Here is a 70,793-nt window from a genome sequence, read left to right as displayed (position 1 = left end):
AGCTCCTTCTCGGAGGTTCTCACTACCTGTCTGTACAAGATGTTTATTTGCTCCCCCCCAACACTGAAATATTTGCGGTCGCACTGACAGTAACAGATTCACCCATCACCTTCTGTGAAACAAAGAAGCTTTTCCTTTCTCAGGTGAGGAACTGAAGCAACAGGGAGGAAACGATTTGACTGAGCTAACACGAGTTTATATCAGAGCTGGAACCACAACTGAGAGCCTCAGAATCACAGTTGAGCATTTTAATTGGAAGCCTGTGTTTCCCCCAGGCATATAATTCAGAACTGGCTTTCCTGTGTGATAAGATGTTCTTTGTCTGAGGCTGAACTTCAGAGAATAGGTACTTTCCGACTTATCTTACAGGTATATGATGAAAGAGTTCATGATTTCAGGAGATAAGGGTTTCCATTGTCTTTGATCTGGCAAAGGAAAAGGAAAGGCTTTGCTTTCTGTGTTGCAGGGCTGGGCAAAACCACTTCTGAAGGACCATGTTCTGCAGGCTACTACTGCCCACCTGGGCAGACTTCAGTTACTCCCATTCCCTATCACTGTCCCCAAGGCTTTCACTGCCCCACAGGATCTGCTTTTCCTATACCCTGCGAGAATGGGACATATCAGTCACAGGAGGGGAAGGGCTTTTGTGACCTCTGCCCAGCAGGACTCTTCTGTGAACAGCCTAACAAAAGTTGAGGGGTCTGGAGGGGGATGTGTATTGTGATAAAAAGGGATTCCATGTCACTAAGGGCTGGGTCTTCCTGTTAGACTTAGTGGAACAAAAAAGGATTTTGAATGCTCTTAGCTTCCCTTCTTCTGTTAAGGTTCTATGAAGTCAATATTACATGGATTGGACTGGACAGGCAGGTGCTAAGAATGGAAGTCAAAACAGATTTCGGAGAATATGAGGTTGTAGCTGAACAAGTAGGCTGAAGCCAAATCTTTCTCCTGTCCGGGGAAAGAAACTCCATGCCCAGGAAAATATAAGTAATGAAGATACTTCTGTGTGGCAGGTCACGCATGCAACAAAAAAATCCAAGAAAATAGGGCTGTATAGGTGGGATTGAACTCCCTAGATGGGATTACTCTAATAAAACTGTAGACAGCTCCTTTGTAGACATCTGTATCTGAGCGAGTTTTCTGTATTCCCTCTGTAGTCAAAAGAGAGAAAGAGGCACTTCAGAGGTGCAATTCATCTTTCTCATTTTAGATGTCTGCCTTTGGATGAGATGAATTGCACTTGAAGTGCAGTTCCTCTGGAAGTGCTGTTTCTCTGCAATTACTGCAACGGGAATTTGAACAACTAAATCAGAAGTATGCACGATGAATCCCATGTCCTGGGTCTGGCTGAACTAATAGGGGAGGAAGGCTGACTATGTTGATAGAGAACGACATTGCCTGTCACCTCTTGTAATATCTCCTAAGCAAGATGCTATTCTTTGTATCCTAGGTTCTGGAACACGTACTCCTGAGCCATGCCCTGCTGGGTACTTCTGTCTGCCAGGTACAAACTTCAGTACAGAGCATCCATGTCCGAAGGGTACCTTTGGCCCCAGGACTGGCACCACTAGCGAGTCCGACTGCGAGCCCTGCCCAGCAGGTAAGCCGGGACTTGGCACAGGAAACCCAGGGGGCATACATGGGAAGGTTGAGGAAAATGTGACTTCTCCCTTCATGTTATTGACTCCTCTGCTGATCTTCTGGGCAGGCCCTCACACTGAGATTGCTTTTCTGTTCATTTTAGGCATGTATTGCTCAGCACCAGGTCTATCACAGCCTTCTGGATTTTGCTATTCAGGTTATCATTGTGCTGAGGGAGCCATAAGCCCAGCCCCCTTCAAACACAGGGTGAGTGCCAGGCAGCAGCACAGTAAACCTAGTGACCTGGGGACAAGGACTGGACTGTCACAATCTCATAGCTTCTGGTGTAACATTTTCCTGCTCTGTACGGGGTTGCTCATGCCTTTTACTACTGCCCTTGAGAGCTCCTCAGATGTAGTGACATGCTGCTCTTAATGTCTGCTGGAATATGTTTCTGCCTCCTAACAACTTCTGACCACACCTCCATTTCTGTGGATTGCACTGGAGCGTGCTGTCTAATATCTCCTCCAAAAGACTGCATCAGGATAGCCACGCCTCAGCAGCCAGTGCCCTTTTTATGCCAGCCGTGGTCTTCATTTGGTTCCAGTGGCAGGAAACTTGTAGGACTCTGCTCCTATGTGCCCTTTCCAGAACCTGTCTCTGTAGTACATTGTGCTAAATCTTCGATCAGTAACACTTTTTCTCTCCTTCTCTGTGTTTTCCTGATACAGGTGGAATCTTCCAGCCTTGGACTGCCTGGTAATGACATCTGTCCTGTAGGGCATTTCTGCCCCAGTGGTACAGAGTACCCTGTGCCTTGTCCTCCTGGATCCTTCTCTACCATCGTGGGCCTGGAGGCAGAGGAACAGTGCCAGCCCTGCCCAGCCGGACGGTATTGCAGCGGGGCAGGATTGTCTGATCTGGCCCAGACATCGCTGTGTAAGGCAGGGTATGGTGAGACAGTCACTTGTTAGTGGCAAAATACAGTTGGCAGGATTGCTATGGGTTATAGTAGGGGGACATCCAAACAAAAAGACACTGGGCCTCAATGTCTCTTGTCAAATGCCTTGTGTGCAAATATTTATACTCAAGATGAATTAAACTGCAAAGACTTTGTTCTTAGCCCTTTGAGTCAGCTATATAGCATCTACTTGCTGATCTGAGGAGGTGTTTCAGAGACATTCCTTTTCACTTTATGTTTGCCTGACGTTTTGTCCCAGCCTTACACATGTTTTTTCACTGTTTTCACCGTAGGTTCAGTGTATTACAAATCCCTTATTTAGCCTCATAATCACACTTGCTGCGAATTTGACCTGGGCATCCTTTTTTCCTTCTGTGTTTTATCTCTTCTCCCACAAGGTGGTGCAATAACCAGTGACAAGGTAGCATTTCCAGGCTGCATAATGCAAGCAGAAAGTGCTGTTAGCAATATTTGTCCATCTCGTGAGTACGCCTCATAGCAAGAGGCTACAGGGGTTCGGTTTATTTTACCTATGAAAAAGAATCTTAGAAGTGGTTTCACTGTAGTAATGAGATTTCGTGGGGAAAGATTTCTGATAGCAGATAGCTCTTGAATCTCGTGGAGAAAATCACAATGAAATTTGGCCAGAAGTCGAAGTTAAGCTTCGAACACAAGTGAGGGCTACGTTTGGAATCACTAAAAATAATGAGCCATGGAAACAGACTTCTTGGGAATAAGAGGGATATGCCACGTCCCAGTTGAATTTTAAGCCTTCCCCAAAATTCCTCTAACCCTAGAAAGTTGTTACAACCTGGTTGTAACAGTATTGATTAAGGTTTTCTGGCCTGGGTGGTAATGGCTATTATGTGATTATAAATGACCCTCGATTTCCAAAGTCTGTGAAGTTCTTTGCCCTCCAACAGGGTACAATTTGTGTTGCCCAGGCTGCTTTTCAACACCTCTACCATGTAGCATCCATCACTTCTCATAGACCACTGTTCAGTCTAAACAGGTCTTGCTTCCAGGCAAAAAACTGCAGCTTTGCCGTTCTTCTATTAAATGCTGTTCCTTTTGCACTCGGTCGTTTGCCTTAAGGACTAGGAATTATTTCTTCTTCAGAAACTACATCCTTTGAGTCCTTGTCTACAGCATGCAATGGGATCATGGCTCTCATTTCCTTGTTGCTTAGCTCTTACCATAGTAGGTTTTATATTTCTTCGTCTTTACTTGTTGAGAGGGTGTGGGAAGGAAGTGGTAAAGGGAAGAGGCAATGTAGAACTAGATGGTATTAAAGCAGAGGCCTACAAGAAGACGGGATAAAAGGAGGCTAAACAAAGACAGCAGGAACCGAACGCTTGGGCCCTGTGCTTTGAAGTAAAAAAACTTCAGTTTTCAAAGGCTTTTCCTTCCAGAATGAGAATGCTTTCCAGTCAGCTAAGTGCAAAAAAGACTTTTATCAGGATTTTCAGGTGGGCTCTAAATTACAGATGCAGGGGGGTATTGTTAGCAAAACTGAAATAAACTGCATTTTCAAGGGATGTTTCTTTATGTGCTGACCTTTGGTTCTTGGTTAGTGCCTCCCCTGTCTGTTGCCTCTGAACAGGGCTGTGAGCTCATTGTTTCAGGTCTGAATTGTTTCTCTACAGGTATGTTTGCCTGAAAGGAAACTTTGCTCCCTGCCCTTCTGATGGGATTCACGGATACAGATGTCCCAGTGGCTTCTACTGTCCTGCGGGCACTGGGCTAGAACTGCCCTGTGAGCCTGGCACTTTCAGCCCTGTGCCTGGGGCAACTGTCTGCCTCCCTTGCCCAGCTGGTATGGCCTGCAGCAAAGCTGCTACTGTTGAGCCACTCAGCTGCCCCAGAGGTGAGCAATACGTGTGTGCAGCAAAACCCCTAACACACGAATGGGAAGAGGTGTGATGGATGCCTGCAGAAGTCTTTCCAGCTGAGCCATAGCAGTGGTTCACTCCAGGGGATGGGGTATTTGCCATTAGTTAGAGCAAGCTCAGTCTTCCCACGTCTTTCTCCTTTCTTATTTGAGCAGTGTCTTATTCACCTCTCTCAATGTACAGGTTATTACTGTCCAGTTCAGAGTGCTGTCCCCCTGCCATGCCCAGAGGGGACACTGAACACCTTGGAGGGGGCATTGGCCCCCACTGCCTGCAAGCTGTGCCCAGTGGGGAGGTACTGCAGAGGAGATGCTAACTGGGAACCTGATGGTGAGTTTGGTTAGTAATAGACCACCCAGAACAGAGGGGTTGGAGATTCAGGGCTGAAGGATGCAGGGAAGTAGAAAACATGTATCAGTAAACAGAGGCAGTAAAGGCTATTGGAGGGCACCCTTCTACCCTATGTCTGTGCCTATCAGTCATTTCTTTTGTCTGTTTCATTCCTTTAACGGAGCATTTGTTTTGGATGTTACTTTTACATTACTGCATTACTTTCCTTGTCTCCCTTAGTTTTTTCCACTTTCTCTTTCTTTGCTTTTAACCCTTTTATTGCTCTTCTTTCTGTCCTCCTACATTCTTCCCCTCCCATTTAAGCACAGAGTAATTGTCACTAGTTGGACACATGAAAAGAAGAGAGGCAGAACTCTTTCCACAAAAAACAAAATATGGGGAAATAGTTAGAGAAGGTGAACAAATGCTAGATGAGGTCAGTGCAAGTAAAGAAAGGAAGTGATAGAGGTCAAAGATTGATGGGGAGGAGGGAAGGCAAACCGAAGGTGAACGGTCCGGGATATCAGCAGTGATAAAGCAGGACAATGATGGGCTTTGGCTTCTCTTCTCTTGAGTTATCTGCCTACTTCTGAGGGTTTGAGGAGGTGCCTCTTCACTGATCACGGTGCCATGGACTGGCGATTGCCACCCTCTCTGTTCTCCTGTGGCAGGTCTGTGTTCAGCTGGGTACTACTGTGAAGGAGGAGCCACCGATGCTATTCCACGTGGGACACCTGCGTTCCCGCTCAGTGGGCCCTGCCCACTTGGGCACTATTGTCCAGAGGGTACTCATTTCCCAGTTGCCTGCCCAGTTGGGACCTTGAACAATGCTACAGGTGAGTGTAACTTCACCCACAGGTTTCTCCTGTGGTCCACTGTGATGGGGGACTTCATTGTTGGCAGCCACGGTGAGGGAGTGCCCCTTGGTCCCTGAAGGGTATTGGTATGCTCAGCCAGGCCTGATGGTGGCAATGTGTCATCAGTTCAACTAAGTGCTGATGATGCTGTGACTGTACTGGGTGTAGTTTCATTTCTCTCTCTTTGACCTTGACTTTTGGTTTCTTCCTCAGGTGGTACCTCCCCAGAGAGCTGTGTCCCATGCTATCCTGGGTCTTTCTGTGCTAGCGTTGGTTTGAGTTCTCCAACAGGACCTTGTACCGAGGGGTTTTACTGCCCAGCAAACTTCAGCTCTGTCAGCCCTACAGCGTTCCTCTGCCCTAAGGTACTGCTTAGTGACAGCTGGGCAGCAAAAGAGGTGGGTTTCAGCTCTGGGCACGAAATGTTCTTTTTCCACAGTGGCAAAGGGTCACACATGCCTGATTGAAATGTTGATTACATCCTTGGTTGCCCTAGGCCTTGGTAGTTCTGGGATTCACCCTTTACACAGACCCTAAGTTTGCCACCATCTCCATGGAATCTTCTTCCTTCTCTGTCATTGCCAGGGTCACTTCTGCGGGTCAGGGGCAGCCCACCCAACGCCGTGCCCTGCTGGGGAATACCAGCCAGGCAGGGGCTCTGCGTCCTGCGTTCCATGCCAGAGAGGATTCTACTGCCAGGAGCTGGTGACAGGAGACCCCAAGCGCTGCCCACCACATTCTTACTGTCCTACAGGTACACTGAAACTTGTATGCCAGCTATGCCAAGGATTCAAATGTTGTGTGCCTCACTGTGATCCCAGAGTTGCGCAAACCTAATGTGTGTCTTCCTGTAGGCCAGGTGATGAGGAGGTGGCAATGAGCAAATGTGGCCTACTTGCCACCTTGCTTTCTGGGAGTCATTTGTTACGCTCTGATACGATTCTAGAGTCTTGTCAGATCACAACAGTCTTCCTAGGGTTGTTATTGTTTCTGCGGTCTCCCTTTCAGGCACACGGGTTCCTCTCACATGTCCTGAAGGCACCTTCACTCCTGCAAATATGACTGGCCTCTGGAATGAGAAGGAATGCCTGCCTTGCTTACCTGGTCACTACTGCAGGTTATGGATTCATTTCAATCTGGCATTTTTTCTACTTTGTCTTAAGCAGTTTGGCATCCTTGTTTTGTGCTGATAAGTCAATGCTGAGTTTCTCCCAGCTTCTGTACCACATCTCTCTTATTCAAAGAAAAGAAATATAAGCTTAGACATAGCTTTTGGGTACAGAGGTGTTGGATCTATGAATTTTGGGAGGCATCTCAAAGCAGTCTGACATCATTGTCGTGATACAAAGAAGCATCTGAAAGAGATGGTAGGTAGCATTTGTGAAAACATGGAAGTAATCCAGAAAGTCCAACCCAGTGGAAAGTTATCCACAATTTCATCTGAAGCAATTTGCCCATGTTTATGGAATTTGAACTCAAAAGTGCCTGGCTCACTCTAGTCATCTGCATGGTTTTATAAGTGGAAAAATGGGTCTGTTTTCTCTCTCATGCCATTGTAAGAAGTTCCTATTTTTTGTTGTAGAACTCAGAGTTCATTACATCAATACTTGCTCTGCTTCTGCACCAAATCATTAGCAGTAGGTCTTACATAAATTCTTACTGTCCTCTCTGCTCCAGGCATGGACGTCTGGAAGGGAAGTGTGCTGCTGGATACTTCTGCCTTGCTGGGAGCAATCAGTCTACTCCACAGGGCCACAGCTTTTCCTGGCACTTCCTGTCTGGGTGCCACTGGGGTCAGGTGTGTGCTGGGCTGTGTCCTGCAGGTAAGTGAGAATCTCAGTAGTATTTAAAGTATAAAATATTGACTTGCTTCTAACCAGCTGGAGAGCATCTGTTATCATGCATAATATATTGTGATCCCTTCTTCGAAGTTGTCATTGCTCATTGGTTCCCTCTGTTTTTACACCTTTTGAACAAAGACGTGTGCCTGACCAAAAAGGCTGCCTTGAATTTATGGTGCTAGACTGCTAGCCCAGAAAAGTTTGAAGGCTGTTGGTTTGGCTTTCTCTATATGCACAGCAGCATCCCGACGGCTGTGTAGGTGTTCATTCTACAATGACAGGAGGCTCTTGCCAAGTAATTTCTGCTATTGGAAGGCTTTCATATTTTACTTTCTTATCTTTCCCATCCATTTCTGTAGGTTTCTACTGCCTGGAGGGATCTGAGGTACCTATACCATGTCCTGCCAATACCATTAGAGATGTTCCAGGGGCTGTGAAGAGAGAAGATTGCCTGCCCTGTCCACCAGGCCACTGGTGCAAAACAGGTTGGAGCTCGGGGGTAAACAGTGAGGGGAGGGAATGGGAGTTGCTTTCCAAGAAAGTTGTGTGTATCCCTGAGTCTGGTGACGCTAGCTTTGATACCAGATATTGCATTGTGGAACAGTCCTTGCAGTAGAGGACGCGCTGTCTCTAGTGATGAGTTCTAATGTCTGCAGAGAAAAAGGGACGTTTAACACTTAATATAACATACTCTTCCAGCAAACACTGGAAGCGTAGGAGAGCCTGAGATCACAACCAGTCTCCAAATATCCCTGTGTGCCATCTGTCAGAAGAGGGGCTTGGATTGCGGAGGTGGATTTTACACATATGTGCGGTAGTTTGGGAAGGACCTAAGGAGGACACAGAAGAAAGGTGTTCCAGTTACAATGAAAAGATGACTCATTAAAGCCCTGGTTTCTGCTTGTTAGGGGATTCAGAGGCCTATCCATGTCCGTCAGGACACTATTGCTTTGGAGGCAATGGCAGCAACCACAGCAGTCTCCTGGCACCTCAGAAATGCCCTCCGCAAACTTACCGCAAGCACCCAGGAGCTCAGAGCCTCACAGACTGCCAGCCATGTCCTCCAGGCTATCACTGTCCTTTATCAGGTAAGTGCCAGGTGAAAGCCAGCCCTTTCCCACCTCTAGAGGTGATTACAAAACTTCCTAAGATGACATGGAGAAAGGGAGAGGTAATTCATGGTCAGAGTGAGCTAAGAGCCCTTCTCTAAAACTCCTCCTGGCCATTCAGCCTCCCTTTCTTCATTCCTTTCTCTTCCTAACAGGTCTGACCAGGTTTGAGGATTATCCATGTCCCCCTGGATACTGGTGCCCTGGTAAAGGGGATGCTTTTCTTTGTCCAGCTGGCACTTCCAGGATCCAGCCTGGTGCAAAATCATTGGAAGAGTGTAATCCCTGCTCACCTGGATACTATTGCCCAGATCCAGCACAGACAGGGCTGCCTAACACCCAAGGAGTACCTTGTAAACCTGGCTATGAATGCCCAGCAGGTAACATGACCACACTCCTTTGTTTTCTTTACTTCCAGTCATTTCTGAGTCTAGATGGCTGAACAGTGCACAGCAGGCACAGCCGTAGCATTTAGCGGTGACTATAGTCCCATTCTTGTGGCAGCCCTCCTAGGACGTGGTCACTTCCTGGCTTTTGGCCTTTGAATTCCCATCTCCTGTTTCTCCGCCCTCCCTTCCTGTTCTCGTTTAGCTGAGGTCCCCAAAGGAAGTGGTCTGGGCCTAGAAAAGGAGCGGATGTCTTTTATCATCCAGGGCTAGGCATTGCTAGCATTTCATGCTAAACAGCAACTGGTTCCCAACAGGTCTGTGCCCTTTTGTGAGCAATAGGAAAAGTGCAGTGTTTATGGATGGTCACACTTAATAAAGCCCCCTTGCTCCCTGTCTCCCCAACACATACTCTCCTGTTCTGGGAACGTCACATAATCAATGTGTTTCCCCTGTTTTTTTCCACCAGGTTCAGTAAATCCAAAGCCTTGCAGACCTGGCTTATACTGTGGTGCTCGCACAGCCGTGCCTTCTGTGTGCCCTGCTGGGTATTACTGTCCTGAAGGATCATTGACATACAATAGCCCTGAGCAGCTGTGAGTACCTAGCATGTTTGGTGCAGCCAGCTTTAAGTTTCTAAAAACTCTGAATATTGTGAAATGTGCCTGTGATAAAACCTGAGTTAACGCTTCAACCACTGTCTTTGGGCATTGGGCAAAAACTAAGGTATCTTTGTAGTTACAGTTATGGATTTGGTGACTTCTAAGACTGAATAGGGTGATTTATGATTTCTACTAGTTAGCTAGAGCCTGGAACCAGATGAGAACCGTTTTTAATGTTGCCCTTGGTTTGCACTGGGTGTTGAATCCAGAAATGAAAAGATTTTCAGATACTTTCTTCCCTCTTCCTGCCTTGTTTTGCCTTCCAGGTGTGTGTTTCCCTACTACTGTCCCCCAGGCAGTACCCATCCACTGCCTTGTGAAGGAGGATACATGGCCCTCAGCTTGCCTGGTCCAAGGGATTCGTTTGAGAAATTCTGCAGAATCTGTGATGCAGGCACCTATCGTAGTGACTCTCTCATCACAGCACCCTGTCAGCCCTGCCCAGCAGGCTTCATCTGCCCACAAGGTAAATGGAGCTGCCATGGAGGAGTGGGGCAAGAAATAGCAGCTTAAATTGTAACCAGAAAGTTTTAAGTTCTATATGGGCAAAGCTCTTAATCCTCTACAGTTATAAATCCCTGGTGTGGGCTGTCACATTAGTTTGTGGAGCATTTGTTGTGGTAGGTTGTTATGAGAGTTTAGAGAAATGGGTCAGGAGTGGTTTGGAAATTGGTGTCCTGTCTCACAGGGGATGACATCTCAGGCCCTTGTGAGCCCTGTTTTTTCTAATTTTGTGGCTTAGCTGAGAGGCCCAGAATTAATGTATTACCAGAAGTAGAATAGCGAACCTAAGGGTTCAAAGTTTGCTGTGTGATAGCCAATGCTAGTTGGATCCTGCTGGGTTAGGATGGAGGATGAATAGCTTCACAAGCATTTGAAAGTCTCTGTTGGCTGAGATCCTATGTTAAGTTCACTGACGTGTTAGCTCCAGCTGTAGAGTGTGGGGGAGATCATGCCTATCCACACTTGCCACTGGATTTGTCCCATGAAATAGCTGGGACAAAGAAATCGAGATTTATATTTAAATATAAATACATTAAATTGAAAAATGTTGAATGTTGATTATATGTACATATGTGTGTATATATATTTGTTTGTATGTTTGCACATATATATAGGTGTGTGTATATGCGTAACTGGAATAAGTAAGTGGTCTCTGCCTCTCTCTTAGCACTTGCTTGGGTCCTTAAGCAGTGTCTATGTCTGAGATAGCCTGCCACTTTCTCTAGGCAGTGAGAGTTACCACAAGAAGCCTTGCCCCAGTGGCTATTACTGCCCTCTCCTGGCATCTGCCCCTCTGCCCTGTCCCCCGGGGACCCATGGGAGCAGCAACTTCGCAAAGCGTATAGAGGATTGCCAGGCCTGTCCTGCTGGCTCCTTCAATCACCTTCCTGCTCAGGCTGCCTGTTTCCCCTGTGGCAGCTCTTCTTCCTCTCAGCCTGGTGAGTTGCTGTTTTTTAGTGAAACCTTCACCTCTGTTAAGAGAAAGACTAGAAAGGAAATCACCTAGAAATGTGATTCCCCCACGTGGTTTCACGACGGACTACAAGTCCTGGGATCCTCGTGGTGATGTGTGTGCTACCAATGCCCGGCTGCTCTTCCTCTGCCCCACTCAGAAGGAGGAGTCAATTTTCAAAGCTGTCTTTTTTTCTCTTACAATCTGTTAACTGAGGGGATTTGATCTCATCTTCTTAAAACGAACGAAGAGATGAGCAGCCCTACTAATTCTTGTTCTAGCATTGCTTTGAAAGCAGTGGAGTTTCACCAAGAGTACTTTTGCCCTGAATTGGGCAGCTTGCATTAAGTGTAGGTGTGCTTTTGAGCCAAAATTCAGCCCTGTAGCCATGTCCAGCTTGGGCCAGGATAATGTGGCAAAAGGCTAGAAAACTGGAAGGTAGGTGGCTAAGCGCAGTGGAGAGTGCATATGCCTTACTCAGTGTACTGTGCAGTACTGTACTAGCATTTCAGATCAAGCGGATTTGAGAGTGTTGAGGCACAAGAGAGGGGCTTGGCAGCCGTGACTGACTGGGTCCTTACCCTATCCAGTGGCTTAATGTACAAATTAATGGAGTGCTTGTCAAAATGCTGCTGCTGCAAATGACCAGCTGGGCCTTTCTGCATCTCTTGTTAAATGGACGCTTCAGGAAATGGTCTAATGATTGTGTTGGTGGAGCAAAAGGCAGGCTGGCTCCAGCTGGCTTTCCTGTTGGCTCAGTTCTGCTGTGCTAGTGGGGCAGCAGACTCCAGGAGTAGCACTAAAATGATCAGTGTGGTTTAGTCAAAGACTATTTGATGCAGGAACTGCTCCTTTTCGGTGAGCGGAGTTTTTGCGAACTATATTCCCTACCCTGATTACCACTCTAAATCCAACTTCTTCTCTAAGGTGCTACCAGCTGTACCTGCCATGGGCTGAACCGGGCTTTCCAGCAGTCAGATGCCTCCTGTATCTGCCAGGCAGGTTATGTTTACTATGATGAGAGAGGCAAGAAAGACCCTGACAGCAACAGTGATCAGGACTGCCTACCTCAGGTGAAATTTGGCTTCAAAACAAAGTTGTTTTGTGATGTATGGGAGAGGTAGAGTAATTCAGTGCTTTATGCCCTGTCTCAGGGTATGTGCATGAGTGCAATCTGAGTTCAGTTCTCTGGATTGCTGCAGACACAAGCAAGTCCTTTAGCTGTTTTGTTTGAGACCCTTGATCCTTCTTTGTAGGATAATGGCATTTGTCATCTTTACCAGAATCTTGTGAGACTAAATTCACCAGGGCTGGAGGCAAAGGATTCTTCCATGCTAGGGTAGGGCAATGGGGAGCAGTGCAGTGTCTCAGATGACAGATGCGGGAATTTAAGCCTCTATATTGTGACTATGGAGTTCTTAGTCAGACCTGCTTGGGAAATTTGGATGGGAAGTGAAATTGTTGTCATCTTTCTTCCACACTTTCCAAGTTGTCTTTTAACGGCCCTTGTTGGATTACCTTTACGTTGAATGTCAGCAGTGGGGGTGGGGGAGGAAGAGAATTTTAGGGATGCTGCATCTCGGTTGAAGTGCTAAAGTTTGTCTGGTTTCACACATTGGGTGAGCGTTGTTCTTTCAGGTGGATGAGCTCTGTGCTCCCGGAGAGGTCCGTCTAGCATCTACGCGCCAGTGCGTTTTTCCTGAGCGATATGACTGCTCTCCTTCTTGTGGGCCTGCAGGTGGAGAGATTAATGCAGAGCTGGGCATGTAAGTCTCAGCCCAGCCTCTCATTAAGAAGCACTTCACAATTAATTCTGACTGGCTGAGTTACTGATCCCATGAGGTCATTCCAGGATAGGGTTGTGGGAGGTGTTTTTGAGGAACTTTCCATTGCTGGAGTTCCTTTCTGTGGAGATACTGGCCTTCAGTCCTCATTCATTGACCTCATTCCTCTACCTGGAGAGTATGCATGTGCTTTCAACATTACCTAGTGATTTTGTATGCTTGGCTGGAGACACCAGAATGAACACTGAGTGACAGGTGACGGTGAGCAGAGCTCACATTTTCTGAGGTAGACCTTTTCCATGTACCTCAGGTTGAGCCCCCCTAAAGTGGATGATCACTCTATTACATTTAGACCAGAATTGAGGAAACACATCCTCATTCCCCCCTCCCTTTAATGCTGACTGAAACATTGAAGCTGGTTTTTGTCATATGATACTACTTTTTTCTCTTTGTGAATTAACTTCTGTATTGCAAAATCTTCTCCTGACATGGATTGCACTGAAATCTAGTGTGTTAAAATTATACTCTGTTGCTTTCAACTATTTTCTTAAATCAAAACTTTAGGGAGGGATGCATGCATAATGCTTTGTTACAGGACTGAAGTTACTCTCTATTAAACACCAATAGAGACCTGTAAGAGCGTGGGGTATCACATTTTGGCCTTTCACGTGCATTGAACAACAGACTCGGTACTGGATGAGATGGACTGTGAGTTTGGTCTATCCCGTTTTCCACGGATATAGAGTAGGCCCACTCTGTGTAGATTGTAAGATACTGGGACTAGCCTAACCAACAGTATGTTGCACCTGTTTGCTCAGGGATCATAAGCAATCAAGACCTTTTGTCCGCTTTATAGATGTCACTGCAAGCAGTATGTCTCCGCTGAGGAGCTCTGTGACCAGCTGTGTTTGCTAAGAGCCCCACGGATCTCCTTGGAATTTGACATCAATAGAGAGCTGCTTCTGAGGATGAACGAAGGAGAAGTGAGGGTAAGTATGGAGTGGGGAACTGCTTTCTCAGCATATAAGTCTGCAAAGAGCCCTTACAGATTACAGTTAGGTAAAGGGACTCCTGGGGGCTGAGGTTGCAGAAGGGTATGAAGCTGTGAGCAGAGGGAAGGAGGAAAGGCTCAGTATGTCTCATGACCGAGAATACTGATCAGACAGGAGGTTGATGCATTACTGAGAAATGATGGTTCCTGAATGGTGGGGGGAAAAAACCTCACTAGAGTAGTCTTGGACAGCTGAAGGTAAGGTTGATCACAAACCAGGGTCTGACTCCAGGGTTGATTGTATCAGTGATCAGCGTTCTCCTCTGCTTTTTTAACAGAAAGTGGCAAATGTCCTGGGCCCAGATGAACACCTGCAGGAAAGCCAGCGGGTGCATTTGGTTCTGTTTAGTCCCAGTGGAGTACTAGGTTTTATTGTCTCCGGCACAGATGTTCTGGATGCGTTTCTCACGGGTAAGGCTTGAGAGCTCCTGAGAGTGAACCTAAGTTGCAGCCAGACTAAGCCATTCATTTCCTTTCAAGTTGGCACTGCAAGTGGACAGCAATTCAGCACAGAGGCAATTTATTGTCAGACACTCCAAATTATTTACAAAGCAGGGAGAGATCTCGTTCTATCTGGGAGTAAACAATGGGGACCTGCACTGGCTGCACAGTTAGCTCCCTGGTAATGGGTCAAATAAAGATTGTAGGATGATTTTGGCTTTCCAAGGAATTAGAAGGGAACTCCATTTGGAGGCAGATCTGTTGGCAAGTGTGCGCTGGCTCCTGATTCCAGTTGCTCCTCATTTACGGTAGTATGACTGAGAGCAGAATTTGGCCTTGTGAGCTGTAACTGCTCACAGATACAAAAGAAATTGTCCTTCATTTCCGAGGATTAGGTTGTTTTCACATGCTGCTCATTTTGTGGAATTTGTTCTGTTTTGTTCTGTTACCTGTGGCAGGAGATTTTTCATCAGATCAGTTGCTGCAGAAAGGTCATCGAGTCCAGAGGACTTCCTCTAAAGATATCCATGCCTTGCCCCTCGTTCCTAACCCAGTAGTATGTTTGGAAGTAGGAGACACAATCCTTTTCCAGCTTAGCATCAATTCCCACAGTGAGTGTTGTTTGGATCTGTGTGCTCTTTGCAGATATGTGTCTAGACCCGTTTAGAGCAATGACTCCGTGTTTGGTAGTACTGCATGTATGAGCACATTCCTTCACCTCCCTGTCTCTGTTGCCTTCAGGGGATTCCAGAACTTCAGTCTAGGGTCTGCCGGTGACTTATATGGTGTTTTTTACTTTTTGACTGGATTTCTGTAGAACAGAGATAAAATTTTTCCTCTGTTAGAAAGCGTAACTCTTTGTTGGGCGGAAATGCATATGTCGATTAAATGAGTTGACACTGCATGGCCCTATAAAAGAAATGCAGTTACATAGTTCTTTGCCAGATCAGTGTCAACTATCCTAACTGAAGTGGGTCAGAGTTGCTGACACTGTGCTGAACTGTTCCCAGATCGTGCATCCAGCCATTACCCTGTTTATCAGAAGCAGCACCTATATAACAACAACCCAAGCTGGGATTTTGGACCCTTCCGAAGGCTAGACCACCTCATCCAGGAGACTCAACTCAACATTTCCTGGTAATATCTGGTGTGATTAGTCGTGCATGTGTTATGGGTAGAGTGAGTCTTTCACAGAATCCGTAGGTCCTTGGCAGTGAGCAGTGTGTGAAAACACCGAAGTTTGGTGTGGTGAAGTCCATGTATTTAACCCTTATCACAGCTGGAGGGTAAAGGAAGCTTGGATCAACCACTGCCTTCCTTACTTCTCCCTTTTAGGTTTGCCCATGTTTTCCTGGAGTCTGGGACGTATGTTTTCAGGGATAGGACCATTCAGGAACACTTCCTGATTGTGACTGTGAACGAAGCAAATGTGGGCTGTGAGCCCAGAGGTGTGTCCTTCCAGCCCTCTTCTCTGTTCCAGCTGGCCAGACATGGGGTTTTGAAGCAACAGGATCTGAACTTGGCTCCTAACTGGGCTGCTATCACAGGTACAGCTGAAACAGTGTGATACTTACCTTGAACCTTGATGCTTAGCCATGACCTTTCTTGTACTTCTTCAGGTGTGTTTAAACAAGCATTTTTTTGGAAATACCATCAAACCACTGGCTTTGTCAGCTTTAATTCCTTTCTCCTGTGGAGCTTCCCTTCCGACAGTTCACTGCTGTCTAGCCAAGAACCTGCCTGTGTAGGAGCTGAAGCAGGGGAGGTGTAGAGGGAAGGAGCAGTTGTGGTTCTTCCCACACCCTGCTTGAAGAATTCAAGTAATTGAGGGCTTTGTTTTCCTTGGCTTGAAAGCAGAAAGTGCCACTGCGTTTCCGTGATAAACTAAACTGAAATTAAATGCATCATTTAAAAGTTCACTAAAGGCTAAACACAAGGGCAGTTAAGGTCTTTCCTCAAAGCCATACCTCTGTGTAAGTGCTGTGCACATACCAGTCCCTTGTCCATCAGTGAGAGGACAGTAAAGCAATAGAAATGAAAGTGTGGCTTGCAAGCACAGTCCTTGGTTCTGTCACCTTCAGCTGCCAGTGCTGAAAACATTTTGCCTCCTTGCCTGCATGCACCAGATCAGCAAGGGGAGAAGCAGAAGCCCATGTAATGAATATATACGATTACAAGAATGCTGTCGGAGTATGCAGGGATGAAAAGAGGAAAGCCAAGGCCTCCTTGGAATTAAACCTGGCAAGGGATGTGAAGGTCAACAGGAAGGGTTTCTTCAGGTACATTGGAGGCAAAAGGAAAACTAGAGAAAATGTGGGCCTGCTGTTGAATGAGACAGGTGCCATGGTGACAGATGATGCAGAGAAGGCAAAGTTACTGAATGCTGACTTTGCTTCAGTCTTTACTGCTCCGGCCAGCCTCCAGGAGTCCCAGACTTTGGAGGTAACAGAGAAAGTCTGGAAGAAGGAAGACTTTCCCTTGGTTGAGGAGGATCAAGTCAGAGACCAGTTAAGTGAACTGGGCATCCACAAGTCCATGGGTCCTGATGGGATGCACCCACGAGTGCTGAGGGAGTTGGCAAAAGTAATTGCTGGGCCATTGTCCATCATCTTTGAAAGGTCCTGGGGAACAGGCAAAGTGCCTGAGGACTGGAGGAAATCCAATGTCACTCCAGTCTTCAAAAAGGGCAAGAAGGAAGACCCGGGAAACTACGGGCCAGTCAGCCTCACCTCCATCCCTGGAAAGATGATGGAACAGCTTGTTCTGGGCATCATCTTAAAGCGTCTGGAGGAAAAGAAGGTTATCGGCAGTAGTCAACATGGATTCACCAAGGGGAAGTCATGTCTGACCAATCAGATAGTCTTCTACGATGGCATAACTAGATGGATAGATGAGGGGAGGGCAGCAGATGTTGTCTACCTTGACTTCAGCAAGGCTTTCGACACTGTCTCCCACATCATCCTCATGGGCAAGCTTAGGAAGTGTGGGTTAGGTGAATGGACAGTGGTGCGGATTGAAAACTGGCTGATAGATAGAGCTCAGAGGGTTGTGATTAGTGGCACAGAGTCTAGTTGGAGGTCTGTAACAAGTGATGTTCCCCAGGGGTCAGGACTGGGTCCCATCCTGTTCAATATATTCATCAATGACCTCGATAAAGGGATAGAGTGTGCCCTCAGCAAGTTTGCTGATGACACAAAACTGGGACGAGTGGCGGACACACCGGAAGGCTGCGCTGCTATTCAGCGTGACCTGGACAGGCTGGAGAGTTGGGCAGAGAGGAACCTTACGAAATTCAACAAAGGCAAGTGTAGGGTACCGCACCTAGGGCGAAATAACCCCATGCATCACTACAGGTTAGGGGCTGACCTGCTGGAGAGCAGCTCTGTGGAAAGGGACCTGGGAGTCCTGGTGGACAACAGATGACCATGAGCCAGCAAAGTGCCCTTGGGGCCAAGAAGGCCAATGGCATCCTGGGGTGCATCAAAAAGAGTGTGGCTAGCAGGGCGAGGGAGGTTATCCTCCCCTTCTACTCTGCGCTAATGAGGCTGCATCTGGAGTACCGCATCCAGTTCTGGGCTCCCCGGTTCAAGAAGGAAAGGGAACTGCTGGAGAGGGTACAGCAAAGGGCTACAAAGATGATTAGGGGACTGGAACATCTTTCTTATGAGGAAAGGCTGAGGGACTTGGGTCTTTTTAGTCTGGAGAAGAGCAGACTGAGGGGAGATCTTATTAATGCTTATAAATACTTAAGAGGAGGGTGCCAGGAGGATGGGGCCAGTCTTTTTTCAGTGGTGCCCAGTGACAGGATGAGAGGTAACAGGCACAAACTTGGTCATAGGAAGTTCCATCTAAACATGAGGAGGAACTTCTTTACTATGAGGGTGGTAGAGCACTGGAAAAGGCTGCCCAGAGAGGTTGTGGAATCTCCTTCTCTCAAGATATTCCAGACTCGCCTGGACGCGTTCCTGTGCAATCTGTTCTAGGTGAATCTGCCCTGGTGGGGGGGTTGGACTAGATGATCTCCAGAGGTCCCTTCCAACCCCTGTCGTTCTGTGGCTCTGTGATTCTGTAATATGAAAGTTGCTAAATGTTGGGTTTGTGTGGGAGTGAGAGTGTTTAGTAAAGTATAAAAGGGAGACTGTGCTATTGATACACACTGCTTCCTGTGTTTCTCACTTCTTGCCATCCTTCTTGGCTTCCCTAGCAGTCCTCTTTGTTCTGGGCTTCCTAATTGTGGTACTGACAACCCTGGCTATAGTGCTCCAGCCTGCTGTCCCCATCATTAGCCCCCTGAAGAGCTGGAAGCCACGATGGAGGAGCCTGGGCGAGCCACACATCCCACCGGAGTACATCCTCCTTAAAGACAGGTAAACCACCTTTGTATGATAGGTATCAGGAGCTCAGACCTTGATAGTCCAAAAGCATGTCCTCCTGCATTTACTGACTCTCTCAGTCCCTGATGCTGGACTTCTTGCCAGCTTGCTGAGTTTCTAGCTGCACAGGGAGTTTCTTGGAACCCAGGAGTTCCCCAGCAGTATTCCAGCTCTCTTCCACACTTCTTGTGTAGTGTATGACAGCTCTGTTGTGTCTTCTGCACAGAATATTATTGCCTGAATTATCTGGCCTAGTCTTCCCCTGCATGTTTTGACTTCAAAATCTAGACAAGAAACCTATCCTTCTGCTTGAAGTAGGCTGGTGATTCTGCAGTATCTGATTTTACTGAGGAGAATGAGATGCTCTTCACCCTCTTCTGTCATTCCCTCTAGCCTTCACTTCTATCAGACGGTTGGTCCTCGTGGTTCTGGCGAAGATGCTGGCTTTGGAGAGAAAGGAGCTGTGTATAATGCAGGTGAAGTGCTTTGCCAACCCCAGGTGTTCTCCTGTTGGTTTCTTCCACTTACTCCCCCTTCTGTTGTCTTCTGTTAACTCTCTAGTGTGAAATTTTGATACCTACTCGCCCAGAAATTTGTGCACACACATGAGGTCACACAAGCACTTTGGCTGCTATGCACTCGCATGTTTACGCACGCGCACATTTCCGTTTTAGGTTCCTTTGATCTCTTCAGCTGGGGAGTGTAACCTCCTGTCATTGGAATGAGTTAGCGTTTTATTCCTTAGGAGTTAGGAGGGTAAGTGGCCAGCCCTGAAAAGTCCTTTAAAACAATAGTGGATTCAAATGACTAGTGAAGAAAATAAAGATCTTTAAAAATATTTCCGTGGGTTCTCCTGTTGGTCATTCTATTCTCTGAAAGCACGTGACTCATGGGCCTTGTTTGCCTTCTGGGGATGACCTCATCTTGGGAATGTCAGGATGTTCGCAGGGTACAGCAAGTCCAGAGCCCAGCAGATGGCACTATCTAGCGATGCTGAGGATAACTTACAGAAAAGTAGCACCCTGACAGTTTACTGGGCAAGTTAGGAGTTGATAGTAACGCACTGTCATCCTTCCCCTCACTAAGGAACGAGACCTTCTCTTACATCTCTTGCCTCATCCATTTTCCTTCTTCACAGTACACAAAATGCTGTTGCCTCCTATGAACAGACAGTGCCCCTTCCGGGAAATAAATTGGAATAGACTTGTAGCCAGTGGTTAAGTGTGAGACTTGCCTTGTGTTTCAGAAGAGCGTTTTGCACGGGGCGTTCTGGAGGATTTCAGTGTTCACACCCTGTACGATAAGCTGGAAGACCAGAATTTGCACCTGGCATCTCAGTTGGCAAAGCACAGGATGGATGTGTCGGTGTTTTACAATGGAATCAGCCAGCGGATTCAAAGTCTCGTGGTCAGTGTGAAGAAACAATTGAGGGGAGGGAGTCTTGAAACCATGAAATTTGTAAGATAAATGGTTCCCCTGAAGTGGTAGTTTACGGAGGGATAGGTCTTACTCCTTTCCGGAACCTTATTCCAGCATAAAATAGTTATGCTAATATCTGTTTTGATATGAGAGGTAAAATGTGGAATGGGTGGATTGTGAGGCTTACAGAGTATAATACTGCTGCTTTCTGTAAACAGGACATGGTGCAAGCACTGGACTCTGAAGGCCTGAAAATCTTTGCCAGGCAAAAGATTTGTGGGCATAAACCTGCAGACAGCAGCGGGGCAGCAGTGGGTGTTGAAAAATGTGATGAACACTGTAGGAACAACTTCCATGCAGGTGAGAGAACCAGAGTGCAGAGCAAGAGAGAAGCAGAGTAGCATTAGTGGAACGGTTAAAAAAAGGCACGGGTCATACACTTGAGAAGAAATCCCACAAGATAGTGTCTTCCAGTGTTGTTGTAGTTCTGTAAGAGCTGACTGCCTGTCTTCATGTGAGTTCAATGAGAAGACAGGTCTGTCAGCTTAGGAACGGTTAAGCACAGAGTTACTTGGAAATGTTACAGCATGAGCCATCCTGTGGAATTTCCAAAGAAAGGTTCCTGCTCTTGGTTTTGCTCTGGAGATAATTACAGTTCTTCATGGGGTTCTGTAGAAGTCCATTTAAATTGCTTTTCAGGTTCATTAGGTGCTCCATGGCAAGAGGCAACAGAGTTAATGAAAGCTCTGGAAGCGCTGCTTGGGAACGCTCTGTACAAGAATGTAGCTGTGAACCGAGAGATGGAGCAGAAGGTCCAAGGACAGGATGAGGTGGCAGTTGTACCCTCACTGGACAGCCTGGCCAGTGAAAGTAAATCAGAAGTAGTGGAAGGGCAGGTGAGTTACAAGTGTCTGTTGTTGAGCCATCTCTCACCTTTCTGCTAGTTTTTCCACTTGCCCGTTTCTTTAACTCTTGGGCCCTTTTTATCCCACAGAATCATGAGCTGTCTCAGCAATGTGAGCTCTTCAGTAGGAAAGATGCTTTTTTCAGCTTCCCTGGACATGAAGAACATGGTAAGAGCAGTGACTTAGTTGTGGGTGCCATGGGTACTTTTCAGAAATCATAGTAGGAGGCTGATTCAGTGAAGTCTAGGTTAAGAGAGACCATGTATGTTTGCTAACAGAGCAAATGTATAATTACTTTTTCCCATTTATGCTATTTCTTACTTTTGCATGACTTTTTTTGTTGATGTGGACAACTGAAAGTTCTCCAGTTCAGGAAAGCCACTTCTGCCTCCTCTATCCCTCTGTAAGAGGGAAGTCAAGGAACTTTTGTCCCCACAGACACTTTACACCTATATATTAAGCAACCACAAGAGATTGGGTGTCATTATACTAATTAAACGCTAATATGGGGAGGTCAGGAAAATTCTATACCATCAGTTCTGTGATCCTCACAGCCTCTGGGTAGGCGTTCTCTCTGCTCAATACAGTATTTCCTTGTGGCAGCATGTGTGTTGCAGTCATCCAGCCCTGAGGAGCCTCTTCTTCCTTTAGGCTTAATAGTGCCCCCCTGTTTTTATCAGGTTTAGATCTCCAGTTGGCTTATCTGACTGAGTTGGAGGTCGAGGGCCTCATAGCAGCTTCTCCCCTTGCCAAGACTCTGTGTGAGATCAAGCAAGCTTTGGTGAATCTGCAGCAACCTTCAGACCTTGTTAATCCAGGTAACAAATCTTAGTCTGTATTGCAGTTTCTGTTTCCCTATAGTGGATAGGATATAAGATTACAAAGTGGGGGGAGAAAAGTTGTCTCTCATCGTCAATGCCTTAGTAAAATGCGCACACAAACGCTTGCTGTTGAGCTGCAGGTCATTAAAAAGAAGTCACTGGAAGGTCAATAAGTAGACCAAAGCGCTTGACTAATTCACATGTGTAGACATGTTTCCTTCTTTCTCTCAGCAGGTACTTACACAAACAGAGGATTTTTGTTTCTTATTAATTAATACGGTAGAGGTTTTCTGTTCATCACAAAAGGTTTCTGGGGAAAATGTTATAATACGGCCAAGATCTGTGATCTTAGGGAGCAAGAGAATAAGGCGGCTGGTTCTGTTCATGTATACTGGTTCATAGCAGTAGATAAAGAGTTAAAATAAACAGAATGTCTTCTGAACTGAACATTTACCTCAAGCTATTGCTGAATTTTTAGACTGTGATGCTTAGAGTTTGATAATTAATGGTGTGGTTTTGGTGTAATTAGGAGTGGATAATTTGCATTATTTTGAAATTCAGATACAGTGAGCTTTGCAAGGGCCTGAATATGCTGTCAAAGTGCACTATGCAGCTTGCCACATACTCTAGAGTCACAGGCAGTCTATAGTGCTGGCAGTAGATCCTGTCCTGTTTTTTTGTATATTGGACTAGGCTGCCTTAGTGGTGGCATAGCTGCCCCTTGATGCTGTCCGCTGAATTTGCACTCTGCTTGTTTTGAATTTTTCTAACAGACAGCAAACATCAAACAAGCGTGGGGAACTCAGACCTCTTCTGAGCTGCTGGGCCAGAAAGAGGGATGAAGCTCTGCTGCTGGAAGTAAAGAGGAGCTGCATTGCTCAGAGAATTGAAGAGAGAGAACTGTTTCATCTTCTGCAAAGTAAAATAGCCACCAGCTCATTTCCTTGAGAACCTGGCTTATCCTTGGGAATGGCTAAAGGTGGATTACGGGAGGATGTGTGTGTCTGTGGACAGAGCTGCAGTACCTGAAGTGTCAGAATAAATATGTATTTAGTTAGAGATGTACTTGGTCAGATATGTAATGAATAATCCATGTTCTGTTTGCTTAACCTGGTTGAAATTATTCAAGGAGCGTGTGGATGTGGCATTGTATTGAAGGAGCGTGTGGATGTGGCATTGTGGGATGTGGCTTGATGGGCATGGTGCTGTGTGGTGTGGGTGGGTTGTTTTGGTGTGGGTTGTGGTGTATTTTGTGGTTTGTGGGTGGCTTTGGTTTGTTTTTTGGTTTTTTGGGGTTTTTTTGTGGGTGTGTGTGGTTTGTGGTGTGTTTTTTTTTTATGGTTGGACTTGATGATCTTACAGGTCTTTTCCAACCTTAGTGATTCTGTGAAATACTTTCACACTTGCCTCGGATTATCAATAATTTGTAGGCTTGAGCAGGAATCTGAGGTTCTTGACATTGTTTACTAATTCCATAGTTTTCATTGTTAAGTTAGTAAAGTAGAAAACATACGAGGCCATGGGTGGCATAAGAGCCCCTACTTACCAATGCATTCTGTATAGCCTTTATGATCTCTGATACATAGGGTATTTGTGAGGGTTTTTCAAGTGTAGTTTAGAGCCTTACTACTAAGTCTTGCCCAGCATCTCTACATTACCTGTGCATGTTTTCAATATACTCATGTTGATCTCTGTAAGGTCTGCTGGCAGAGACCTTAAAGGTCTCTAGAGATGTGGTTTTTGAGCAGAGCACACTTAAACTATTCCTTGTAGTGGTGACTGTAGGGATCACTGTAGCTGCCTGTGCCCAGTGCTCTGGGAGCCTGATCTTTAAACTGAAAACATCCTTCCTACCATTCTTATTCTTTTGGCCAGTCTGTATAATGTCAAGAGAGCCTGGCTGTGAAGTGGGCTTTGCTTCTGTGGAACAGGAGCGGAATCAGAACACCTGCTTAACCTCTTTCTGCGCAATATTCCTTAGCTCCAGGTGAAGTACAGCAACATAAAACTTCTTGACTGTGAGCAAGCACAGTATCTTGGCAACCCCCACAGGTAGGCTTCAGCCAACTGTTTCCAACAGCAAAGCCTATTCTCCTCTCATTGCAATATTTACTGAATGTGTGAAAGAGGTTTGTGGACCCACTCCTTCCTGGTTCCTAGACACAAATCTGTGTTTACTCCTGCCTTTGCATAACCGTAATGGGTATTAAGAGGTTGAGACTTGAGTGCCCAGGAGCCAAGACGAAGCTCTCAGTTTTGCTTCCGCTAACTTGTGTCTCTCGTGTATCCAGAGGAACTGCAAGGTCTTTTGCCCTCATCTACTCATTTTGGTGGTTCCGTGTTTTCTGAGCTTGCTCCCAAAAACAGAAGGTTTGTTTTGGTTCCTTTGCAACTTCACCTTGGGAGAATTTAGGTACTTACTGACACTTTGAAGGGACTTTCAGAAGGTGGGAGGATTTTGGGAAGCAAAACATAACTACAGGCAAACACTACAAAACACCTGTAGGTCACTCTCTGTGATTGCCTGTTGTAGAATATAGTAGTGAAAAAACTGTCATTGCTCTCCTCATTGCTTTCTTTTTTAGATTATCAACAGATATGTTTATAACAGTACTACATGGAGGTAAGCGTCTTCAGTGATTGCTGTCTCTAATATCCCCAGGGAAACATGGTACCCAGACAGGTGATAAAGTTATCTCTGTGACTCGTGGTTCCAGGTTATATTTGTAAAAGGCAGGGTGGAAGGCAGTAGTAAATAAAATTTGTCAAATTTTTGATTGTAATGGTTTTCCAATGAAAACAATTTTTTTGTTTTAGATCAAAACAAAGATATGTGTATGGAATTTTGCTAGAAGTTTTCTTTTTTCCCTCACTGTGGTTTTCTTAACAAGTACACTTCAGTTATAAGTAAATGTTTTTGAGTTTCAAAATGCTTTGGGTCTTTTTCTCCCAAAGAATATCAATGAAAAGACCAGAGTTTCACACAGCATTTCTTTACATGCTCTGTTAGTAGTTCCTTGAAAAGGAAAGAACAAATAGAAAGAGGAGTGGTTCAACCATTGTTTTTGTTCTACTTCTTGAAGTATTTACTGTTGATAGCTCTTTTTCTAGTGGTCTATGGAATCTTCTGGAAGTCCAGTGCTGTCTGGAGTAGCTGTGAAGTCCCCTCACATTCGGAAGGGTGCCATTTCCCTGAGACTGCCGATAAGAGTGATTGAGTGCAGGGTCATTTCATTTGGCATTTGGAGAAGGGTCACAGGGCTGTTGTTTTTTCTTTGGTTGCTTTGACTTACGCCTCTCTTAACAGAAAATGAAAAGGCCCTTTTCAACATTCAGTGTAAAGTTCAGCTTCTCTTGGAGAGCATCAAACGCTGCTGTGGCTGTGAGAAGGAAGGTATGGTTGAGTTCCCTAAGAAGGAACCTCTTTGGTTTATGTCTGTGCGTGGCTCTGAGTTTTAAAAATGAACTGGGTGGTTTCTGCTGGTTCTGTCTTCCGGTGTGAAACTGTCATCAAGCCTCCCAGTGTATTAACAAAGCCAGATAATGGTCCTGACAGTGTTTGTTGCAGTTACTGAGGCTGCCCTTGGCTGTGCTCATTATCTGGGTTATCCTTGCCTCTTATACATACGCAGCTAGATACAGTGCTTTTAAATGCTGTTAGAAGAAAAGGTCCAATGAAAAAGCCTAATGAAAATGTCCATCTGAAGAAAATGTCCAATGAAGATTTCATTACTATGGCAACACAATGCAGTGTGCTAACAACTCAGATCTACTGGCAGATTCTTTGCAGATTTTCACGCTCAGTCCTTGAATACAGTCATGTTAATTAAGCCTATCAAGTTGCTTCTGATGAACATAACCATACTGGCTATCTATTGAATTCTCCTAGGCCACAGCAGGTGCAGTGTATTATGAACCAGCTTATCCCACAGCAAAAGAGATTTGCACCAAGTTGTACAACCTAGTTTTTGCCTTGACTAAAAGTATACGCATCAATGTAACATGGCTAACTGACCACTAGGATGAGAGGCAGATAATTATTTTGAGATGGTCCAGAATCATAGTACTCAATTAAAATGCACCCAGACTTTGTGCTGTTTTTCAGATGTGGATTACTTCTGCATAGCTGACACATGTCTTAATTGCCATAGCTCTTAGTAGCTGCCTGCCCTCGAACCCTGACCTAGACTTCTGTGTGTTGCAGGTGAAATTGAATTGGCAGATGAGAATGGCCAGGTGAAGAATTTGCTCCAGAACCAGGACCACTACGCATCGCAGCTCCTGAGTGAGAGGGAGTTCTGCGTACTACTCAAAGTCACACGTATGTAAATCTGCAGTTCTCTGTATTGGAGATGCTTTTATTTTCCTTTGTAGCTAAAGAAATACCCACACACAGGTGAAGGTTGAAAGTTGTAGAGGATTTTCCTTCTGGATTCCCAGCCTGAGCCTCTGAGCATCCTTAGCTCTGCTCAGAGACAATAGGACATAACAAGTTGAACACTTACTGAAGACAGAGCTAAGATACCAGAAATCGGACACTGAAATTAAGGCTGCTTTTGAAAATGGTCTAGTGAAAGTCAGAATTGCCTTGTGTGGGACAGAGATTTCCTCCTGACAGTCTGAGTTCTACCTCCAGGAAATGGTTTTTTTGAAGTTTCTGTTTTTAATACCATGCTTTTATCCCTCACAGGCCATGATGGTTCCCAAGAAGCTGTTTTTACACCACTGCTGAAAGATCACAGCATTGTCACTCCAAAGTTCCTGGGTAGGTAGCCTGAAGTAGATGTTTCTATGATCTTTTTCTCAAACATGAGAGGAAAGAATGTCATATTAGTTGTGCTTCTAGAGGAGGAATAAAAGCCTGAAGTAAGGGAGAAGGTTTTTAATTTATAGTCAAAATGGGAAATCTTTATTTCCAGAACTAAAAAACTAAAACTAACTGAAGAAGAAAGTGCTTGTTAATATCTTCCCATTCTGTGTGAAGTACTGGAGTCGTAGATGACATGGTGTGTACCATGGAAGTACAAGAATTACATTTGGTCTTCCCTTATCAGCTACTTTTTCTCTTCTCTCTGCAGCTAAATTGGGGAAGTGGGAAGATTCGAAAGTGTCACCTACCAGAGTGAAATCCAGAAAATATGGCAAACAAGCAACCTTGCTTTTGGAAGTTCCATCCACAGAAGGTGAACCCCCTGACCTGAATGAAATTAATACTTACACTTTCTTTATGTCCCCAGCACCTATCCATGAGCGTATTGTGTTTCTACTGCAGGTAAAAGGAGTCATTCACCACAGGGCAACAAGAATAAAACTGTGGCTTCCCCTTTCAGAGAAGCTGAGAAACTCCAATAATGGCAAATCAAAGGAGTAGCTTGGGACTGAGTTTTGGAGGCCATCTTTATGCTTATTGGTTTATTCCTTGATGAAACACTTAAATTGTTGGGTTGTTTCCACAAGCCTTAAATAGTAAATGCCTTGTTTCTGTGAGGAAAAGAATAGTCCACTGAGCCTAGTTCATGAGTGAAAAATCAGTTTGAAGCCAGGTACATGCTTAATAACTTTGCCAAATGAAGCCTTGATCCGTGCAGACACTGGGCTTGTATGGTGAATAATAGAAATTGGCAGAAGGACAAGCTGCAGCCCCAGGTTGGTTCATCTTTAACTCAATAGTTTTATTTCTGGAATTCTTGAAGTATTCGATTAACAAGTCCTTAGTACTTTTATCTCAACTTTTACCTGACCAGCTTCTATAAATAACTTTATAAGTCCTCAGGTGGGTCATATCTTCACAGGATGGACCCTGTCCCATCTTTCACATACCTGTTGAATCAGCAATCCTGCTGATTTGCTGTGCTAAGTACTTGTATATATGCAGCACAATGAGAAACGTATTAAAACTGTGTATAAAAATTTAGATAATCTTGCAAAAGCTATAGATGAACCTTTCTTCTTCAAGGTTCCTCTTAAAAAAGGCTGTAAAACCTAATCAGTGAGAACATGACTTTTCCCTGTACAACACCCAGCGGTACGTTGATCTCGGATAAATTCGCAAACAGTTTTAAAGTTGCAACACTTGGTTTTATGCAACTCTTTTATTGCTGAAAATATTTCGAATTAAACAGAAAGATCTCAAAAATCTATTTTTTAACACTAGCTCCCAAATAAGAAAAGGGCTGTTGGGTCTCTCCAGTTAAGATTCCCTACATGCTGTTGATCATCCAGTGAAATTCACCTGTGTCTGTTTATGTGAGAACTATGTAACAATCTTGGAAGTGTTTAGCTGTTTATGTCACGGGAAAGTAGTATCCGTATTTTCTATGAGGAACTGATGCTCCGGGGAAGATCTCAGTCACCCAGCAGTTCAAATTCCTACTCCTGGCTTTGGAAGTAAAAGCAGCAACTAATTTCTGTTAAATTCAAGGAGGAAATCTGTGGTTACGGAGACACCATACTCCGCTGCTTCAAATCCATTGAGATTAAAAAATGAGGTTGTGCAGATACTAGGGAAATGCAAAAGTGGTGTCTGCTTTGCATTTGTGGATATCTAAAATTTGTTGGGACACAGCATTTTTGTAAGGTAGTATCGGAAATAAGTTACTTCGGTGGGAAGTCTCTCTTTTCTCTTGAACTTACAGAATTCGGTCTTGCAAGAAGTCTGACAAAATGACAATCGGATGAAGGGAATAGTCACCCCTGCTAGCTTTTCCTAGGAAAGAAAACGATAACCATGAAAGAGTAGCAGAGAGACAGGATGACTTCATAAATTAAGCAGGACAAAATCTTGTCTTATATCCAGTCCAGTCACTAGAGGAACTGGAAGAAACCTGACCTGAGGAAGAGGAGACTTGGTTTTCCTTGTTACCTTTTACTGACTAGCAGTATTAGACCCTGAAAGAGAGACCTGGAAAATTCACTTATATCTACCAAAAGCAACAGGCACTGATTCCCAATCTCCCCCTTGCCCATCTGTCAGCCAGTGTAAGTTCTGACAAATCAAAGCCCAAAATAGCAGAAAATATGCACTTTTCTCTGTGAGAAATCTGCCGCAGCCCATCACTCCCACACCTTTGAGCAACAAAGCAAACAACTCTTACATTTTGTAGTTCCAAAACCATACCAAGTGTACACCTGTGGTATTCTTATTGGAAGAAAAGCCGCTAATAAGCCTATTTCTTGGAGAAAATTTGCCAAGTCAAACATAGATAAAGTGGCGAACGTGCCATTAAAAAAGCTGGTGGTTTCCAGGTGCCCAGCTCTTACTAAATTCTACCAGAGAGCTATTGTGCGTAGGTCTGGCAGGTTGGCCTTTGTAAACGCTGCCAGGGGAGGTACTAGCTGATAAGTGGGTTGTGGTCAACAAGGAAGTCAACATGCTGTATAGGATGAAGGCCTCTTGTAATGCTGGATGTTGAGGCCGGTCGGTTTTTGGCAGGTGTAAGAGTGTTTTCAAAAGCAGCTTCCTTGAAGCACCAAGCTCTTTATGATGCACAGGCTGAGCTGTACTGCAATGTTAGAAGGCAGGAAGGGTGAATTACCACAGTCCTACATGTAGATCCTGGGCTAACAGCTTTTTGGAAAAGGGCCAGATAACGAATATGCTCAGAAACGATACCAGGGGAGAGATCAGAGGAAAAAGTGGATATTCGTGGTTTGGATTTACATTACAACTCTGCTGCAGAAGCTAGAAATTGGAACTGTAAAAAGACATGATCCTCTCTTATTACGTGCTGCTGTGGATTTGGATTTACTCCACTTACATGAAATTTCTATATATTTTGCTATAGATGAGGTCAGGACCTGTGGGGTTTTTTTTGGTCTTGTCAGAGAAGCCAGAGTTAATTTTTTCCTCTTCTAGGGAAAGAAGTTTTGTACACCAGGTAAACAGTCCTTGAACTCTCTCCTGGAGAAATAATTTTAAATTTAAAGATGTAAATGTTATTTGATCCATAGTAAGTCCATCAGCAAATGTCCCCCATCAATGATTTACCACCCTAAGGAGTTTTCCTGCAGTGCATTTATTTGTGTTTTGTAGGTCAGCAGTAACTAAGAACGAGGAAGACTTTGTAGTGTTATAAATCCTTTGCTTACCATGGCTTCTCCACCCTCTCTTAGCAAACTGCAGTTCCAGAACTCTTAGCTAAGCTCAGAAAGGAAGTATTCACGCAGCAGAATTGCTCCCCTTGGGTTTTATTCTTTTGTGGTGTTTTTTTTATTCCCACCATGTTCACTTTTTGGACCAGGAGGAAATTTGAGACTGAGTTGTGTAGATCCTAGACTCAAGGGGAAACTCACCTTGTGGAAGAGCTTAATCTCGGCAACAAGCAAGCTGGATCCAGCTGCAATCTGAACAGGAGGCTGTGCAGCCAAGCGGCTCCTTCCCCTTCGAGTTACTATTCATACTTCATTGGGTGGTGCTGAGGGGGAGCAGGGGGCAGTTCTCCTGCACCCCAGTTGACGTGCCCTGGTATGTACCCTGTAAAGAAAGCTCAGTTACAGCTGGCTAGCTGGGAACTGGGAGGAGATTTGTCTTGGGGACATTCTGTCTGTTCAGGATGTAATGAACTTTCCTCCAAAGTAGCTCATACCTGGCTATTCCAGACAGAAATACAGAGTAATTCAAGCCTAATCTAGCAGAGCTGACTTGAGCCCCCTAGGAATTTAAAGCAAAATTCATTTCAGCCGCAATGAAGAGACTGCTTCTAGCCGGGGCTGTGCTGCTCCCAGCATCGCAAAGGATTGGGGAGACTTAAGAAAGAGAAAGCCCTACACCTTTCCTAGAATGACTGACCTGGATGCCTGAAATAAAATAGCAATACAACAGCATTGTGCTTCTGACCTCACATGAGGACTTGCATGTGTAAATAGGGAAGTTGCTACAAGTAGTTGCTTTCTCTGGTTCTGCTGGTAAATGATTTGGGGTAAATCTGTTAATGTTTGTGCTTTGGGAGTCTTTTGAACCTTGGTGGAAAATTGGAGCTGAGGTTGTTTGGACAATTAGCATAGGTTTATGCTCTCTCCACTCTCCAAAACTGGTTTTTAGTAAATAGAGCCGGCTGACAGCATTACACCAGGTTGCTTCTCCAAATCTTGGAGGAATTCAGGCCTCTGATTCTAGAAGGCACATGGACCTCCTTAGATGAAAGCCCTATTGCAGAGTAGTACTGTAAGTTAGCAGTCTTTCGGAACTAATAGAAAGGCTGGTTTTGAGCCCTTTCAGATCACAGTCACCTTATTTATGTACAGGAAGAAACAGATCTATTCTCCTGGGATAAAATTCCTGTCTGGAACTCAGTTATTGTCTGTTACAATCCCATAGGAAATTACATTTGAAATGTACTTTGCCCTTAAGTCATTCTTCTGGGGTGACTTTATTTTGGGGGGGAAAAAAACCACATGAAAACAAAACCCTGCAAGGGGAAAAAGAGGGTCTTCATGCATAGGATGTTTGGTTTAATAGGGACAGTGAAGATGGTCAAACAAAATAATCAAATTAGATCCAAGGGAGGTTACTAAATTGCTGTAATTTAGGAACTGACATCTTGAGACTGGAATAATCTGAGAGAATGTGCCTGCACTGTCTTTTCTGGGCTGTCTCGGTATTCAGTAATAACCTGACTCTCCTACTAGTGGTCTTTGTGACTGAGGAAGTTTGCAAAAGCTTTCGCTGTCTCGCAGGTTGTTTTCTGCAACATTATATTGTGATCTTTGTGATCTGTTGCTGTGTACCTCTTGGCCTAGTTTGCCATTGCTTTGGCTCTTGCCCTTGTTCAGGTCTGCATAGTCTTGCCCTTACATTTCTTTTCTTGGTAAGGCAGTACTTACAAACCAAAATTCTCTTCTCACAAACCAGCCTTTTCTTTTTTCTTAAGAAAGGCGAAGGCTACAGGGAACTAGCACTGTAGGCATCTTTAAAATTAAAAATAGCTGTATGTGTATTTTTCTTCTACTTTCTGTCGCATAACTGTAGTGCTTCTGCATGGCTGCTTCCTCCTCCCAGCCCTCCCTGCAGGCAGGTAGCAGAACCAAGCTCAGAAATCAAACAGATGCAAAGCACTGCTCAAAGTGGTCTCTGAACTTTAACTCTCCCCCTTCCTGGAGTCTGTGGCACCACTTTGCCCCCAGGAGAAGTAAAGGTGGCTTCTTCAGCCAGTTGGGTGTTGTGCTTTGGGGGAATCCCCTACACTTTGTCTTGTGGATCTTATTTACTCTCTTACTCAACACACTCTGGTTTTTATTTGCGCAGAACTTCTGTTACACTGCTGAGCTGTTTCACATAATCCATCCATTCAGCACACCTTTGCATTCCTCCCTCTGTCCATCTTTCTCTCCATCCTAATGGCTACCATGACTCTGCTAAGTACATCTCTGCACTCTGTTTAGGATTCACAGATTAGGACTGCTCCTGTTTAAGTGTACGCTCTTTGATTTGCAGAGCACTCAGACTACCAGGGTAGTCACTGAGATTTTGAATTAATGCCTAGAAAACAGGCCTAGAGACTTGGTGAGATATGCCAGGAATTCTACCAGAAATAAGTTTACTCACATGGTAAATGATACTGTTCATGGGATTTTCATCAGCAGTGAAACCTTCAAAGAAGTTACGTAAGGATAAGTCAATTCTCTCCTTACTTTCTTTCATTTTCTTCTATCTCCCTACAGTTCATGTCACTTGCCATGTGTTAGTGTCTCCCTCCTTTGTTCTGTATTTTCCTAATTCAGTTCTTGTTGTCAGCTTGTTATTGTAGTTATCTTAGTTTCTGAGTGATCCTTTCTGGTGTTTAATATCTGTGAATCATTAGCATCAGTTTGGTGTGATAAAACTGATGTTCCATATTCTCTACCTAAGCCACTGTTTGTAATATAGGAGGCAGACAGTTAAGTCTGAGCCATTTTGCTTCTTTTACTTCCCCGCTTAGTGCACAAGAGTCTTCATGTTCACAGCTGTAGCTGTGCAGGATTCTTCTATGCTGCTGGAACTTCACCTCTGCTGACTCAGCCTGCGTGACAGGGAGGGGGCCCAGAGAGATGTCAGAGCCTGGGGCAGCAGTGGGACATGGAGGTGAGAGGATCTGCTGGTACCAGCAGAGAAGAGAGAGCACAATCTATCTGTGCATGCAGTCTCTCCTCCTTCCCTGCTGGTACCAGCGCATTCTCCTTACTCAGGTTCAGGCTGGTGCCAGCATTTTCTTTTTTTTTTTGTTTTGCACAAAATAATTTGTTTTTCTACATAGTTAAAACAAAGGTCATACCAGCTGTTAGAGCTGAGGGACACCTGTTAGTGGGAGCCTTTTCAAAGGCATGGCTTTGAGCTGTGTCCCCTTTCTGTCCCTGTCACAGAAAGGCCAGAAGGAACAGTTACAGGAGAGTCTTTCAGTATGCTGTTGACCAGCGTGTTATTGAGTCCAGCCTGCCTGGTCACATAATGCAGACTTAACAGAAGGCCAGTGTATCTAGGGAAAAGAGGACCTAAGTGAGAGATTCTTGAGGAAAAGAGAAGTTTCTTATCTAGAAAATTAATTCTTGTTTGGAAGTGTATTTTCCTTTCAGCCGGGGACTATTCTAGGTGTTCATATCTTTTCACAAAGATACATATGGTGTATTTTCTTCCTATTCAGTCACTTGCGTAGCAGCCGGATCCTGTAAATCCTTTGTTCACGACAGACAAGTAAGTATTGTACTCATGCAAGCTTTTCAAAACTCTGCTGTGCATTTTTTTTGCCACCAAACTGCGGATCTGTGGCAGGTCTTGACAGTGTTCAGGTATCTTCTTGAGTTCACAAAATAGCATACAGTGATGCTTCATGCGAGGCCAGGCAGAGATTCCAGAGGTATGTGGCCCTGAAAGCGTTAGTGCTCCCTATGAAAGAAAATGGGAATAGTTTCTGAGTGCGTAAAGCAAACTGATGTACTGGTCTAAATAAGGCCAGCAGCAGACATTATTGCAGCAGTGTAGGAAACAACATGTGTAGGTATCAGCTGCTCCATTGGAAAGCCTGGTCTAGGATGGTGAAGCAGTCTCACAGGGCTTCAGAGCTGGCAAACTGACAGCATAGGAATTTCTGCTGAGGAGGCTAGGCTTGTACAGAACAATGTGGTTTTTCTTGTAGTTTCTCAGTTGCAGAGCCCAAAAAGTTGCCTGTTTTCCAGTTTTACAAGAGTGGTGGCTGGAGAAGTATGGAGACTATGTAGGGCTGGAACAGTGGGACGGAACAGAAGTGGTGTATGGCTGAAAATTCATAGGTTGGAAAAATAAATAACGCAATGCAATCATTTCCAATATTTTTATTGTCAGGATAGTTTCAGGTTGGGACATTTCTTGCCTGCTGACAGTAGGTGACTGATAAAGTACCCTTTGCTTTTCCCATTGAGATTGGAATGAGATTGGGCCAAATGGTTGCTAATCTAACAGTGGGGTTCCACTACAATGTACAAAAGGGCCAGTTACAGACTCTTTATTGGGGTGAAATTTGGAGGAATAGAGACTTAGCAATAGTTGAGTTGTGTGTGAAGCTTCAAGGCCATGCTATTTGTATCATAGTTGTTATAAAATCACTATTTTTCTTGGTGTTTAAAAAAAGGATCAGTTAAGTTGAACAGACCTCAGGTACCATGACAGCACAGGGGTTTGTCGACTTGCAGGGGAGAGATTTCATAGTTGTCAAACCCACTTCATTCGGTAGAGAAATCTGAATTTTTACTGGGTTTTATCTTTTCTGCCTATTTTACACCTAACTACATGTTTCTTGTCCTGAAGAATATTTATTATGTTCCTCTTAGCAGCTTTTGGGAACAGAGAAAAGCTGCTACTTTATGGCTGTAAGTCTTGCTGGTGCATGTACTCTGGTTCTGTGCTTGCAGATAGCTTCAGCAGGGCTGTCTGCCTGCAGGGAGTTAAACACATCCCCCGCAGAACTGGAGGCTGCATTTGCTTATTGCCCATCTCTTCAGCATTTGCACGTCTTGCTGTCTTCTTACTGCTGATTGGGAACGGGCTTCAATGTACTGCTCCCTCCTCCTGGGAAGTTCTTTGTTCGTGCTGGATATAAAAGCCTTCTTCAGTTAATAACCCGGACGTTTTAGGAGTATAAATAGTGAAATGTATCTGTTCCAAAGTGTATTTATTTAGCAAAACACGTCACTGAGAAACTTGCCTGTGGGGGGGGTGTGCGGGAGGGCACAGGTGCTGTGTGCGGGTGCCTCCCCAGCTGGGGTGGCTGTGGGTGGGCAGGGTGGCCCACCCTGAGGAGCAGCTGTGCACCCCTCGTTGGCGGGCATTGGGCACAGCTGTGCGGGGCTAGTGTCCAGGCACGTGCGGTGCCCCTGGATGGACTCGCTCGTGCTGGATGTCTGAGTAGGCAAGGAATATTTGGCCGTGCTGCTGAAGTCGTGGGTTTTGGGCTGTGGTTGTGGTAAGTCCTCAAGCAGCACTTGGGGGGTTTGGGGGGGGATTGGTGGCAGAGCCTCCTGAGGTGAGCTGAGGCTGTGCTTCACCTCGGGGAGGGCTTGGTGAGAGACCGGCTGTGTCTGTGGCTCCTGTGAGCTTGGGGCCCTTGTTTTCTCTGCCTACTCGTGAATGCAGGGAAAAATGGAGTGCAAGTTGTCTTTACCCATGACTAACACCAGCCACGGGCAGCCACCAGCCAGCTGTACCCATGGTTTATCCTGGGGTCGGGATATTTTCCTTGGAAGAGATGTGGCTTTGCCAGCCCCACCCCGTGGCCCCCTGAGGCACAGGTAGCCTCAGGCTCAGCTCCTGGAGGTGGGGTGCCTTGCTGTTCTTAAACCTTTAGCAGTTATGCTTCCAAGCTCTCTTTCACAGAGGTCTTGTTGGAGGTCTTGTTATAATTCTGGTTTTCAAAAGAAATAACAATGCTTTCCCTCATTTGTTTTAGATTTTTGCTTGAAATTTTTATGAAACACGGGACAGAAGGAATTAGTCTCCTGGTCTTATCAGAAAGAATCGTTGCCTGTTGCAATTCCTTTTCCAATGAAAGTGACGTTAGTTGAAAAACATAGTGGTGTTTTAGAGTAGGTTGTTAAATAAAAGACATAGTTCTAGACTGTTTGGGGTTTTTGCTGCTTTGCTATACGGGTCTGCTAGAAAATTCATCTTTGTCCTTAAATCTAACATACTGTGCTGCTCTGCCTGGGCTAGTGGGCTGTCTGCTTGAAATTCCTAGCAAAACACTACAAGGGTTTAGCAGCACCAAACCAGCTAAAGTTGATTCCAGTTGAGCTTTGTTTCCTAAATAGCATGCTTTGTAATGTGAGCATTTAAATGATGCCAAATGAGCTCTGAAGATAGCATCTCGTGGGTAACAAATGGTAGCTCATGTTGCTGTGGTGATTATGGTTAGTCCAGAGAATCTGCTAGGGTGGGCAAGTGCTGGGGTTAAATACCTTTGCATCTAGCATTTCTGCGTTTATTTGGGTTTTGTTTATGGCCTCAAATTTTGCACCTTCAAATTAAAACTCTTCTTTCAGCTTAAAAATAAACTTCTCTTTGCAATGTGGAGTTGAAGGAAACTCAATTACAGTCTGACCAAGAAATTGAGCGTCATTACGAATGCAAACTACGTTGTTCTTTCTGGTGCTGTTACCTGGAATTAGATGGATTGAGTGATTATGGGGTGTGCAGTGCTGCCAGAAAATATCTGCTCCCAGGGGGTCTTTCACACTGGTGGGTCTGGACTAGTTTTTCAGTCCTTGCAAAATAATGTTTTGGAAAAAGTTCATGAACTGACCTGGTTAAAGCAGGTGTAATAAGGCATGACTTAGGAGAAGGTGTTTTTCCTCTGTGAAAATCTCTAGTATCAGAAGAAATTAATGCAGCCAGTTTAACAAAGTCTGAGAGGTTTTGTCAGAGGATGGGGCTGGAACAAATCATTAGGGTCTCTGTAAATCAGGATGCCCTAGGTTGTGTAATGCTGAAGAAATTCCTGAAACTATGTCAAGGCCTAAGAGTGGCACCATAATCATACTCTGTAAGTGCAATGTTGTCTCCTTCCTTATGGTTTACATACGTGTTTACGTGCATTTACTTCGCTATATGACAGATCTGCAGTAAGGTCCTTGAGAATTTGTTACCCTCATGAGTAGCCAGCCCAGAGTTCTTTGTGTGGTGGTGCACCAGCAGTAATCTCTTGAATTACAAGAATAAATGGACTGTGAGTTGTGTGTGTCTTTCTAGCATCGTTGGGATCATTTCTACTTTCAGTAAGTGTTGACACTGTAGTGAGAACAGCAGTTGTCTGCAAATGTTTGCAGGAGAAGATTAATTTCTGCGTTTTCCTTCTTCTTCTAGTGGAGATACACATCGGCCTGCAGCGTCATAGTGTCTGCTGAAGAGGTTCCTTGCACTAGAGGCGGTGTCCCCAGAAAAGGTAGTAAGAACAATTTTCACTGTATAATTCAGCTACAGTTTTTGTTTCAAAATGTGAACCCTGCCTATGAGTTAATGACAGTGAAGGCACTCTCTGCCTCATAGGAATACAAGTCTTTGCTGTATCCCTCCAGTCTTCACTGAAATCTCAACATCACAAGCTCTCTCAAACAATTCTTCAGCTCTTGCATCATATTATGTGGTTAAAAATGTAATACTGAGAATTCCTAGTTGTTAAGCATTTTGAGAGGGGATAAGTATCCTACACGAGGTCTACAAAACTGATTTACAGGGAAGGGAATGTGCTCTACGTATAGTCATCACTGGAAAGTCTACATACTACACTTAGATATTACATGTGTCTCTCTTCTGCTACTGCCAAAATCAGTTTTGTATTTGAGCATAAGGGAAAATTCAGACCTGCCACACATAAGAACTTTAGCTCTTACACAGTTATGGTAGAAGGTAGGTATTATTATTTGTTACTGTCCTGAAGCTTGACTAACCCCAAGATAAATTGCTCATAACTCTGCCTTGTTCAAAATCATTGTGTTAGGAGGTATAATATAAAATCCCACTGTCTAACTCTAGTATGAAGTCTTGTTATGACTACATTCTCGAGCAACGTACTACAGGGCCAAGAGGCACGCTTCACGACAGAGAAACTAGTACAATTTGCCTGCCTACCTAGCTTTTTACATACTGCATTGCACAGCAGTTTTTGCCATCCTTAAATTCTCCCGTTCTCCTTTGCTGCAGAGTAGCACTTTGCCTTAAGCCAGCTCTCCCTTTTCATCTTGCTTGCCTCTTGCCCAGAATGCAGGAATTCTCTAGTAACAAAGCCAGGTGAAAGGGGAAAGGTGTTCGGGTTTTTTGGAGGTGGGAGTGGGAGATGGTGAGAGCTAGTTTAAACTAGAGAAAACTGTGCCAAGAAGCAAAAGGAGGTAAAGGAAAGCTGTGAAGTTCAGCATAATCAGTAGGGACATCTGACCTGTCTAGTCTGGCTGAGGCTGGAGCAAGAAAGCATGGTTTTGTATTAAAGAAAGATTTCTCAGTTTATGAGCTAGTAAATTAACTCTTGGCATGCTTGCAACATAGTTGTAGGCAGAAAAGAAACAGCCTGCTTTGAAGGTATATTTACTGACAGCTCAAAATCTGCTTCTCTCCACTGCCTATCTTTTGAGTTATTGTTACTTACTTGTCTGAGGGAGAGCAGTGTTTATTCCTGTTGAGGCTGCAGACTTGACTAAAGGAATTTACAAATAAGAGCTGAGTGGAGGTATTGCATTTTCTTTTCGTTTTGGTATTTAGCACAGAAGTATTTCTCATGGTCCATGGCTATGGTTCCTACATGTTTTCTCACCCCTTAAAGGATAACAATAATAATGGTGGTATGCATGTAGTAGTAAGAAACCTACGCAAGGTTGAAGGCTCCGTGTGATAAAGACTGTGCAAGGCTAAATGAAAAAGCAGTACATAGACCTGACCAGGAAAGTAATTTATCTTCCTTCGCAGCTATAATATAAAGAGCTTGCCAGCTCAGTTTTTCAGATTCTGGATTATAGTGTGTGTATTCTGCCCAGATTTGGAGTTTAACTGGATGTCTACAATGTTTTTTTATTTGGGAGGCACTGGAATGTGAAGATGCCATGCCATGCCATGGTGAGTATCTTTAACCTGCTCACAAATGGGATACAAAACTGATCACAGAATGATAGGGGTTGGGAGGGACTCTGGAGATTAAATGGAATAAATGATGCAGCGCTAAGTGTAAGAATTGATGTGTGATACTGCCACTTAAAAACCCACTATGAGATTGGAGGGAAGGTGCCTCTGTGTGTATTTGAGTTGCTTCAGTTTGCAACTGGATTCTACCACCTTCTTTGCACTTGTCCTTGTGAATAGCCTTAACATTGTTTAATGGGTACAGCAATGTTCTCTGAGTTTATTGGGTTAAATGAGGCCTGTGTTTGAGGACAGTTCCACATTCACTTGCATCAGATACGATAACCTCATGCCTTAGTTAGATGTCGGTGGAGGATGGTTATACTGGACCTAGAGGTCCTACCTGCTCTTTCCCTGCACATACTGTTATGCAATGACCTGTCTTGTCCTATGCAGTAATTCCCAGACTTACTAGTTCTAACAAGCATTATGCATGCCAGTGAGCAAATGTAGGATTCATTCTTTCCATGCCTATGGCCTGTTTGTCCATTTTGCCTTAATGGTTTTGAAATCTTTTGTAATACTGGAAAGTCTCTAGATTTAGAAACAGTGAATCTGTCTTTAGGCGTTCGTGGGTTTTGCCCTTCTTGGAAATGATGTTATTCTTCTGATTTCTTAACTTGTCTTTTCAGTTGCTTTGCAAACCTCTGATTTGGACTTTCTGCTCAGGCATTGATACAGTAAAACAGATTGCAAAGTACATCTTGTCCTCTCAAAGAAAATGTTGGTGTTACAGAGTCACAGGCAGCCAAATTACAGAGCTGTTATGTTGCATACTACTCTTAGCCTTTGAAGAGGGCTTTGAACTAAAGCAACATGTGAAATGCAAAGGAGCATTTGCTCCAGACCATCGTTAGCTGCTTTTTTTTTTTTTTTTTTTGTTACTGATCTTCTAGGTGGCTTTTTTTTCCCCTAAAATGATTATACATGCGGGGAATGTGATGCCGCACTTCTTCCCCACTCGCTTTTGCACAAAGGGGACATGGAGACATACATTTGCTACTTTTTCAGATCTTACTGTGACAGAATTCTTTTGCTCTTCTCTCAGGAGCATATGTTGATGCTAAAATGGATGCATCACATCCATCCTTTAAGTTTTCCTCTCAAAACTTCTTCCCACCCCCCTGCCCGTTGAGTGTTTTCCAGCTTGTATTTCTTTGTTTGCTCCTGATTCTTTTGTTTGACCCTTCTTCAAGCCAAGGACATCCATGTGTCAAAGTTCTCTCTGATGCTGGGGAGGATGGATTTGTCAGACAAAGACTGAATGGTTTGTGATACGACAAAAGGAGAATGTTCCTAGAAAAATAATGAAGAAGCTGGATTAGCTTTCAGTGTTACAGTTGTAACACTGTCACTTGGCCTTGAAATCCTCAAAAATTCCTTGTCTGTAGCTCTGTGGGTTTTTTCGGTCTCTTTTGCTGTGTTGCAAGATTCTGAGATACTGTGTATACAATTTCATGAGTGTGTTTTTGTTTTGCATTAGCAGCAAATACGTTCACTGTGAACGTAGTCAGAGGTGCTGAGGTACTCCAAGTAACAAAGGGAGGCCGGACACAAAACCGCAGTCTGGCTGGCAGCGTGTAGAGATAGTGCTCTCCTATTCTTCCAGAGTGATGTGTTTATGAGGTGATAAATATCAGGAATTGGAGCACAACGAAAGAAATTTCTTTTTGTAAGAATTTGTTGTAATTTGGTCTTCAGTCAGCAGGATAAAACAGACTCTTCACTCTCTAAGATGGTTTTGCAAAGCAACCACTGCATTTCTTAGTGCTTTTAGAGTCTTGTATATTCTATGAATAAACAACCTGTCCAGTTATTTTTCCCACAAGTTTTTTTCAAGAAAACGTATTTTGTTTTTCAAGTAAAAGAAATGTAGCTATATTCTTTCCTGGTTCTGTGCAGTAACTGCCCCCACATTGTGCAAAAACTGCCTCTCCTTTTTCTTTCCTCTTCCTGTCTATATTTGAACCTGTCGTTTTGGCTAAGTACTGCAAATCTATAGATGGTGTAAAGCGCGTTACGTTGCTTGCCCATATAGCTTCTCCTCGTATTTTTCCTGTCTTTTAAGCAGAAGACAAAGCAAATCAGTCCTGACTACTGACGAATGACAAGGTGTTGAAATAAGTCAGCTTGGCACATCACGTACTCGTTGTTGGTGTGTTACAGGGTTGCATTACCAAGCGATAAGCAGGATATATATCTGGAATTTGGACTCACCCATTGTTTACGTGCTTATTTTTTGTCACTCTTCCTTCTTCCTTTGTAATTCCTCTTCTTCATGTCTAGATGTGAAAAACACTGATATCCAGTATAATTGATACTCAGTGTAATATCCAGCCAGGTATTAAGGAGAGGAGTTTTGAGGAGGGAGGCTCACAAAATGCAAAGTAGCTTCTAGCACATAAGGGTGTGGACTTTTGGGAACAGGTAGGCTTTAGGCTGGAAAACACTCTTCTTTTTCCCCTCCCTCAGTTCTTCTCTTGGTTTCTTTCTCGTTGGTAATCCCTCTTGCCATTTGCTGCAACCGGAGTTCTCTTTCTGCCCCTATTTCTTCTCTAAAGCTTGTCTAGACTTGTATTTACATGTGAAATATCAACATACGTTATTTATCCTTTGCTTTAAAATTGGTAAAGCCTTTGTCTAAACAAGATGTGGTACCTACTGGTTCTTGCCAAAATGACCATATTAAAGACCTGGTTTCAAATAGAACTTTAACTGTACCTACCTAATGTGTACTAAGGTCTATTTTGCCATAGAGATTGTGGCCTTTGGAAAGTGAGTATTGAATTCGATATCTCAAAGTGTTCAAATCAACTGGTTGTGCCTTGGTTTTCAAGATGCATTTGTCAAAACTGAACAGGTATTTGAGGTATGTTAGTCTCTTAAGAGGGGCAAAAAAAGCAGGTGTGCACTTCTTTCCTCTTTGACCTGGCAAAGATTAGGTCCTTTCCTGTTCCACTCAGTTTCTCTTAGTCTTTCTAAGAAAATAAGATGGAGAATTGTTTTCTGGAAAAAGTTTTATTATCAAATTATTCCTGTACAGCATTTTTACCCTTGGTAAGGTAATACAGATATATGTATGCACTCGCTTGGAATTCAGTTCCACCAAAAAAAAGAAAATCAGCAAACAACACCTTTAGTGCAAATTAATGCCTTAGATTATATGGATTTTCTGTCTTTTTTCCTTTATGCATGTTTTCCTCTCGGAGTGCTCTCCAAGTTCATCTTTGAATGAGGGAAAATTGTGCTTGTTACAAAAATAGGTAGCATTTCAATTTCTAGACAAGCATCAGTTTTACAGTACAGTGGGAGGTAATTTATCAACCTCTAAAGTCCGTATTTCTTCATGAAATTCATGAAATTTCTTCACCCCTTCATGGGGCGAACCCATGCTTGATATTGCACAGACAGGACATTAAAGCAGCAGAGGCTGTGTCAGGTGGGGAAGAAGCTCTCCACAAGGAGGAAGACGACCGGTGATAAGGGCTGTTTCAATAATACATGTTCTTGTCCCACCAGCCTGCAGTAGGAGAAGGGGGAAATCAGTTATTTTTTCCTCAGAAAGGAAAAGTAATCACTGGGAAGAAATGGTCCATTTTTAAGCAGTCCACCTGTCCAGTGGCAGCTAAGGTAGGTGTATGAGTGAAAGGGTAGGAAAGGACACCTTATATTAAAATACCTAAACTAGAGAAAACTACTTACTTCCTGGGTATCTCCTGATGAACAGCTTGCGGACTTCATCATAGACCCATATCAAGATGGCAAACGGTACAGCCACAAACCAATACTGAAACCTGGGAGTGGGAGAAGATGTTCTCATTCAGAAGCATCTAACCACTCAGCTGAATTTCTGGGCCCTCTGTCTATGCTGTTTGATGGCACTAAAGGAGAATCTGGCCCTTTTGGCTTTGTTTATCTTAATTTAAGCATTCAAACAGTTACAAATAAGATGATGCGCATGTAAGCCTCCCAGTCTTAAATAGTTACTGAATTAATTTACTCTAGATGCTATTCAGAAGGAAATGTTGCCTGGTGGTATTACAGTCTCTGAAGAAGGCAGAAAAATGGAACGTTTCTAATAGTGATATATTTAAAATAAAAGTTGCTTGTATAAAATTAAGTAAAACACTATCTAATCTCACCAAAATATCGGGGATCCTGGAAAAAATTAAAATGTTTGTTCTACACAAGTAGGTTTCTGGGTCTTTGGTAGTAAATCTAGTGGACAAAGTAGTGCTTTTTTTTCTTGTGGAAACTATGAAAAGAATGCCCTTTTTGGTCAAGACATTGTCCACCCTGTTCTTCATAATAAATATTCTTAAATATTTATCTTTGAATATTGCTGCATGGGCATGCTGCTCCCACATGTCTGTTTCTGGCAGAATGGTAAGTCCATGTCTGTTTATACGTGGAGGGCAGGGGAAGTACGCGAGCATCAAAACTCACCTCAGCGGTGTGAAGTTCAGGGCTGTAACATGTCCAAGACCATAGGTAAGAATCAGAGCAATTCCTATCTGGGAAAATATACCCACCCAGATGACTTTGTTCCTACAAGAAATCCAAAGAGGAAGGGTTACATGCCTCTGTGTGTGAATAAAAACCTGATGCCACAGCGTAATGCAAAGGCTGTGCCGCTTTCGGAGCGGTGGTTGTGCTCTGGTAGCTAGCTTGAATGATCTGCATCAGATGATGAGCACTGCAGACAAAGGAGCGTGAGACAAGTGGTAGACTCTGTAGCACTGTCTGACATTGCATGTGGCCGTGTCGTTCCTGGTAGCATTCCTGACCTACCTAGATTAAAGCAAGCTTTAGGTAGACATGCAGTGTGTATTAGTCATGTCTTCTAGTTGCACTGTGAATGTGCACATTGTGACTCAAATGTAAATGTAAGAAGGAAATATACATAGGTGTAGGCTCTGTACCTGCAGATAAAGAAAGGAAAACAATTTGCTTTCCTATCAGAAATACTCTGACTTAAATGCCGGCTTTTAAGTGTGGCCTCCGTCCCAATAGATATTTTTAACTCCCTGGCTTCCATGGGATTGAAGGGTGCAGAGTGTTTTGCAGAGGGCAGCCAACACTAATTAGGGAGTTTGTCCAGCTGGTATCTCCTCTTCTCAGAGGCTAAAGTTATCTCAGAGAAGTCCAAATGTGCTATCTATTGATAACTACATAAAGAACTTGAGAAAATAACCTGGAGAGGAAACTCCCTTTTTTTGTAGTAAACATTTTAATGAACGGAGAGTTAGTTTTAAGCTGATGCATTTTCAGAGTAACCAGTACAACATCTTTCTTTAAAGAAAACCCCTATCAGGAAGTAGGAAAGGGGCTGGAGGGAGGTGTAATAAAATGTTTGTCTGAGATTTGCAATTGCTTGAAGCCAGATTTAGTCTTTGTTCAAAGACTGAATGTGGGTGGGCTAACAACTCACTGAGCTAACCTTCTTCTAAAATTAGCAGTAGGCTAACTTAGCCTCTCATCTGTCAGGTAAAGAATCTGCAAAACTTACCTGAAAAGACCCTGCTGGAAAATGGAATTTCTTCTTGTTTTCCTGATGATCAAATCAGCAACTTGCTGAATTGTGATGCTGACAAAAAAGGCCGTATAGCCAGTCCACTGTAGGTACATCCTCTGGTACTTAGTCTGGAAAATGAAGGAAAAATCAAATAGTGTTATATCAGACACTCGTATCTTGTGCAAGCGACTGCAAACCTTGACAGTAGGATTTCAGTTACTAAGGTGTAAATGCAGAGTTATTGCAGATTTAGATACGTAATGATCAGATTTTTGCCAGTTGTTCTAGTCCACTAGTTACTGTGGATGAGTCATGAGGCTGAAGCACGAGCTTGGTGTAAGGAGGTATTTATATTGATTTATTAATGGCATTTGTGTCTTGTGATTTCTGCAGAATGAGTGAGGGGGAGTGAAGAGTGAAAGGGAGAGGGAGAGTCTGCAAAGTACTTTACAGTAGTGCTTTTCAGAAGCAGGGCTGAGAGATTATGATGGGTCTAAACATAAAGTCCAGAGAAGGTGGTGCATCTCCAGAGGCTTTGGACTAGAAGAAGGGAAGTTGTGGAAGAATGAATGAAAGAATGGAGTCTGGATGAAAGAGCTAGGTGGCAAGAAGCTCTAAAGAGTTTATCCTGAGGGGCCATTAGATGAAAACTAATTATTTTTGCATTTAAATCTCTTTCCGTAATCCTTTCTTTTGGAGGAGCGTATAGAATTTTTAAGAAACTGTTGAGCAAGAGGCAGTGCAAGGGTGTTTCAGTGCTTCTTTACCCATTCCTGTCCATATGAATCCTCAAAGTCATTAATGGCATTGTTTTCCCAGTCGACTCGCACACCAAGCAGCGTGGAAGGGAGGAAACCTTGTTCAGCGTACACGGTGAAATAGGTTACAAAGGCTCCCACTGACTGCATGATACCTGGAAAATCAAAGAGGTAGAAATGAGGAAGAAGCAAAATTTAGGAGCACTGGGGAATGTGCTGGATATCAGTGTTGATTTGTCTCCTATGGCATGAAACTTGCCATGAATCTAAAGGTAGTTTTAGAGCTCTTAGTGCTCTAAGGTTCTTGACCTCTGTAGGTAAAAACCTGTTGTATTGTTGAATAATGAGCAGCAGAAGGGAGTTAGTAAGTTTGCCTAGGAAGGCAGAGGAAGGAGTTGAGTTTCAGCTCTCCTTTTTCTAAAAAATGAATCAGCTTGACTCTGTCTTGGTTTGCTGAGACAAGAAAACAGGCCAACCTACCAATCTGCAGATAGGAGTATACAGCGAGCTGCTCATTCACCAGCCTGTCTTTCCTTTTGTTACGAGGTCTCCTGTTCATAATATCGCTTTCGGCTTTTTCGTAGGCTAATGCAACAGAGGGGATCTACAACAGAAATAAACCATCAGAGTCTTGGTGGCAACGTTTGTTTGCTTCTCAGATGCTTATCAGAAAAGTTTCAATTCTCAAGTGGTTCTGTTGACATACCCTGCCTTTTCAGTATACACAGAGCAAATGGAAGAAGGATCTCTAGCATTCTTTTGACATGTATAAAGGATTGGAGGGAAGTCTGAAACTCTTTCACTGGTCTGATCTTCATATGACAATACAAAGCACTGGAGGATACCGAAAACATTAAAGGGTCTTCCAGATCCTTCAGACTGGGCTCTGATGAAATGTCTGACATTCATTCCCTGTAGTAACTGCAGCAATCTGTATGATCTCTTGATTGAAACACACTGTTATTTTGCACACTGCTGAGTTTTGCTTGCCAGCACGGATCAGAAGGCTTTTCTTTCCGCTCCCCCTCTGCAGGTCTTTTTCCTACTCTTTTTTCTCTATACCTGGCTGCTTTTAATCTGGCCCTCTATTCCTTCACTAGCTTGTTATTCAGCTGCAGGGTAAGGCAACAAAATCCTCCAGTGTTCTGCATGTCCCTTTACACCCAGCCCCTCGCACTTGTCATGATATTTCAGCACAAAAGAACTTAAAAGACCCCAACTTACAATATCTGTGCCCAGGTCAATGAATAGGATGGTGATAGTGCCAATGGGCATTGGAATGCTGGCAATAATGTAGATGAGAAAGGGACAGAGCTCAGCAATATTCTTAGTCAGGGTGTAGGCAATTGTTTTCTTTAGGTTGTCAAAGATCAGGCGGCCTGGAGGAAAAAAACACTTCTGTAAAAGCTAATTGTCAACAGTGTTTTCCAGAAAAAAAGTTCAATTTTTCACTAAATGAAGTGAAAACATTTACTGCTTATGTGTACTTTCCTCATGCGTTTTGGGTTGGTTTTTTTTTTTTAAACTACTGTCCCTTAGAGCCTTCTGAAAATTCAAGTGAAAATAAAAAAATCTCTTTCAATGAGAAAGATTGAGGAAAAAGTCCCATTCCACAATACCCTGTAGTTTCAATGGAAGCCACAAGCTCTTTACGGTGAAAGAAGAGTGCAGTGTGTGTTACTGTCATAGGTGGAGCACAGTGAAGGTGATATGTGAGCAAGTAATAGAGTGAAAATGTCGAGAAAACAATTTTTATCTTTGTGAGGCTCGGAACTGCATAGGAACAAGATGGGAAGTGCTTTTGTCTGGAGCTTAAACAAGCGACAATAGCAGACCGATGCTATGTGTGCGAGAGGGGGATGATTTCCTTATTGTCTGTTTGTCACGTGTCTATAAATGGAATTAATTCTCAGTTTTGCCAAATATCAAAATCATATTCCTAAATCCAGAAAGAAGAAAGCAGGGGTGAGCGTAGGAGGAAAGGATCAGGAAGACCTGCCAGTGCTGTGTGGCTGGCAGCAGCTTTCAGCTAAGAAAGAGGATAGCAACATTATTTTTACCTTCCTCCACTCCTGTGACAATAGAAGCAAAGTTATCATCCAGCAGTACCATATCAGCTGCATTTTTAGCTGCGTCAGAACCGGCAATACCCATAGCAATTCCAATATCTGCTTTTTTAAGAGCAGGGGAGTCATTGACTCCATCTCCAGTCACGGCAACAACTGCTCCCTGGAACACACAAAAGGATCCAGATGTGGGTTTTTTGAGGAGATGGTGCTTTCTTCCCCTAAGGACAGTCTGCTCTTGGCACACTCCCTGTCTTTAAATCTCTAGAATAAAGATGCTGATATGAAGTTCTGAATCCTCTTCATACCCACAAAGAACATAGCCAGTGATCAGAAAGACCCTAGGCAGGATTAATACAGCAACCTCGAGCTTCTGTGTGATAGATGTCTGTATCTGAGTTTGTCATCTAGACTCCCTTCGGAGTAGAGAGAAACAGGAAATTCAGGGATATGGTTTACTACATCCTAAAGAGTAGGCATCTAAATTAGATGCGCTTAAAATGCAATTAATCTGATAATTTCTTTCGGTGGAATATAAGGGGGCTTAAAAATTTAGACATCTGTCTATATGTATATGCTCTATCCCTGTCTGAGTAGACCCAGGCTCATCTCTGGCATCTGTGGGAGATTCAGTTGACACAATGTGTTCTGTCCTTGTCTTTTTTTTTTTTGTGAAGTACTTATAGAATCAGTCAGTTTTCATCTTAATTGTGAATTATGTAACTGTTCAGTTAGAGACCATTCTCATCCTATCCCAACAACTGCTGGTCATTGCCAGTCTATGCTAGAATTGTGCTAGTAATCCAAAAGATGGAAAACTCTGATTATTCATCTCAGCTTCTTTGTTACTTTCCCGTGAAACCATCTACTGCAGCTAAAGGTCCTGTTCTAGTTGATGCAAAAGTTCATGGCTTGATAGCAATACAGAGTGTTCCAAGTGGGGAAAAGCCTGACAAACTGATTAATACAAATACTGAATGTCCTGTCCCTGTGGGGATTTAACACAGTGTCACTACCTATAAATAATGCCATGTACAGAAGGGCTTATAAGCTCTAAATACTAAACATAGAATGTAGACTGGCTGGCTTGAGTTGAGGGCAGAAGGGTTTTCCTTTTCATCCTTTAAAAGCCAAATCTACCAGGAGTGTGGGTGTCTAAGCAGTGCAGAACCCATTTACCCTATGTCTGCTAAAGGCCATTCAAAAAGAAAATAAAGAAGAGATGAAATTGAAAGATTTTATCCCTTTGTGGGTTTTTTTCAGTCTCCTGAAAGTGGTTCAGGCTTAAACCCAGAGAGCTGATAATGCTGATTGGAAAGCTTAGCTCTGGCGTAATTACAAAAATAAAATAATGTCTTGTGCCGCATCTCCTTCTCTGCAGAGTTCAGGCACAGCAGTGGTGTGGCTTTCAATTTGCAGCATCTACTTGGAAGATGTCATATCTGAGGGGACAATCTTTTGATGACAATTTGCATCTTTTTCAGAGCTCTATAGGGGTCATTTCTTTCCCTTCTGCCTCTTGTGCTAGCTGCACTCCATGCTGCTTTAGATAGTGTTCCCCATGGATGGGACAAACTCTTTAAATCCTGCTTTCTGTGGGTTGTTTTACGGTCTTTGAAAGTAGTATAGATACAGCATGGTCCTACATAAATCATGCTATGACATTTTGCAGGATTCGTACCTTATCTCGCTTACAAACATTCCTGTGGGAGGGAAGTGCATAGGTCTAAATGGCCACGAGAGAGAAGATGAGAGGATATGGTAACATGTTGCTTTTATCTGGGTTTAAAGAATTCCTGAGGGAAGGCTCCTTCCCAAACAGTGTACAGTCTGTGCCCAGGAGGCTTTCTGTGCAGCACAGCAGCAGCTTCTCAGAATTATATGCAAAAGACAGACCCTTGGTACAGCTCCAAGCCAATCAAACTTAGGAAAAGCTCATTTTGTCAATAGGAGTTCAGAGTCTGTAACAGGAATTTGAGTAGCTTGGATTCTGTCCAGAGAGTGTTTGTGGCAATCTGTTAGATAATATTCTTGCACAGTGAAAAGAGTATAAACAGAGCATTGGAAACTGGCTTCCACTATCTCACCCCGGGTATATCTGTGGAAAGCTACTGCCTAATGAATTCCTTATAGCCGTATCTGCGTGTAACCTTCTACACCTCTTACTCACCTGCCTTTGGCAGCCTTCAACTATGATCAGTTTCTGTTGGGGCGATGTCCGAGCAAAGACTATCTCTGAGTGGTTACACAAGATTTCATCCAGCTGCTGCAAGCTCATATCCTTCAGCTCCATCCCATTAACTACTGCTGCTGTAGCTTCTCTGTAAGAGCCGTGGAAAGCTGGGTAAATTTTCAAATTAAAAGGCTTGGATAAAAATAGTGCACTCATAGAATGCATGAGGGTTGATAGTAAGGAAGGCAGCAAATTGAGTTAATTTCAGAAGCATTAGTTGTTAATCAGCAGGTGGTGAATGAAAGCCACTGTAGACATCCAGAGTGAATTACAGTTACCTAGATACAGAGGAGAGTAATTGAAGCTTCCTCCTGAGCAGACATAACAGCAGAAAATGCATTTTAAAGAGGGCTCTGAGTGGGAGGGTGGGGCAGTGGAGAAGGAAGACATCTTTTATGTAAAGAGCTTTTATCTTTCTCTAATGCTGGGGTTTTTTTCACATTTAATGGGTGAAAGAGGAATTTGGACTGATGGTCCTTAGGTTGTGTGATCTGAATTTTGCTTTTCATATGTGCGTGTTTTGTCAAATGGGCAGTGACAGCAAAATCCAACATGATCTGCAAAGTATAATTTGCTAGTTTTTTCCCAAGGGCCAGTGAAGATGAGAGCCACTGACCTAGACGCGTAGTTATTTAGGTAGAGGTGACACGTTGGATGGAAACAATGGTGTGGAACATATCAAGAAACAGAAAAGCAAAAAGCAGCCATGATGTAGAAATACGCTACAAAAGCATTGTGGAGGGAGAAGGCGACCCATAGGTATCCCCTATACTCTCTTTGCTCTTACCGTCTATTGACTTGCTCAACTGGAATGTTGAGGCGCTTAGCAATATCTTCCACAGTCTCGCTGGTGGCTGAAATGATGCCTACGCTCTTGGCAATGGCTTTAGCCGTGATTGGATGATCGCCAGTGACCATGATAACCTGCGGAAGGGACAAGCACTCAGCGTGAGTGACAAATGTATATGCAATGGCTGGAGTGAGATAAGGTGAAATATCTATTGTTGGAGACCAGGAAGTAGTTTAGAATCTGAACTTGGAAAGCTGTGCTATGTACATAACAGTGACATTATGGTTATTACTTAATTAGCTCTGTATTGACATCTGGTCTCTACCTCTTGTAGTTGGTGCTATTTTATCAGGGCTGTAAAGGAAGAACTTGTCACAGGCAGTGAGGTTAGAATAATGCAGAATAAAGAAGCCTTTATATAAGAATTTGTTAGGTATACTCAAAGGTGAGAGTTCATTAGAATGTTGCATCTTAAAATAGATCCTTGGGACTGAGGTGTCCTGGCAGATAAGACACAGTTTTTTCTTGTTTTTCTTGAAGAAAAATTGCCAGATCTGTCTTCAGACTACAGAAAATTTTATCAGGATTGGGATTTGGGATTCATCTCATCTGAGATCAGTAATTCCAAATACTGATTTTCCTTTCTTTAGCTAGATTGCCTCTCTGCCTAGAGCTGAAAGTTTACTTGTGGGTCCCCTGGGAGTGAAATTAGGAGAATCACTGCTTGAGGTTCAACTTGAACAGTTTTGAGATTAGTGATTCCTCCGCGTAGAAGTTCATAACAGATGTAGTCCTGTGTCCTGATACCTTCTCAGGAATTGTTTCTGTTACATTACGCTGCTTACAAGCAAGTAATTCTAGCTGGCACAGTTTCTATATTCTAGAAAAGGATCTGATGAGGCAGTATCTGAGCTTTTCCAAATTTGGATTTCCAGTTTTGGGGTTCTGTGCACCTCCTACAGTCTGATGCCCATGTAAATTAAACTGGTTTGCCTCTTGGGGCCTTCAAGTAGTTTCTTTAAATTACAATTGTAGGAATGGTATTAACGAACATTTAGCTTTTTGGTAGTTGTTGCTAGAAAGATACTTAATGACAGTGTGGTGGAAGATCTTAAAAGTTATATTATTATGAGTCTTCCTGTAGAATCCCTGTATTTTCCATTGTAAAATTCCTACCTTGATCCCAGCACTGCGGCATTTTGAGACAGCATCTGGCACTGTGGAACGAGGTGGGTCAATCATAGATAAGAGCCCAACAAAGCACAGGTTGGAGGTTGGGAAGTTCATGGAATCTGTGTCAAATGGGTAGGTGTCTGGAAACTCGTTTTCAGGCAGGTACAAATGACAGAAGCCTGAAAAGAAACTTAAGTTGATGTAAAGTACAGGAAATAGTGGGAGAAAGAGGAGAGCTTGCTATATAGTATGAGGCTTTGCTCTTGCGCATAGAACTCCAGTGCATTCAACCGTTAGCTTTTCATGGAGGATTTTTTTAACCTGCCATTGTAACCTTCCCATCAAAGTTCATACAGAGTCAGTGTTTCACGTGGCAAAGCTAGTGATACTGTCAGCAGGGAAGTTTTCCGTTGTGGATTACTTATGGGGTTTTTTGGCTGCGCAGTGTGGCAGATCACCATCGGTACAGGTAAGGGCATCCCTACCCCAGAGAGCTTACAGCGCGTCAGTGTGGTTTTAACACTCCGCTTAGAACGCTGTATGCTTTCCTTTTTTCCCTCCACTGCAAGAGGAATGAAGTCTGGACACACTGGATTGTACCAAGATTTAAAACCCCATTCTACACTGCAGTTCTCTGACAGTCCCTCCAGAGCTGGACTCACCCAGCACTCTCTCTCCCATGCCCCCCAGCTCCATGTATGCTGTTTGGAAAGCTTCTGCCTTTTCACTGTCCAGTGGTTCTTCTTTGCCGTTGATCATGATGGTGCTACATCTCTCCAAAATCCTCTCTGGGGCGCCTTTCATCACCAGCAGAAAGCGTTTGTCATTGGAATCGTCGGTCTCATGAATGGAAAGCTGTGTGCCACAAACATGAAATGATTTGAAAGAGCATACATGATCCTCATTTGTTTCTAGTTTTGATCACTGTGCATGGAAGTAATGTTTCTTCTTTTCCATTACGATATCACACGTTCCATCAAATGGAATGAACTATATTTATCATAGCTTAGATTTCCTCTGTCATTGAATTAACTCATTAAGACTTTGAGGTCACAAATAGTTGCGTTAGACCCGGTGATAGAAACAGTATAAGTTGGAAACAGTCTGGCATAATTTCCACAAATGAAACACACCTGAAATTTGTTGGTAGAGTTGAAAGGAATTTCAGCCACTTTCTTGTTCCGCGCTCTAATATTCATGACATCACCCAAAATGACTTCTGCAAATTTCAGCAGAGCTGTTTCAGAGGCATCGCCTACCACAACTCTCTGTATGCACAGAAGAAACAGTTTATAGCACATGCACTTCCATCAGGAGGGCTTGCATTCTTCTATAACATGTTGTATGCTTAAGCAGCAATGAATCTATGTTGCTACATCCAGGTTGTCCTGGGAAATTATTACAGTAAAAATTAGGGACATCTGTTTTGCACTTGCTGCTAGAACTAAGCTACAACAGAGAAATTAAATTACCACTTGAATCTGCGAAAGTGCGAGATTTGTGATCGCTTTCAGATTTGCGTGGAAGCTTTGTAATGCAGTGCTAGGGTAGCAGCAGGCACGTATGGGTGAGCTAACTGATGCACAAAATCAAGTGACTTTGAGGAAGGCATTGATGGAGTAAACAGTAGAAATCAGGGATTTGTTCTGGTAGTCTAGTCACCAGAATTTTACTACCTTCAGCAGTCATGTGTAAAGACATTAATTAAGGTATATTTGCCTTTTCTATCTTGCTAAATTAACTTAACAGTGTAGTAATTACTAGTGTAGAAATTCTTGGTACCTGAATTGTCTTTTTTCTTATAGGGACAGTTGCTCTTGGCTTTGTCAGTTTTTCCCCTGTCTTAAACTTTTTGTGAGTGTGTTTAGCAGTAATGCTACTATAAATAGTAACTTGAAGATTGCCATGGTAAAATGAAGGAGATTACTAAAGCCAAACGGAACAACTTACGTGTATTGTTCTTTCAGAGAAAGAGAAATAAACTGATACGAAGTAGGCAGTACCTTCATTATTGGGAGGTTCTCCTGTCCTGGTCTGAATTCTGCCCGGTTGCAGAGAGTTACGATTTTTGATAATGCTGTCCATGATGGAGAACTTTGATCAAAAGGCTGGGCTGAGAGGAAGAAAAATAAATATTGCATCCCTTAGCATATTATGTGATGGAAGTAGAAGCTTAAGTTTGAAACAACAGGATTGAATTATTTGCAGAAGAAAATTGTTTTTCTGTAACAGAACCTCTCAAAAGAGCAATTAGACACAAACCGTTATATCCTTCAGTTAGCAGTTCTGGCAAAGTTGCTTAGATTATATTTCTCTGTTTATTTCCTTACTAAGTTTATTATTGGCAAAAGGTTCTGGATTAGAACCTCCTCCAGACTTACTTTCTGTGAGTGGAGATCAAATATTAATTCTTTTTTTTCCACATTTTTGCACATCTCTACGTGGCTAAGAAGGGACTTTCTTGTTGCACACTACGCTTCTATGTGGAAGGAAAACATGTCTGGTTTAGCTATCAAAAGATATTCCCATTGACGTCAGTTTGACAGCCGGTAGGTTTGAAACACCACAGGTTTGATCCAAGTAGTTGCCCCATCCCAGATGCCCCATTGCCATATTTACTTGTTTGATCTTCGCTGGTGTCAGCTGAGTAGATCTGATTGTCAAACCAGAGGTGAGCAACAGTCATCCTGTTTTGTGTGAGGGTCCCTGTCTTGTCAGAACAGATGATGGAGGTAGAACCAAGTGTTTCTACAGCTTCCAAGTTCTTTACCAAACAGTTCTTCTTTGCCATCCGCTTGGCTGTCAGAGACAGACTCACCTGGCAGAAGTGAAGAAGTTCAGCTCACTGTTAGTGAGGTACAGTTACAGAAAGATGCGATACTTCTGCTAGGTTTTTTTGTCTTTTTTTTTTTTTAAGAAGAGAACATTTTAAAAATTTATCTTTTGGTTGACTGCAGTGCGTTTTTTTTTTTTTTTCTTTTTTTAATAACATTCTTAAGGTCAGAGGTTTGGCTGTAACTAACAAAAGTACATTTGCTGCTAAGAGGAACCTGCTTGCCTGCTGATAGAAATAGGAATGTCATATCAGTTAAGAGGCTGGTTTAGATGGAAGAACCTGCAATGTGGGGAGCTCCTAATCACCAACTTGATGAATCCTGAAATGATTCTCTTCATTATTGCTGTACTGCTGGTTGTTTGTTGGTGGTGTACATTAGGGCTAACAGTGCTTAGCAGGTGTACTGCTTCTCAGCCAGGGATTTTAGTAATGCTTTAATGTGTTAGTAAATGGAATTTTCGTGCGACTTTTAGGGTGCAATACCCTCATTTCCAAATAGGAACAGGTTGTGGGGAAATGAGTCACATCATTCTACTGGTCAGCAATTGAACGGTACTTGAAGGACCTTATTTCAAACTGGATTGTTGTGCTGAAGCTTTTAAGATTAGTGACTCAGTTATGCCAGAATTCCCAAATGAAATGTTTGTCCTTTCAGTTTCATGGAAAAAACCACCCTTATTTCAAACTCAACTCAGCCAAGTCGCTTAATAGATAATCTGTTCTTCACTGGTTAGTGTTGCACTGCAATGAACTTAAGAGTGATGAATTGTGGTAACAACTGAAGAACTACAGTGGCAACCAGTGAATTCAAACATAGGCTTACCGTTACTGTGGCTAGCAGTCCCTCTGGCACGTTTGCCACAATGATGCCAATGAGAAAGATGATGGAGTCCAGAATCTTGTATCGCATAGAAACAGATATAATGAAGAAGAGAACACCGATGGAAATGGCCACTCCGGCCACCAGGTAGACAAAATGTTCTATCTCAATAGCAATGGGTGTTTTCTCATTTCCTACTCCCGATGCGAGAGAGGCAATCCGCCCGATAACAGTGCGATCCCCAGTGTTGATTACAATGCCAGTAGCAGTTCCTGCAAAGAAATAAAAAAACTGTCAACTCCAGGAGAGACTAATCCTGTCTTCTGTACCCAGTACTAATTGGCAAAGACCCTTCTCAGCCTTAATGTGACTGAGACTTCACCCCAGAATTACATTTTTCCCCTTAGAAATCTTATAGCTCTGTCAGCGAAGAGACAGAAAGATGTAAGCTATTTAATTAATTAGCATCTTTTTGGATTGCATTGCAGTTGGAATGTAGTGTTATCCTGGGCACTGTACAGTCTCATAGCAGATAGTCTGTTAGGTATGATGCACATACCTTTTAGCCCTGAGAATAGGAACAACACCTTTATGTGTGCAGAGCCCTTTCACAGAAGCATCCACAAGTACTTAGAGGCATCTGCAACTTGACATTCTTAAAGACAGCGATGGAAAGACTACAAGGAAACCGCAATTAGTTGATTGTTGCACTCATAACCAGGCTAGGTGTTAAAACAGATGTCTTACTGGTTGATACTAAGTGTGACCAGCCCAGTGCTTAAGGCTTTGTTTTGGTGTGCTTGGGACAATATTTTCTTGTGAGTAACTAAATCTTTCTGGAATTCCTTGAAGCAGAATTGTTTAAAAGGAGGTAGCAGTATTATGTAGCACCCTGTACAGGTGCCATTTCTGGAGGCCCTTCTCTCTGTCTGTACACACCTTCCACACAGGTGGTAGAGTAGAATGCAATGTTCCTGGTCTCCAAGGGGTTCTCATGGGTGAAGTCACAGGAACGAGACTGTGGTTCTGATTCCCCTGTGAGTGAAGAATTGTCCACCTTTAATGAAATGGAGACATGCCCATATTAAAGTTAGTAATACGCAGTTATGTCTAGCCCAGAAGGTAAGGCAGCAGCACATTTAATTGGTGACTGGGCCATAATCTCTTGGTGCCTTCTGTCTGAGAGAGTTGCCGTCATTGCTGAGAGAATCTATTTCTGTGGGAGTTCAGTTCAGTCAATGTTGTGTGTCTGTCAGTGGGATTTTCAGTAGCAGCCTGAAAGAAAACGTGGTTTGAAGATCTGCCTCCAGGTCTGTGGAAACTCTTAATACTGCGTTGGTATTTCTGCCCCTGTCCTGGCAAAGAACATTGCTAGAACATGGTGTGGACCTAATGGCTTCTTTTAATGTTTAGGGAGCGGAGATGTTAGTCCTAGATGAGCTGAGCATCACAGTATAGCTTCTGCACTCTATGATTTAATTAGATTATATCTAATTAAAGCTCTAATAACTCATATTGGGTGCACAGAAATTCTTTACATGTAAGAAAAGTCTCTAAACCGTGTTCTTCCTCTTTCCCCATGCTCTACAGTTTACCTTACAACCCTGAGAAAAGATCAGACGAATGTCTGCTGGGATCCTGTCTCCGCCCTTTATTTCCACAATGTCTCCAACCACCAGCTGGTCTGCTGGCAATTCCTTCTTTTCTGCATCTCGGATGACAAGAGCTTGCTGAAAGACAGAAGCGTGACAAAAGTTAGCATTGTGCCATCCTCTAAACCTCCTACTAAGAGATAAATTCAAGTTGGGCTTATTGTGTTTTTGTCATTTCGAGGTGTGTTATTGGAATGAACTTTCATCTCGGATGAAATGCCTTGGTTATTCTCACCTGTGGAATCATTTTACTGAAGCTGGCCATGATGTTTGTGCTTTTAGCTTCTTGATAGTAAGCGAAGATACCAGTGAGGATGACAACCAGTGCTAGGACTACTCCAAGGTAGAGCTAACCAATAAAAGACATAATCCGGTTAATTTAAGACAAGTGTTCAGCAATTCCTCTGCTAGAATAAATCATAGTTCTATATTGTTTCAGGAGACTGTTAAAATGAGGTATTGGTCAGGTTAAAAGACAGTTTAACAAAAGAACTTTCAAATTTTGCCCTGCTAACGATCAAGTAAAGCTTTTTGAGTATGAAAAGGGTTTTTAATAGCAAGTTTCCCATCTCTCTAAAAGCCTTATCTAAACTAAACCTGACACAAACCCAAACTGGATTCAGGCTGGATATTAGGAAAAATTTCTTTACTGAGATAGTGGTGAGACACTGGAATAAGCTGCCCAGGGAGGTGGTGGAGTCACCATCACTGGAGGCGTTCAAGGAACGTGTGGACGTGGCATTTGTGGGACATGGTTTAGTGGGCATGGTGGGGTTGGGTTGATGGTTGGACCTGATGATCTTACAGGTCTTTTCCAACCTCAGTGATTCTGTGATTCTGTGAAATTATATTCCTAGCAGAGTATAACTCATTAAGGGAATGGGAGTCAAAGACTCCGGAGTACTTTGTGGACTTCATTATTGCTCTTATGAGCACTCAAGTATTACGATTATGGGTAGTGGTTATAAAACCTTTGGATAGGTGCTTTTAGATAGAAGTGGTATGTCAGGTATTTGAGCATTTATCAGAAATGTTTGGTAGCAGAGAGAGAGAGTCATGAAAGAATAAAAGGCCTCCTTGTAGTTACTGAATAACTGTGAAGTAGTATTTAAATTACTTAGATTGTCAAAGGGTCAAATACTCACTTTGTGGTTATTCAAATACTTACATTGTCAAAGGGTGATTCAGCTCCCTGAGCAAGCTGAATGCCAAATGAAATCCAGGAGAAGACAGCACCTATCCATAAGAGAATTGAAAAACCTCCCACCATCTGCTTGAGGAACTTAACAATTTCAGGAGTGGCTTTGGGAGGAGTGAGCGAGTTGGGACCATCCCGAGCCAAAATCTCTGCTGCTCTTGCACTAGAGAGACCCTGCCAAAGTAAATGACATGTTTAAAATGAAGTCACAGAAAACAGTTTTTTTGTCTCAACTCAGAACAAAACTCGCCTGCTGTTTTTTTCCTTAAGAGGTTTGTGTCACAGTCCAGCTGCAGTAACCTGCATCTTTGAATTCCAAGCTTTCTCATTTCAGGGTGGCTACTATTAGTTATCTGCTGTGAAGAAACGGATGTTTCTTTATTGGAGCATTGAATCTGGGGCTGTGTCCATTAGGAGTTTTCATTCTGTCAGTTATCTGTCAAGTATACCTGTGCTAAGTGTTTGGAAAGCTGGGGAAAGCCAGATACCAGTTCTTTTGCTGCTGTTTCTGCATTTCCACTAAGATGTTTGTAGTTCAAGGGTTCCTTGAAATTCCTGTCTGTACTCTGGCCATGTTGCAATGTTTTGATATTCAAATGTTAGGTGTCAAAGGGACTCAGGTGTATAGTTTCTCAAATCTAGTGTTTCCTTCAAGATAAAATCATTTCCAGTGCACTCTCTTGCTATAGATTGTTACAGACGCTACCAGTGAAAAATGGATTTTAGTGAAATTTAAATATTAGATAAAAACTTAAGAAAAGCTGAGGTCCTGGTGCGAACTTTGAGGTCACGTTTTGTGCCGGGATTTTGATTTCAAAACCATAGATCAGACTTCTTCAGACTTGAGAGAAGCTCCAGTCTAAATCCAGGTCAGTGCTGCACGTTGACTTGCTGGTTTAGGCTTTATTGGGAGTTCGTACATCACACTCGTGCATGCATGCATCTACACATACATCTATGTATAAGTCTGTTGATTTGAATGTTTTCCTACTGCTTCTAGGAAGCTTTGGGTAAGCCAGAGGCAAAGTAAAGCAACTGATTCAGGCAGTTTCTTAATGATGCCCTGATGCCCTGCAGACTTACTTTATTGATGCTTGTACCATACTTTTCCTCCAGTTCTGAAGTGCTGAGCTTGTGGTCATCCTGGATTCCAAAAGAAAGAGAGAATGATAGTGAGCAGAATGTCAGACTGTTGAAAATTTTATTTCAGGATCTGGATAATGTTCAAACAGCCTGGATCTGGGACCATGGATCCAGTTGCTAGTATGACATCCCGCTTTCATGAATAGAAAACATGCAATTTGCATATTAAGAAGCAAAATATCTTCCGCTGGAAGATGGTATTTTCGTTTGATTTTGAGAGTACTTTTGTAAATAGCTCCCTCCTCCAGCAAATCTGTCACAAGAACAGAGTGGTGTTTTCATGTTAATACTGCTTGCTACAAATGTCTGTGCTTCTTTTAGATAAATAATTCCTCTTTACATGCTACAGGACTCAAGCATTCAGTACCATAGGCAATATGTTGATAGAAGAAAGGGTGTGGTGTCAGAATACGTGTGACAACAATCTTTGCACTTGATTGACAAGGTAGGGTATGTGAAATTGTTCACCACAGTCTTGTAGAAAGAAGCAGCAGGTTCTAACCACAGTGAAAAAAGGGTGTGGGAGAGGGAAATCTCAAGGCTTTTCTCCTTTCCCTGCAGTGACACCTCTGTGGTATCATTGACCTAATTATATCTTGTGCCAAACTGAGATTTAGAAGCCAAGAATTGGAGAGATCTCACAATTGTTTTCACAGAATGGTTCATTGGTACTTGGATGAGTCAATTAACTTGTCCGTGCTTTGGTTTCTCTTTAGAAACATGAGAGTAATGTTACATCCCCTGGTGGCAAAGATAAGATACATTGAGAATTAGTTAGCTAGTACTGGGTAGATCTTGGAAACATGATGGGTAAACTGATGGCCCATTTTGGGTTTCCTTACCTTTGAAATACTACCTAGCCCATAGATAGCCTCTCCTTTGAGTTGTTCTCAGAGCAATTCAGAAAAGAGGTCAGTATAATTACCTTCGTTTTTCAGATTGGGAAACTGAAAGGTATAGAAAGGAAGCAACTTTTCCAAGATCAGCCAGCAGGTCAGTAGCAAGCCAGAAGTAAAATACAGGTTTCTTGAGCTTAGTGCACTGTCCTTGAAGTACAGTGCAGTTAGTTTGGGGGGAAAAAAAGCTGTGCTTAAAGCTGAGGCATGCTTTTAGATCTCCTAGAAATCTCTGGAGCAAAATGTTATGCTTCTACCTTTCCCTCTGTTTCCTGGCTGACTATGCATGTGGCAGTTCAGATGAAATATTGGTTGCAGTTATTCCATCTGGGGAATAACTCCTCTTTGGGGAGATAATGTTCTGTACCATTGGTGGCTTAATTAAGCCAGAATCATTCTTTCATTATAGATATTAATCCTGCACAACCTTTTTCTGGCACACTTGAGGAGTGTGAGGAAGCGAATCCTTTCCTGTGTCAGGATTTTCAGTGCAGCAGGTCTTCTATTAAAATGAAAGGGTGTTGGCATTTCACTCCCCTTCACCAGACTTCATTCAGACAGTGGGTAGAGGCTGTCCTGCCAGGTGTAATGGGAGCTTAGCAACACTCACCAGGTCCAGTTCTTTCTTAAGGTCTTCTGTCTTCTTTTTTTTCTTGTTGCCTTTCAAATCTTTGTACTTCTCCCCTTCATCTCCAATATCTGTTTTTTCTAGATCTTTCGTCCCATAGATCTCAACCGAGTAAACATCAGACTTTTTCTGTAAAAGAAATAAGGTTTTGACATTGTTGTGAAGATCTGCTCAGACTTGAAGGAAGCAGTAAAAAGTACTACAAACAAGCCAGACTCTGACAAATCTTTTTTTTTTTTTTTAGACAAGCTACAGATTGCTACTGTCTCTTTCTTCCGGCAATTTAGAGTGCTAGTTCCTGTCTTATCCTGAGATCTCTCCAGTGTGTGTTACAGCAATCTCGGTCAGGTCTTCAGCAGATGTAAATCACAGTGATTCCTTTAGAGATGTGCAACACTTTTAGTAGTTTATGGTCTAACGCAACGTGTAGGAATGCTGTCCAGATCTCAGCACTGCTAGTGAAAACCATTAAATCATTTATCAGCTCCAAGAAGAGATCAGTGTAAAAGCAAAATATTTTTAAAAGGAAAGGGGAGGGGGAAAAAATATTAATTGAGAACTTGGCTGTTCCTGGAGCTTTTTAGATATATCACTTCAAGATTTACTTTTCTTATTTAATTAAAATGAACATTTACACATTTATGTTTACACATCTACAGTTGATCACGTAGCGAGAAATGGAGGTAAGCACCATACTGGTAGCCAAGGAAAAGCAAGTCTTTCTTTTCACAAAGAGCTCAGAACTGGCAGGGAATTAGTTAGCAAACTCTTCACTCATTTTTGCTGACCTAGTATCGGGTGCAGGAAACTGTTAACCTAGGGAAGCTGCTAAACCTCCACAATGTTTTGTTTTTATTGGTAACTTGGGGGTTGTGCTGTTTCCTAACTTTAGGTTAATGCTGTCATCTGAAGGGCAAACTTCCTGTGTTGCTAATTTACCAGCTTCTATAATCATAACGTTCCACATCCTAATTATCTTGTAAACTACTTGCCATGCCTTGGAAGAACTATTGGTTGACCCCATTTCAGAGGCTGCCTTACAGATTAACCATCGGAGCTTCATGAGAGTCATACTGGATCTTATCTGATGGTGTGCTTTGCTAGTGGGACAGATGAGCTTGTAGGCTGCTGCTGCTGTCTGTCTAATGAGTACATACACACTCTGCAAGGCATTTGTCAATGTTTGGACTCCTGCAGAGGTAATATGTCAGATTAGTTACATACAGACTAAACCAGAGAGCTCAAGTAATGGAAACAACAAGAAAGAAAATTAATTGATACTATTCTGAATTCAGAAGTGGCATTTTATCCTCAGGTGCCCTTTAATTAGAGGAATGTTGAAGTCTTAACATTGTATCTTGAGGAAGGGAAAAGCTAAGAGCTGGTGAGTAGTTTGGGCAGTTGAAAGTCTGAAATCCTTTTCCTAAAGCACTTGAATTTGCTTGGTGATACATACCCCGGATAAAGGACATGTCTGTTACAACAAGTTCTATTTTTTCTACCTTGCCAAAGATTCACAATCTGGTTTATCTATTGGGATTTTTCCTTCACTTTCCTTCTTATCCTCCTCCTCTCTTTAACTATCCCACCCAAAAATCTGTTCAGCTTTTCAAATCCCCATGAACCAGGAGAGAACCAGAGACCAGGAGAGAAAGAAAACAGCTATCTATTGTGAGAACTTAGCAGATGGAGGAGAATAATGAAGAAAATTAATGAAATTAGTAAAATCTATTGATCACGTCTATGCGTGATTTATGTTTAACCTTTAACCTGCAAATTTTCATAAAATCTCAGATTTTGGCATTTGTAAAAGGTACAGTGTTCATGAAACTCTTGATTATATATGAAACTAGCCAGTCCTAGCATTCTTCCCTATCCAATGTGATCTTTACTTTTTAGGATTAAAGGTGCATACCCATGTACAGTGAAAATTTTATTCATTACACTGGATGCCCAACAGTGTCTAGTTTTACTTTGGTTTTTCACTTAGCTCAGAATTATAATATACATATGTATATTAAAACTTAAATTAATGCTTGTTCTTAAGAAGAAACACATATGCAGTAGCAGCAATTGTGTGAACAGTGTACTCACCTTCACCATCTTGGTGAGTTTATTCCTTTCCTGATGGGGTGAAACAGCCAAGCCAAAGCAAAAGCCCAACTGGAGAATAACGTAGCTCAGAGCAGTTTTGACTATTGGAGTGCAAAAGCTCACAGAGGTTGTGGTTCCCTCTCAGTTGGCAAGCAGACGTTAGCTGGAATCCTGCTTGCACTTCGGCATCCTTCAGGCAGGACGAGTTCGTTGTCCAAAGCCTGTGGAGAAAGAGCACTGTTTGCTAGTGCTTTATAAATCAGCATCTTGTGCTGCCGCTCCACCCCTCCCCTTCCAGGTCCAGCCCATCTTCTGTTTCACCTGTAGTAGGTGGAAAAATACCACAGTAATGGGCATGTGGGTTTCAGGTCAGATAGTTTCTAATTATTCCTTTGTAGTGTTTGCTCACGACTAGGGAACAGGTGTATTATTCATCTTGCTAGAAGCAAAGAGTTTCCTTCGGAGACTTTCCAGCACCGGACTCCCCTTATGATTTCCAGCTGTCGTGGCAACGTACGGTGGGGTAAAGGAAGTCTGTGCACATTTTGTCTTGCTTGTTTACATGATGTTCTGTTTGCCTGCCTAGGGTCCCTAAAAGTCAGATCCCTGCCCTGTTTAGGTAGTCATAGGGATTTAGTGGAGTGGTGCTCCTTCAAGCCTCTTAGCTTGGACTTCACTTTTAATTCTTGTATTGCATTTGTTGTGTTTTTAACCTTCATGCTTAGCTAAAAAAAGCACTTCCGGGTGCATTTTCAGCAAGAGCACTTTCCTGAATAGCTTATTTAAATTGTTTGTCCTGCACCAGTTACCAGCTTCCATACAGGAAAGAGAATGAGATTTATGACACTTTTGATACTTGGCGTATCTCATCACTTTAAAGTAAAGTTAGCTGCTGCTTCACCTCCGAAATTTAACTGATAAAAAGCTAAGTCAAATATCGTGAAAGATTTTCTATAACATTGTTTGGGGGAAGACTGTCTTTCATCTCTCTGACAGAACTGGTCTTACTGAACAACATAGCATTTCAGCAGTTGGTCTTTTACATTATATAATTCATGAGCTTCAAATTGCATCATTTGAGGTGTTGTGAGGTACCACATTCACTAGCAGATAACTCAAATTGTCATGAGAGAGGCAACACGTTAATGGAGGTAAGTAATGTTGACCGTTTCAAGCCATACTTATAAGCTGTTAGTGTAGGGAAGACTACCAAGAAACATCCTTTACTACTTCAACAGGAGCATGAATAAATTCATGTTCAAATCACGGACAGGTTTCCAGTGATTCGAGTATCATATTTCCTTAAACGACACTTGTATTGAAAAGCGAAGCTGTTTCCGCTTCTCAGTTTGCGTGTATTGGTCTTTTTCCATGGCATTCTTTAATCTTGGAATGTTACGCAAGATATATAAGCATATCTGGAAAGGTTTCACGTTCAGTTTCCGCTGTTTGTGTCGAGAACTGTATTGTGTCCTGGGGCTTGAATATAAACCTTTTCATATGTATGTAAGTATTGGAGATTTCACAATATGTACCATATGCAGGAGCAGTAATATATTGACTGTATCCAGTGACTCTGCCTCTGTCATGTGTTACCCATTACTGAGATTGTCCTCTCTATTGCTGGAAAAGATATAGAGCGAGACGATCAAGAGGTACAGCGAGCATATTTGACATCAAACTAGGCTGCTGAGGCTGGAAGTGGGGGGATACGTGAAAGGAAACATGGACTTGGAAATAGGGAAATGCCTTCCAGGAACGCAGTTGCATTGTCCGTCAGATCTGTTGGTAAAGACAGTGGGCTGGAAAATGTGAAAACAGGGCTAGCATACTTCGTCATGTTCATTTAGCATTTTTAACTGAAAACTGGGATTTCTAATCCAGTGGCAAGGAATAGCTGGTAGATGGAAAACAAGAATGTCTATCATTATATCCTGCTATTTACAGATTTGTAAAAACAACTACCCTGTACTTTTTAGTCATGGTTTGTGATTTAGAATGTTATCTGGGTCATTTGGGCAGTTTTTGCATTTGTCTTCTATAAATCATGACTACTTTTGCCTGGGGACAGATGTTAGAAATGCAAATTAGAAAAGCGTTTGGCAGCGAAGTACCCCATACACCCTGGTCTACCTGCAATATTTATGCTGACACATCTGTCGTCTTAAGGGTGTGTAGCAAATGAACTTAACTGGGAAAGCCCTATAGACAGTACCATAGCTTAACAATATTTACAAAGCATTGAGCCGGGTTTGCTGCTGAGAAACGATCTACGTTGAGCTGCCAAGTTCGAAGTGCAAAATTGATGGTTAAACAGTTCTATTTTTTCGTTTCTATTAATTTCATTAATTTTGTCCACTGAAGGGATTATTTTCCTGTGATATACAAAGTAAAGATGAGAAGCACTGTAAAAAGACAAATCTCTTGTTTCCCGTGAACCAACGTACTGTGGTTGGACAGCGTAATATCCCACTGTTGGGAGGAATTATCCTTGTTAACAGTAGTCACTTGCTGCTGGTCGTCTTGGATTTTGTTGTTTGACCCTGCTGAAAAGGTACCAGAAATAGAGCCCACATGAGAACCCGGGCTGCAGTTCTGGACAAGTGCCTGTGCACAACTGAATCCTGCCAGTGAGGCACTTGTGCCTTGGTTTGGCAAGACGTGGCATGTATAGAGAGGAATATACTTCTCTGTGCCAGAGAGCTGTAATCATCACGTGTGTTTCTAGTGTGTCTCAACATTCACAGCTGAGCCCTGTTTAGAAGGTAAAATGAATGAGTATTGTTCTGATTTCTAAATACCAGTCTAGAAAAATCAGGTGTCCCTTCTGAATTATTATATCTCTTGCACTGCTTCACCAGAATTAAGACATATTTTGATCCTACTCTTAAGTTCCTATGTCTGTATGCATATGTAAAAAGACAGCCAGGAGAATGCTTTGCTGTTATTTAACACGCAGAGACCACATTTCTTTACTTGTAGTGCGTGAAGACTGCAGGTTGCTGATACCGATGCTCAGATTCTCAAATTTGTTCACCGTGAAGCAAAGGTGTAAACGTTTTTAAGGGCTTTGGGAGTAAGGAGAATGTAACGTGTTTGCCTGCGATTTGCCTGTTGAATTTTGCTGTGTTATTTATATGCCTCCTATCTTGTATGAAGTGGGGCCTGCATTAGCAAAAATGGCAGCATGCAGCTTTAGAAGTACCTGAAAAGGCAGGAGTGGGTGGTAGATCTATACTTAAATTTGCTTTTCCAAGGCGTGGTGCAGGCTTGCTGCCTTTCCTCCGGGAGAGCCGGCAGAGGGAGCACAGCAGCCTCTCTGCTTCGTGCTTTCCTTGTTCATCCCTTGCTTTCACAGCAGCAAAAATAACGTCTCCGAGAGCAGAATGTGTGTCTGTCTCGCTGTCCTGGCACAGGCCTATCGCCTGTGATAGAGAAGTGTTTTGTTTGTTTCTTTTTCCTTCGAGGCCAAGGGTAAAACAAAACCTGAACTTCAGGCGATAGTTCTGTGGTGCTGAAATCATCTTTCAAAGGTGGGGTAGAACTGCAGATGAGCTGGGCTTATACTGGCAGGCATGTACATGAGCTCTATGATTTCCTTGTCCTTTAAGTAGCCTTTAAAACCAGGCTTTGCAGCCAGCTATCGCTAGTAGCAGGCAACCTGTTAGTGAAGGCAAGTAGAAGGGGCTGAGAATGTATTCTGGGTCCATCCTTTAGCAATGGTGAGAAGTTTTGAGGACTCCTTGTTTACTTACGCAGTGGAGAGGAGAAGCGCCCCTCTCAGCAAAAGAGGGAAAAGCTTTTGCTAAATCTTACCTTTTTTCCTTAATTTAACCCAAAGATGTTAAACCATAATTCATAGGCCACAAGTGATGAAGCAAGCACTTGTATAGAGCTCTCAGGAGCCAAATTAAAGCAAAAGCTTAGGCAGTATTTTGGCACTGGTCATTTAGGCGTTGGTCGTAAGCCACTCCTTGTCTGAGTGCCTACAGCATTCTCCTTCCTGTGATGGGGGAATTGCACATTCTGGTTTACGTTGTACTGCACAGAGTTCATGGAAAGGTATATTTCTGTGCCTTTTTCTAATTTTCCTTTCCTGTTAACAAAAGGTGAGTAGGAAATTATGAGGAGTAATAGGCTTAATTCCCAGCTTTTAAGATGGCATTTTAAATGGTGAACTATAGTGTGCCTCACTATAAGTACCATGCTGACTTGATATCCCTAGGGACTTGGCACAGTCACCGCAGCTGTACTCTGTTTCAGGGAAAGTTTTACCTCGATTTCACAAAAGGACTTGGCCTGCCCTCACCTTTTTGAAGCTAATATGCTGCTGAGGTGAGTTTTGTATATCCACAAAGAGATAACACGGATGAAATGTAGCATTTCATATATGTATTTCAATATGTCATTTATTTCTTCACATCATCTGAAGAAGAGCTAGTGAGGCGTGGGGGGAGTGACTGGTCTTTTCATCTCTAGTCTTCGTTTACAGAGTTTCTACTGAGATTTCTGCAACAATACAGTCATTTATATTCTGTCACTTTCTGATATGGAGAACTGCTCATTCAAAACATTTTCACGTGGGTCATCAAGAAGCCATGACTGTCTGTAATACATCTAAAGTAAACCTGGGTTACTTGAAATAGTGAGCTACAGAGGTGTGTCTGTCAGGGCTTACTATCAACTGCTGAGCTAGCTGCTCCCTGCCCAAAAAAAGTTCAAGAAGATAAGAAGTAAAACTTGCACATTTCTTTGGGGGGGGGGGCAGAATATTACTTAGAAGCAATCTTTTGTTGGAATTTTCTGTCTCTGAGGAAGAAAACAGAAGCCACAAGCGAGACACAGTACCTAGGACTTTCTTATTCTTCTTGGTATTTTATCTTCCTGCTTCCTAGTGCTATTAATATGAACCATTACTAAATTAATATTGAACGTGGTCTAAAAACAGTAAGGAAAACTAATCTTCTTCCTCTTTGCAATTTCCTGGTGCTGTGCTAAGGTACACTCAGGACTAGAAGCTGGTGTGGAAACAGAGTATAACTTCCTTCTTTAAACGTGGTGATATTTCCAACATTTCATTTGCAATCATAAATGATTTATAGGAATTTGTAAATTCTAGTCTTCCTTTCAAACAGCTGCGGTCTTGATGCTTTCATCATTCTCAGGCAAAACAATGTATTTTTCCTTTTAAGATGTTATCTGATGTGGTTAATGTGCCAAACCAGTGCATCTAGAACTTGTGGAGCCAACCTGTAGTTTGCAGTCTGAATCTACTCCTCTGGAACAACATACCCAACCTCATTCCTGACAGACATCACAGCCTGTCAAGTGTCAGAGGCAAGCTAAGTCTTCAGGGTGAAGACAGGATGAAAAAGGGACAGTTAAAAGAGGGATGTGAGTATGGGCCTATCTGTAGCTAAAGCTGGACATGTGGGAAGAGGAAATGGATAGTAGTGCAGAGGTATGTTTACCCCAAAGCACCCGTGCAAATGTAAGCGAGGAAGCTTTGGGGTAGACTCGCTTGTAAAATACATGGTATGTGTGCTACATGTTTGTAAGTAATGCTGTCTAGAAACCAGCTGTCTGTGGTCAGCAAAGGTTTCCATACCCGGCCTCTGGAAGGGTCTTGTCCGTTATTTGTCAAAAGTCACTTTGAATGGGCAAGAATTATTTCCTAATTTCACGTGGAAACAAAGTAAGTATTATTTAGCAAAGACGCTCTTTTGCTTAGAAAGTGTTGGTCCTGCAGCTTTTGGTTGGTTTTTTTTATGATGAAAAGCAGGTCATTGCACTAATGTGACTGCACAAGTAATTGACAACCAATACAGCAGCGGGACTAGATGTTGACTGGCAAGATAATTCTCATTGGAAAATGGCTGGGGTGCCACAGCCAGATGTTTACTGTCTGGATGTCCTCTATCAGAAAATGATTTAGAATGAGTCAGTTGGTTGAATGTGGGTCATTCAAACAGATGATCCTTTTTTCACCCTGTGATGTCCTTGCATTGCTGCCGTGTCACCCGAGAGTTCTGCTAACTGAAAATGACAATTTGTGAGCACAGAAGCGGTGAGTGTTTCAGCTGTGAATGCCAAGATGCTGGCTCACAGCTTGCAACAGCTGCTAGCAGAGCAAGTCAGGATCTTTAGTCACAGCTTGCAAAGCCGAAGGCTGAGACTGACAAAGTGATGGCTCATGGTTCACAAGAGCTGACAGCCAGCGACCATTGCTCCGATACAGATTGACCTCTGTGTTTGGTATTCCCATCTGTAACCATGCTGGCAGATTTGCAGGCAGGAAGCAAAGTTTAAATGGCCAACAGTTGAAAAGGATATTGAAAACTGTGGGCTTCAGTGGCTTAGTGGAAGAAAAGAGTAAACCACGTTTAAAAATGACTGGTTTTAAATTATTTTTTCATTTTGCCTTTGCACTTTTGCATTCCCAGAAAAGTGGGTGGATTGTATAGAGCTGCTACCAGAGCAGGCAAGGTGGTAGGCATCTGTTGAAGCATTTAATAGAGACTGCTGTGTCCCCTTCTTCTTTCTTTTTTCTTTTTTTTTTTTTTTTCATTTGCATGTGGTGTCTTTGCAGTGGAATTCTGTTGGCTGCTTTAAAAGGTGGGAGGGAGGGAGGGAGAGTATTCTCTGTTCAATTCCTCATACCTTTTGAGATATTTCAAGAGAATCTGTATGTATTTCATTTTTCATTTGTATTTCCTTCTGAAGCTCTGTCCTCTAGCAATAATGGTCACATTTGTGTCCTTGAGTAAAATTCAGAGAAGGCTTCTGGGGTGAGAGAAAATGGTCTTGAAATAGTTTAAGGTGTTACACAACTGGGATGTTTGAGCTGTGACATGAAGTTGCAAACAGAGTTTTACCTGTGGAATTTGAAAATCGAATGGGTTTGTACACAGCCCAGAGCAGTGTGAAATCTTACCATACAGACCTTGCACTCGGCTTTGTACAGAAAATACTCAGGGTCAAGAAAAACTTGTTTCAGGTTTGTCAAAGCCACGTGAAGGGGCTTGGCCGAGTTTCCATGCCCTCACTGCCAGTGCCTCTGCTTTGGTCCCACACCATCCTTTGTACTTGTAACTCAGTGTCTCACTTCAGAGTCGCACAGGTAGTCTGACATGTTGCAGGTGGGAGATGAGCAATTTGAGAGGTAAAATGCAGAACTAGGGAAAGTGCCGGTGCCATGACCTAGGGCCTTTGCACGATGAGCATGAGAAATTCACAGTCCTTATTCTCACCAGTTTCTAAAAGCCCATCTATTTTGGTTGTGCACTGCTAACGTAAGTTACCTGTGCTTCTGCCATGGTACAGAAAATTGCAATGAAAAAACTTTCCTGCCACTTCGCTCCATCCAGAGAAAGGTTTACGTGCTGTAGGTCCATACGCGTGGTGAGGTGGCCTTGGAGGGAGCAATGGCCGTAAAGAGAGGAAGGAGCCTTTGCACTCTCTTCAGAGCCTTCCACGAAGCCAGCATGAGTGAGGCACTCTGCCTCTGCCTGCACTGTTGCCATCGCCCCGCTGTACACCAACGCTGAGTGTGTCCCTGTACGTGGGCAGAGTTTCACCTTGCACTTTCAGTCTTGGGACAGTTAATGCAGTAGGAAAATCCAGCCTTACCTTTCACCTACTTTCCTCTTGGGAAAATGCCCTTGACTTTGATTTACACTGGATATTGTTTGACTGCTGCTGAGAACCAGTCCAACCACTCATTCGATGCAAATTAGAATAAAGTCAGATAAGTGAGAAATATAGAAAGTTACAGGACTGGGGCTTGGCTAGCAATGAATTCACTAGTTTTTGCAGTCTGTTTGACTTTGGAAATGGCTCAGGGTAGCATGGTTAATGTTTTGAAAAACTATTCTATCCCCAAAGAATGCAAAGTTTTGTTAGATGCAAGATGTATTTAAGTGGTTTGTAGTCTTGTTTTAGTGAGGTGTTTGTATTTAACAGTTCCGAATTGTTATCTTAAATAGAAAACATTAGCCAAGTTTAGATTTTGCCCT

At 43.1% G+C, this 70,793-nt stretch overlaps 2 protein-coding genes across 2 annotated transcripts; one reads left to right on the top strand and one right to left on the bottom strand.

Annotated features, from left to right (window-relative positions):
* The first annotated feature begins 24,467 nt into the window (after window positions 1-24,467).
* Window positions 24,468-27,221, top strand: LOC132319246 (uncharacterized protein CXorf65 homolog). The gene is made up of 6 exons (XM_059829565.1): window positions 24,468-24,492; window positions 25,177-25,263; window positions 26,074-26,190; window positions 26,560-26,634; window positions 26,948-27,052; window positions 27,142-27,221. Exons 1-6 carry the CDS (start codon window positions 24,468-24,470, stop codon window positions 27,219-27,221), a joined length of 489 nt encoding a protein of 162 aa, XP_059685548.1.
* A 15,246-nt stretch (window positions 27,222-42,467) lies between these two features.
* Window positions 42,468-70,301, bottom strand: ATP12A (ATPase H+/K+ transporting non-gastric alpha2 subunit). The gene is made up of 24 exons (XM_059829564.1): window positions 70,175-70,301; window positions 65,226-65,321; window positions 60,667-60,851; window positions 59,101-59,160; window positions 57,988-58,191; window positions 57,055-57,168; window positions 56,763-56,897; window positions 56,107-56,224; window positions 55,171-55,439; window positions 54,131-54,329; window positions 53,515-53,624; window positions 52,645-52,779; window positions 52,174-52,366; window positions 51,515-51,690; window positions 50,336-50,472; window positions 49,486-49,636; window positions 47,310-47,478; window positions 46,474-46,628; window positions 45,730-45,853; window positions 45,259-45,404; window positions 44,486-44,619; window positions 43,423-43,524; window positions 42,679-42,770; window positions 42,468-42,496 (listed from the first exon to the last, which is right to left on the bottom strand). The coding sequence occupies exons 1-24, from the start codon at window positions 70,299-70,301 to the stop codon at window positions 42,468-42,470; spliced, it is 3,360 nt and encodes a 1,119-aa protein (XP_059685547.1).
* Window positions 70,302-70,793: the final 492 nt, after the last annotated feature.

The sequence above is a fragment of the Gavia stellata genome, chromosome 26, assembly GCF_030936135.1.
Source record: "Gavia stellata isolate bGavSte3 chromosome 26, bGavSte3.hap2, whole genome shotgun sequence".
Classification (NCBI taxonomy): domain Eukaryota; kingdom Metazoa; phylum Chordata; class Aves; order Gaviiformes; family Gaviidae; genus Gavia; species Gavia stellata.
The sequence above is the reverse complement of the archived record's forward strand: the minus strand, read 5'-3'. Positions and strand labels throughout refer to the sequence as shown.

Bases quoted from the DNA above. Each gene is read 5' to 3' on its own strand.
- LOC132319246 (XM_059829565.1), top strand. From the start codon at position 24,468: ATGTTTATAACAGTACTACATGGAG. The intron at 26,635-26,947 runs GTAGGTAGCCTG...TTCTCTCTGCAG, and splicing joins TGTCACTCCAAAGTTCCTGG to CTAAATTGGGGAAGTGGGAA. The intron at 27,053-27,141 runs GTGAACCCCCTG...TTTCTACTGCAG, and splicing joins GGAAGTTCCATCCACAGAAG to GTAAAAGGAGTCATTCACCA.
- ATP12A (XM_059829564.1), bottom strand. From the start codon at position 70,301: ATGGCAACAGTGCAGGCAGAGGCAGAGTGCCTCACTCATGCTGGCTTC. The intron at 56,898-57,054 runs GTGAGAATAACC...TCTGTCTTTCAG, and splicing joins TCAGTAAAATGATTCCACAG to CAAGCTCTTGTCATCCGAGA. The intron at 42,771-43,422 runs GTGAGTTTTGAT...TCCCACTCCCAG, and splicing joins CTGAACTTCACACCGCTGAG to GTTTCAGTATTGGTTTGTGG.